Source organism: Carettochelys insculpta, chromosome 4 (genome assembly GCF_033958435.1).
Source record: "Carettochelys insculpta isolate YL-2023 chromosome 4, ASM3395843v1, whole genome shotgun sequence".
Classification (NCBI taxonomy): domain Eukaryota; kingdom Metazoa; phylum Chordata; order Testudines; family Carettochelyidae; genus Carettochelys; species Carettochelys insculpta.
Genome location: NC_134140.1, coordinates 22,348,121 through 22,420,209, shown reverse-complemented (window position 1 = coordinate 22,420,209; position 72,089 = coordinate 22,348,121). Strand labels below are relative to the sequence as shown.

Below are 72,089 nucleotides of genomic sequence, written 5' to 3'. Positions count from 1 at the left end.
TAATTTTCATCTTCTTAACTCAGAGTTTTCTGACTTTGTTTTGACAGCTACAATGCGCCTGTAAAAATTTCAACACTGTAGTCTCCCCAATAGACTTACAGTTTTAACTACAATTTAATGAAGCAGTTTTCCCTGATATTTTAAAGAAGCTGACATATTGGTCTGCAAGAGGGCTCTATAGGAAGCCTGAATCAGTGCATCCATCTCTACACCATCTCTGAATTACAGTTCTGTGTGATGTTCCATGAGTCACATTCATCGTTCCTCCTCTCCTTTTATTTCCTCTTGAAATTCATTAGCTCCACAGGATGAAAGCTCTGAGGAAATACTGTTTGCTTCCATCTTAACATGCCTTCTTACCACTCCACCTGTACATCCATTTTCTTACCAACCCACTGATATACCTGTCCCATAGAGCAGGAAGGGACTTCGTGAGGTTATTGAGTTGAGTCCTCTGCATTCACAGCAGGACCTATTTGCCCAGACTTCTAATGACCTCAAGGACTGAGTTCAGAACTCTGGGTTTAGCAGGCCAATACACAAACCACTGAGCCACCTGATGTAGACATAGATTTTCCCGAGGCCTTGTTGAATTCTCAAACTTTGGGAGGCCATCCTGCCTTAGGTTGATTGCAGGATTGAAGCTAGTTTGCTCCCCCGAGACTGCTATCGGAGCCTAAAGGGGAGTGGCAGGGATTTCCCTTTGTGGCATTGCTTTTTAAGCCTGTCATGCTTCCAGGTACAGAGTGATCTTCTTATTAATCTTGGCATAAGAAACTCTGCAGGAGAACATAGACCTTCAAATACCTAAGTATTTCCTTGGTCCCTAGTGAAAATGTGAGGAACTAAAATGTCAGGAGAACATGAGAGGTTTAGCATGTCCTCACACTTCTCCTGAGTTTCTCAGATCAATAAAGAGAGTGCTGTTATATTGAGAGCATTGCATGGCTGGAAAGGTTTATTTGCCACAGATGGGTTTATTTATAAATCAGGATTGTAAGGGGGCAAGCAGAACCTGATTTTAACTGAGGATCAGCTACTGCTTGTTTACACTTGAAAAATAATACACAGATATGTAAGCATACACATGCTAACATGTTCAAAATATCCTCAAACCTAGCATTTAATCTGTAAACATTTACTGATGTAATTAGTTCTTACTTGCATGAATAATCCTGTTGGCTTCTAGCAGGGACTGCTTGGGAAGGTACAGGTTTGCAGAATCAGATGACAAATGAGGACACCCCATTCCCATTATCATTGTAATGTAATTTAAAAGTAAAAGGACGAATTGGCTCCTAATTACAAAGCACACTCTAATTTTTGAAGAGAACCAGTACAGGACTTAAATTTAATAAGGCGTGCGGCCATTTTTACAAGTGTACTGAAGTTAAAACAAAAAAGTTGATTAAAAGCAACAGCAAGAGCTTAGAAGAGCTCACTTTAAATCAGTTGTCTTTAGAGATCCTTTGATGTTAACCTGAATTTTTCTCCCTCCATTCCAAGTACTGAATCCAATATTTTTACTTGGGAAGTTGGCTCTGTCTGTGCTAGGTGGAATCATGCACCAATTTTGTGTTCCAGGATTTAAAAAAAAACAAAACAAAAAATAAAAACCCAAATCAATAAATCCAACTAGGATAAATAAAATTGAAACAAACTAACTTCTATTTATGCAATAAATATCTATAATTGTGAAACAGTTCATTTAGTTGGTCATAATTGAGCTTGTTCAAAGATACCAATCTAGCTGATTTATTTTACATTGGCTCAGAAATTATGCCTTTCACAAAGAGCTTGGGTAGTTAAAATGGAAGAACATAGGTATGTTATCAATGGGCCTGATCCAAAGTCCATTGAAAAAAAGCAGAATGGCTGTCACTAACTGAATGAAAAAAAAATCTCTTTTTGTATCTATAGATCTTTCATTGTATTGTTCCTAGAAATTTTCAGCATGAAAAATCAAGTACTTGTGAGGTATGTCAGACATGATGGCATTGGAGACAGATAACTTTCTCTTACTTTATCTACTCAAGGCACAGCATGAACCACAGTATCTATACTGATCTGGAAGGACTTGAGTGAAGGAAGGGTAGGTCAGTGTTTAGACTGATACAGATGTTGTCTGTCCCTGAGAATGCAAATTCTGATATGGTCACCTGTCCCCAGGGAAGTGGATTTAAGAGTGAAGCGGACAGTAAACAGCTGTCACATGATAGTGTAATAACTTTGGTCACTAGCTTCCTGGTCTGGATTAGAACCAGTAAGTTAGACAGGAAAGGCAGCAGCAATATTATGTTACTGGTTTGCTGAGCAATCCAGGACAAAAATAATTTATTTTATGAGTGGAACTATTCTAAGCACATCATCTTATTTTGGGCTTCATAATGTATACCAGCTTGATTCACTTTACTGGAAAAAAAATCAAGCAATGTGAAAATTCCAAATGTGTTACAATAAGCATAATTTCCATACAGTTGACCCAGCAGCGTGTCAAAGATGACACAATTTTTCCATCTATATTTTGGCATGTATCCTTGTTGGCTTAGATTTCTTTGCTGCTCCTTATTAACATTAATGAGACATAGGTGCACAGTCTGATTGTACGTATCTGTGAAAAATAAGGAGAAAAATATGCATACAAGAAAATCCACTGCTACACCTTTAATCTGGGATAAAGAAAGTGAGTAGAATAACAATTAAAATGGATAGATCTACTTTTCTATTGTTATTGTTTGTGCCTCACCAGGTGAGGCTCTTACAAAGTCTTTTGAGTTCTTTTTTTAGCAACACAAGCAAAAGCTCAGTCTTTGGAAGACATAGTGAATTGTTTGGTTGTTTATAGGTTTTTTGTTTATCTGCTTTGCGAGGTTCTGTGTAGCTGGAGCTTGTGGAGCAAGGGATCTATGAGAGCAGTAGGAGAGGTTGCTCTTTACCTTGGTCTCTGGAAGAGTTGTTCCCTGAGACCCAGGAAGTGACATGGAGTTGAGATTTCATAGAGATAGGGGTTGACCAGCAAGATGTTTCATCATTTTTACTTAAGGATGAGTGTATATATATATATAAAACAAGTTGCTCTTAGACTTCATGCCACTGGTCTTTTCTGCACTGTGAAGCCAAGTTGCAAGTATTTCCTACCACACAACAGAGTGATAACACTCATGTCAAAAGGCAATAGCAGGTTAGGAGAAGCAGCAGCAGTACTGTGTCACAATCTATTTTCTTATGTCAGGAAAAAATACCATTATGCTGAGGGCTTTGTTCCAACTGTTGGGCATAACAACGAGCCTTTACTCAGGATAAATGTGAAATAATAATTAACTCCTTTATGGAATGGATAGCTGAAACAATAGGAGCCATTGCTCAAAACTCAGGCCTTATGAAAGGCTGGAGCAGGTGTTTAACTAGCATAAGGGGTTTTTCCCTGGGGTCTGAATGCAAAGGCATGGTGCTTAGTATTGTTTGATAGAGCTGTGTGTATATTAGGGAGAGAGAGAGAGATGGAGAAGACACACCTCAGGAACAGTTAAAGAAAGTAGCAAGGAAGTCCCAGACACACAGACGCACTTGTGGTTTGATGCTGAAATGAATCCGAGAGTGAGAGCACTTTGGGCTCAGAGCTGTCTGGAAAGAGGCTTGGAACTATGAGCAAATAAACTGTCTTCTGCTGTTTAATTCCTAAGGTGGTCATGAAATCAGGATTTTATATATATTCTTTTTAGCTAAATAAAACTTTTATGGAGGTTACTTTTGGCATGTGAAGTGGTGCAGGAAAGGCCTGCTCCTAGTAGCTGGGGAATGAATTGCTGTCTAATATGTCCTTCAGGCCACTGAGCATGTTAGTTTGTGGTGTAGTTTGTGGAATCACAAAATGGTGACCAGGCTGCACCATTTTGTATTTGACTCAGAAGCAGTAGAGGGTGTCCAGGTAAGCAGATGGATCGGTGCTATGTGCAACTGCATTAGAGGACTGCTAGAAGCAAACTAATTTGAAATGGGGTTGTGTCTATGTGTATCTAATAGAGGAATAATTCATTTCAAATTTGAGGAAATCCCATTCCAAAAGGATATACAATGAGATGCCAAATAATAAAAGAAAAAAGAAAAACAAGAGGGTTTGTATAGAGACATAAGGCAGTTTATCTTAAAACCACTAAATTTAATCCAAAATAACTTCAGTATTTTTATTTTTCTAATGGGCAGAACTAATGCTATTGTATCATTTACAATGAGTTTGGCACTCCACCACCAAATTTGGTATATAAATTAAGGTATTAAAATTTGAAACTCACCCTAGAAAATTTTAACCTCTTATTTCATTACTTTTATTGCCAAGGTAAATATTTTCAAAACTAAATATGTACGGTATTTATTTTTACACTTTTAAAAGACATCCACTCCTGCTGAGGCAGACACGAGTACACCAGAACAAACTTAATCCTGAGTGAGGTAATAGCAAAGTTAAGCATTAAAACTCTGCAACGGCTGAGAATTGCTAAGTATTTTACAAAGGTGAAAATGTTGTTAATTTATAGACTGACTGGTCACTATAATAAACATAAATTGATGATGGGATTTACTGAACCTTTTAAAAACTTGCTATGTTTGAACATACTTACACTTATTTCTTTAGACATAAAAGGTGCCTCTAAGAAGCCTTAATCCTCTTTTCACACATGTGGTCTGTGTGCCCTGGTATAACTCCATTGTTTTTAATGGGACTCCTTGCAGGTGTAAGGGTCTTCCTGTAGCCCTCAAACTACACAATCCAGGTCATAGGTTGTGAACAATTTGCATATGCAGTTGTATGAGAATGAATTGTGACCCTGATCTTACAAATACTTACACACATACTTAACTTTGTTATTGTGAATAACCTCTTATGAACTAGGATGAGCACATGCATAAGTATTTGCAGGATCAGGACCAAATTCAGCTAGCTGACAAATTTTAAATGGAGCTACACATCTTCTAGAACTGGAAGGTCATCTACTCCAGTTCCTCTCAGCAGGGCCAAGCACCATCCCTGACATTTATTTGTCCCAATCCCTAAATGGTCCCCTCAAGAATTGAGCTCATAACCCTGGGTTTAGCAGGCCAGTGCTTAAACCACTGAGCTATCCCTGCCCTCAAATAAGGGTGGAGTTGATGAAACAATGGGGACACATAATTTACAGCCATTTTTGGAATTTATTTTTGAATTTCATACTTTTCTGTCCAGCTAAAACTGGCTGCTGTAGGAATGGGGCAGAACTGAGAAATTTAATTCCTTTTATATATTTTATTTTTCCCTGAAAATTTGAATTTTTCCATCCAGTCATAACTGGAAGACTCAACAGTTTCTCAGAAATACCTCATAAATGGAGGCAGGCACAGGAAACAGGCACAAACCAATAGGTTTCTAGGTTTCACAGAATTGGCTTTTCAACTGTGCTATGTTTAGTCGAAAAATTCTGTAGTTTCTGGGCTGTGGAAATCACAGGATACTGTTGTTTGCTTTTACCAAAAGGAAATGGGAAATGACTGTCTGGGAGGGAGGTCTACAGAGAAGGACCAAAGGGGTCATATGTGGACCACTAAATAAATGTGAGTCAACAGTATGACACTGTCATGAAAAAATAAAAGGCAAAAAAAAAGCAAGCATAATTCGGGGATGTATTAACAGGAGTATTGTGAGTAAGACACGAGAAGTAATTCTTTCACTCTACTCTGTGCTGATTGGCCTCAACTGGAGTATTGTGTCCAATTTTGGGTGCCTCATTTCAGGAAAGATCTGGACAAATTGGAGAGGGTCCAGAGAAGAGAAATAAAAAGGACTAAAGGTCTAGAAAGCATGATCTGTGAGGGAAGATTGAAAGAACTGGGCTTGTTTAGCTTAGAAAAGAGAAGACTGATAGGAGACATGATAGCAGCTTTCAAGTACCTAGACAGTTGCTACAAGGCAGAGGGACAAAAATTATTTTCTTGAACCTCTGATGATGGGACTCGAAGCAGTAGGCTTAAATTGCAGCAAGGGAGATTTAGATTGGACATTAGGAAAAAACTCTGTAATTGTAAGGGTCATTAAACACTGGAATAAATTGCCTAGGCATTCTGTGATATCTCCATCATTGGAAATTTTTAAAAGCAGGTTAGAAAAACACCTGTCAGGTATGGTCTAGATGGTGCTTGGTCTTGCAGGCGAATAGACTTGATGATCTCCCAAAATTTCTTCCAGTTCTGTGATTCTGTGATTTGATGAAATATTGTCCTTCTGCGCAAAGCACAAAGCAACCCAAATGGTCTATGCCAGAAAGCTGTGGAGCAGCTGACAAGTTTATGTAAATCAATTCCTTGGCTTTCTTACAACACCCCCCAATGGAAATCACTATCACTATTACTGCTATTTATCTATAGCGCTGATTACGTTGTAGGCAGCATACAAATATGAGTCCTGGACAGACCAGCTCTAAGGTAATCCTCCTGTCCATATGATCTTTGGCTGAGATTGCCAAACAGTGCTGCATACAGATGAGTCTAAACCAAAATCCTGGTTCTAAATATGCCTGAATTTGAAATTATTTGAAATGTGGATGCAAATAGCTCTTAACTCTTATTTGATAGAACCAAAACTTCAGATCTAAACAGCTCCAAACATTTGTGCTGCATCTACGCTACAGTTCTGTTTTGAAAGAATGTCTTTCGAAAGAGAACATCGAAAGATGGTCTTTCAAAATGGAGCATCTACACACACCAGCGGGGACTGAAGGTTCGGTCCGTTCTTTCGAAAGGCCCCCAGCACAATTTTGAAAGAGAGTGTCCACACATGCCAGGGTGCTCTTTCAAAAGAACAGGGGCAGGAAGTGCCATGGCCAGGGTTGCATGGCGGATGAGCCCTTCTGGGGGCCTGCCTCCCAGTACCTCAGCCTGCACACTCCAAGGGCCAGCAACCCTGTCCCCAAGCAGCGCGAGAGAGAGAGAGGAGGTGGCATCCCGGGCCCCCATAGACCCCGAGCAGCATCCCCCCTCCATCACAGCTGTGACCAGCACCATGGCCATGGTCCTGGCTGCTGTGCTGCAGTGGCTCCAGGTGGCGACCACAATAGCCACCCTCCTGGATGCCATCCTCGGGGCGCAACGTCTCCAGCCGGTCCCCAGGGTCATCTGCTGCCTGTGGAGCTTCCTCACAAGCAGAGACCGGAGGAGCTGGTCGGTGCTGGAGAACTGGGGCAATGACTGGTGGCTACAGAACTTCAGGATGACCAAGGGGGCATTCCTGGAGCTGTGCCACTGGCTCACCCAGTCCTCCATCACTGGGACGTACACCTGAGGCCGGTGCTCCCCCTGCACAAAAGGGTGGCCATCGCCCCATGGAGGCTGGCCACCCTGGACAGTTACTGATCCATCGGCCACCAGTTTGGGGTGAGCAAAGCCACTGTTGGGGCTGTCCTCATTGAGGTGAGCCATGCCCAGCTCACACCTAGACTGCACACAGGGGGCAGCCTGGCGATAGGCACCGTCGGGAGAAGGGTGGGTTCCTTGGGGACAGGGGTGGGGATGGGGACGGGCACGGGCGAGTGCCCCAGGGGCAGGGATGGGGATGGGCATGGGTAGGCAAGCCATACCCCACCCCACGCTCACAAGTGCACCCCCTTATGCCCTGCAGGTCATCTGGGCAATCAACAAGGTGCTCCTGCAGGAGCTGGTTCATATCAGGGACCTGGATGATGCCATCCAGGGATTCCAGGAGCTGGGCTTCCCCAACTGCTTTGGGGCCCTGGATGGCACCCATATTGCCATCCAGGCCCCGGAGCACAGCCGCGGGGATTACGTGAATCGCAAGGGCTACCACTCAGTGGCCTGCAGGCCCTGGTTGATGCCAATGGCTGGTTCAAGGACATATACGTGGGCTGGGCTGGCCACACCCACAATGCTAGGGTCTTCAGGAACTCAGGGCTAGGATATTGTATGGCCGAGGGGACCTTCATTCCTTGTGTGAGCGCCCCATCAGGGATACAATGATGCTACCCTGTATCATGGCGGATGTGGCCTACCCCCTGCAGGCCTGGCTCATGCGGCCATATACCGGGCACACCCAGCCGAGCCAGGACTCTTTTAATGAGAGGCTGAACCGCACCTGGAACACTGTTGAGCGGGCATTCAGCCACCTCAAGGGGCATTTTAGTTGCCTCTACACGAGGCTGGAGGTAGGCCTCCCCAGCATCCCAGTGGTGGTCGGGGCCTGCTGCATCCTCCATAACCTGATGGAGGTGAAACACGAGCCCAACGTGCAGGGGTGGACCTCCGAGGTGGGATGTGGGTACTAACAGCCCCTTGCTGCTCCATGCCACCAGGCCCAGCAGGATGGGGTGCATGTAGGGAGGCCCTGCACCAGACCTTTGAGTGGGGGCCACGGTAACTGCTCCCACCCTACACACTCCCCCCCCATGCACATACGCACACCCACCAGCACACATGCATGGGGGGACACAAGGTAAACCATACAAACAAACTGTTTATATGGAAAAAATGTGCCCCTCATTATCGAGGGGGAACTATATACACGTGTCGGGGGAGGGCAAACAGGGAGAACTATTTACATGGGAGGGGGGAGGGTGAATGGGGAGCCAGGGTAGGGAGTGTCACCCCTCCATGGGGCTTGATGGCCGGGAGCCCTGTCACCCGCACCCACCCCTTCCTCCCTGTGTCCGGAGGCCCTGCTGAGTCCAGGCCAGGGCCAGTGGCACAGGGAGGTAGGGGTACAGTCCCCGTGCCTATGCCAGGCTCAGCATGGAGGGCAGCCTTGGCTGTCATCTGGCCAGCCCTGGCCAGCAGGGTGTGGGCCAGGCAGATGAGGCTGGCCAGGGGAGGTGGGGAGGGAGCAGGGCCTCCAGGTCAGCCTCCTTGGGGGGGACAAAAGGTGGGGCATTGTGGGGGAGGCAGGGGGATATGGGACTGGGGCAGTGGGGGGAGACCACTGGGAGGAAAGGGAGGGGAGGGGAGGGGAGGGGAGGGGATGCATGAGCATGGGGGATGGTAGGGGAGCGATGCGGGTGTGTGGGTGCGGAAGTGACCTGTGATGGAGCGGTGGCAGGGCCAGGTGGCCAACCACGGCCTGGGTGAGGGCATCCAAGTTGGATGCCGCCCGGTCCTGTGCCTGCCGCTCCATAGCAAGCCACTCCCACACAATGCCCATCAGCTCCCTGAGGGCAGCCATGTGGGCCGCGTCCCCCGCCTCCTCCTCCCCAGCCAGGTGACACGAACGGAGGGACCGGTGGCGGGCTCCCTGGGCCTGTCACAGGGCTGGTCTGGCTGCTGGAGCTGTGGAGATAAAAGGGGAGAGGAACGGGCCATTAGTCCTGGTAAGGGACCCCCTGAACCCCTCCCCCCGTCACTCCCACCCCATCCCGGCAGTCCTGCAGGGACCGCATACGGGGTTCACAGTCTGGGTTGCTGGAGCACTGGCTCTCCTCTGCCTCCCCTCATCCCTCTGAAGCCTGGTGGCCTGTAGTACTGTCCAGCCTGCATGGTGCTGGGTGCCACATGTCAGCCCTGTGAGGCTGGGGTGGTGGGGCCATCTGGCCTGCCCATGCCACGGGGCTGATTGTCCCTGTGGGTGGGCTGTGGCCACCCCGGGCGGGACTGCATGCCCCCTCCCCTGGCCCCACAGCCACTGGTGTGCATGGTATATACCTGTGGGTCCCTCCAGGAACTTGGGAGAAGCGCGGTTGGATGGGGCCAGGCTGGATGGGCCCGAGGGGATGTTGATGATGAGGGCCCCCTCGCTCGAGCCCTCATCATCGCTGGTGTCCTTGATCTGTCGGGGGCACCTGCAGGTGGCTGGTGGTCTGTGCCAGTCGTTCCCCTCAGTCCCTGTCCCTGTCTCCTCCAGCTCTGTCGGGTGGGGGGGGTCAGTGGTGTCCAGGTACATGGCTAGGGGTCCCGCCTCCTTGGGCCCAAGGAGGCAGTCAAATTCTTGGAAGTAGGGGCAGCTGGTGGGCGCTGCCCCTGACCACCCGGCCATGTCCCAAGCCCGGCAGTATACCTGCCAGAGCTCCTTGACCTTGGACTTCAGCTGGTCTGGGTGGGGTGACCCTGGCTGGTGAGCCCCTTGGCCAGGCACTTGAATGCCACGGGGTTCTGGCACTGGACCCACCCCCACCATCTGCTGCAGGACCTCCTTGTCTTCCCACAGGGTGAGGAGGTCCTGCAGCTCGGCCTCTGTCCAGGAGGGGACCCAACATTTGAGGGGCTGTATGCCCTCCTGGGAAGACTCCCCCTGGTCCCTAGATGGCCCCTGGGGTGGGCGGGAGACCTGGCTGCTGGCCATGGTGCTGGAGGTGCTGCAGCTTCCCCTGGGGCGTCACGGCTGGGAGCGGTGTGTGAGGCTGTGTGGGCTCCCTGCTGCCTGCCCACTCTCAGCTTCCTGCCTGAGGGCTTCTGGGAGTCTGTGTGCTGAAAGGCAGCCAGATGCTGGAGCCATAGAGCTCAGCTTGTGCTGTGAACAGTGCCGCCGCCTGCCAGCTGATTGCGGCCAGGGAGGACCAGGTCTTTTGAAAGAGCAGGCCACGGAGCATCTACACTTGCACTCTTTAGAAATTATCTTTCAAAAGAGGGCACTTTTCCCATCCTGGGAGCAGAGGACCAACAGTGAAAGAACGGGGGAGTTTTTTTTAGGTTAATTTCGAAAGAGCGCCGTGTCACCGTAAACGTTCCGTGGCTTCTTTTGAAAGAACTCGGTCTTCTGATCCTAATTTTGAATGTATTTGCCAGTGTAGATGCACCCATGATGTTTAGAATTATAATATGGAACCTGGGTCTTGGACTTATTACTAGTACTAATTTCGGTGGTGGTTTCTGTGAAGTGGATGTCCACCGAATGGAATCTGGACTGAGCTCACCAAACAGCCATCACATGAAAATAAGCTTTGATTCCTGTCAGCTTGGGTTGAATTCTGAGCGGCAGGCTCTATTATCACAAGCCTGCATCATGTAGTCTCCCAAAATGATCTCTCTGTAAAACAGGTATATTAGAAAAGGGTTAAGTGCCCAATCCGACTCCCACTGAAATCCATGGAAAGACTCCCAATAAATGTGGACAGATCTACTCTAGACCTTAAAGCTGATCCCGCAATTGGGTAGCTGGAATTGACGTAGCTATGGTCAACTTATCTGGCCAGATTCACGGAGGGAAGTTGACGGGGAAACTCTCCAGCTGACCTCCCTTAATCCTTGGGAGAATGAGGAGTAGAGGGGTTGACTGTTCAGCCCTGATAGTTCAATTTCATGTATCTCATTAGGCATGTGAAATCGAACACTGGAAGAGCGAGCCTGACTGGGTCAATCTCCTGGTAAGCGTAGGTGAGATGTGCCCTCTGAATAAGTCCTATTTGAACTGTCAACAGCAAGCTTGTCTTTGTCAACAGCAAGCTATAACCTCACTAATCTTGTCTCTCAACTGAAATGCTCTACAATCAGCGTTCATTTGGTCCTCTCCTCCTTGTGAAAGCATCCAGTGGTGAATTTATGAACCCCGCTGAGGTTAAACAATGTCTGGCATGGTTTTTTTAAAATAATTTTTTCATATTTAATTTAGGGTACTTATTTTAAAAGCTCATAGCTGAACTACTATTATTGAACTTTCAACCACCAGAAAGGCTCCTTGGGTAATTAAAGCCAAGAACAAATGGGAAGCCACAACATATAAACAAGCAGTGGGTCTGGGCAAATGGTATCAGAATGAAGTCAGAGAGAGAATGAGAAAACATCAAGCACGTACTGATTGTGAACAGCTAAGTAGCAAATATATATAGAATAGTACAGCGGATCTCAACTTTTCCAGTCTACTGTACTACTTTTAGGAATCTGATTTGTCTTGCATGCCCTCAAGGTTCACCTCACTTAAAAATTACTTGCTTACAAAATCAAATATAAAAATACAAAAACATCATAGCAAAGTATTACTGAAAAATTGTTTACTGTGTCATTTTCACTATATATTTATAAATCAATCTGAATATGAATATTGTACTTACATTTTAGTGAGCAGTATATAAACAAGCCTTTATCTGCATGAAATTTTAGTTTGTACTGACTTTGTTAGCAGTTTTTATGTAGTTTGTTGTAATAATAGGCAAATACCTAGATGAGTTGATGTACCCCCACTCCACACCCTCAGAAGATATCTATGTACTCACAGGGATATGAATTCCCCTGGCTGAGAACCACTGGCATAGTATATAAGAATTTTCAGTGCTAGACTCACTGACTTCCTGAATTCTACTCAGCAGTGTATCAAGATCCATATCAGCAAAGCTATTTATAGAAGCTTTGTTTTGGCTGTGACCACTGTAAACAGCAGGAACTTTGTCTTATGTGAGTATAATTTTTAGAGAAAATTACTATAGGTTTTTGTGTAATGCAACATTTATTTATACACTCTCTCTCTCTCCCTCTCTTCATTAGCCTCTGGTATTTAAATAAGACAGATCATCAGCTTCTGTAATATGCCATAGGGTCATTGAATTCTGTGAAGTTTTCCAATATACTGCAGTGGAGAACCTGGATCAGTTAGGTACTTGTAAGAGTAATACTTCGACACACAAAAGGCAGCTGTGAGCTTCGTCAGACACAAGGTAAAAGAGAGAATACATTTAATAACCTGTTGCTATATTTTGTATTTTTAACTGGTATAGTATTGTGTAAATAAACATGCACAGAAAATTATATTTGGACTATGATTGTGGTCTATTTTCTGATGAATTTTAACCTGACTCTGCATTTGAAACATGGTGATTATACAGACTTGTTCTCTAGTTGGCAGCCATGTACATTAGGTTACGATCTCATGAAAAGTTGTAGGATCAGGCCTGGCTAGGATTTGGATGGGAGATTATTAAGTGGAGTTGATGATTCAGAAGATGGCATTTTTCCCTGTGAGTCAATACTGAATGAATACCCCACATATTTCAAGGAGACGTTGTGCTTCAGAGGAAAATAAATTAGAGTCCTGGATGTGTGTGGGCATTACAAACCTCTTGGAACATTTCACGAGAGGAACAGTATTAATCTCTGCATCCTGGCTTGCTTAAAACAAGCAGAAAAACATTTTGGTCCAATCTTGCACTTCTTGCACATTCAAAGCCAAATTTTTTGCTGGTTTCTGTTGAAGCCAGAGGCTCTGCACTGCAGCTATTTACATCTGCAGAAAACTTGGCCCTCAATTTCCATCAATTTTGGTGTGTGAAAAGAATGCAGGATCAGTATCTTTGTGTCATCTACTAGGGTAACCCACCAGGATCAGTTTTTTTTTTTCCTGCTGCTCACAGGTATAAATGAGTAAGAATTATTGGAACTCCAGAACACAGAAATGCAAAGGAAACATGTTAAATGTCAGAGTTAAATCATGTCCACTACTAGGTGTTTTAGGTCACCACAATCAATTTTCCATTATTGAGATGGAATAGACTGTTTCCACTGAGTACATTTAAAAAAAAAGAGCATTATGGGTCTTTTATTAAAATATTGTTTATATTATGAAATAATAGCTTTTTTTATCTTAAAGCAGTTTTCCAAATGCTAATAACATACATGTCAACAGTTGCAGAAAAGTATATGGTGGGGGGTGTCATAGAAAAGGGAGGGATTGGACAATAACTATTCAATGACAGTGGCCATTGAGATTCAAAATAGTTTTATAGCTGGTAAAGCACAAATTGTCAACAAAGCACAAATTGTCAACATCGCATGTAACAGTATACAGAATAAATATCCTTTATTCAAACTCTAGTAAGTTCTCAAGCTGCATTTTTGTTACTTTGCCTATAGTAATTATAAATTATTACCAAATGAAATATTGTATTAGTTTGTACGTATATGGTGAAATTGATCGTTGTGCATTTTAAGGATAATAAATGCTCCCTCATTCAAACTATTTACATTACCATTGTAAACAACAAAAAGTCTTGTGACACTTTATAGACTAACAGATATTTTGGAGCATAAGCTTTCGTGGGCAAAGACCTGCTTCATCAGGTGCATGAGTGGGGGGGTGGTTTCAGAGGGGTATTTAAAGAGTGGGGTCCCGGTAAGAGGGAGGGCCAGAGCTGACAAGGTCTATTCAGCAAGGTGGAAATGGCCCAGTATCAATAGTACTTATCAAAAGAGGAAAAAAGTCAGGTCAGATGGGGGGATGTGAGCCTTTGTCAGAGTCTAATGGGGAGATATTAGCACCCAGAGCAGAGAAACTGCCTTTGTAAACTGCGAGCCACTCCCAGTCTCTGTTTAATCCATGGTTAATGGAGTCAAATTTGCAAATAAATTGCAGCTCAGAGATTTCTCTCTCCATTTGATTTTTAAAATTTTTTTGTTTCAGAACTGTCACGCTTAAATCTGCCACTGAATGTCCAGGGAGATTGAAGTGTTCCCCCACAGGCTTTTGTACGTTACTGTTCCTGATGTCTGATTCACGTCCATTTATTCTTTCACAGGGAGACTGTCCAGTTTGGCCAATGTAAATTGCAGTGGGGCATTGCTGGAACATGATGGCATATATTATAGAGAGAGAGAGATACTGGGCCATTTCCACCTTGCTGAATAGACCTTGTCAGCTCTGGCCCTCCCTCTTACTGGGACCCCACTCTTTCAATACTGCTCTGAAACCACCACCCCCACTCTTGCATCTGTTGAAGCGGGTCTTTGCCCATGAAAGCTTGTGCTCCAAAATATCTGTTAGTCTATAAAGTGCCACAAGACTTCTTGTTGTTCTTGAAGCTACAGGCAAACACAGCTACCTCTGATAATTGTCATTGTACTAATTATTTCTTGAATCGACACAGATGAACTTCCTTGTATTTTCATTTTTTGATCCTTTCTTCTTCATCCCTTCAGACATCCAGTTAGGCAGCATTTCTCACAAATGTTGGGACTAACAAGTCCAATTGCCTCTTCTGGTCCACTAATGACCATTTGTTCTTTAATGACAATGCCAGGCAGTTATAAATGATTGAAGATCTTGAGTTCATCAAAAGTTCCAGGAATGTTAGCTTAACTCCAGTCTCTGTTTAAGCCTGGTACAGCTACCCAGCCAGGTGTTTAAATCCATGCCATGAGAGAATGTTGTTAAATCACTACGTGCAGGAATGTGGTGTCTTTGTCAGTAGGAAAAACAGTCCCACACCATGGAAACAAAATCAAGAGAAGGAAGAAAAATGATGGAAGACAGATGTTCTGTAGTGTTTTGGGTCCAGTTGTTTACATACTTAAAGGTACATGACAAACTGTTTTGTTATAGCAAGCTGAAAAACAATACCCTTAATGGTCACATAAGAGACAGGGCTGGTCAACAATAGACCTCGTAAAATTAAAAGAAAACCCCTCAATTTACAAGAGATTTCCCAGAAGTCTTTTTCTTCTTGGTTTAATGTAAAGTTAACATAGCTGGTATGCCTTTCTTCATACCACCTCTTGGCCAGGGCCCTTGCCAACTCTATCAAGGAGATAATTGATACAAGATGTCAGCTTTTTCTTCCATTCAGTAGGGATTTTTCCTTCTTCTCATCCCATTTGCCAACATCTTCTCACTGATTATTTTCCTTCTTCATCCCCTTCATCGTTCCTGGAACTTACACTCTCTTGATTCCTCTTGTTTCCACTGCCGTACTTTCCTTCTCAACCTCACTCTCTCATCTAGCTCCTTTCTTCCTGTCTCCAGCATGCTGCTGTATACCTTATTCCTCAACAGTCTTCCTTGAGCCTTCCTCACCAACTTCCAACTCATCTCCATCATGGAGGTCTTTGAGTGCATCTCCTAATGCCCTCTGGAGTCTTCTGCAATCTGGTTTCCAACACCTTTACCGTACTGGGGCAGTGTGTGTGCACAAATTTCACTAATGACATTTTCCTGGCCTCTTCTCTCTATATAATTTCATCAGTGTGTTCATTGCCTTTGATATAGTCTATCACTCTCTTATTCTCGACCATCTGTCTTTGGCTTCTGTATTTTTTGGGCTAGGTTGATTCTCCCTTTCCTCTCCAAACATTTCTTTGCCTTGCTCTATTGCTTCTTTTCACCTTCCTTCTAAAGTTTTCTGCACTCCGTAATCTTTCTTTTCTTTTGTCATTTTCTCTACTCCCTTTGTGTTCTATTCCTCAGGGACCTCAACCAATTCCACTTCTTTCTAAATACCAGAACAACTTTTCTCTCTGACCTCTCATCTGCTGTGCTATGTTTGTGACTGTCAGAGAGATCTCTTGAGCAAAATCCAGCAACTTATACACTGAACATCCTTTTGCTACAAGGCTATGTGTATCTGCAATAGGAAATCAGTCAATGAGAGAATGAGGGGATGAGGTTCTACGCAGGAGCTCAGGAATGAAGCAGAAAGTGGTAGTGCAGGATTAAGTATTATAGTGTTTTCATTGTCCTGCTAAAGTTTTTTGATGGCAGAAAGAAACTTTCTGTGATTTTTTTTTAACCTGTTGGGGGCAGGATTGGTTGACTCTGCTCAAGTTCTTATTCATAGTATTGTGACCAAGTGCTGGATTGTTGCTGCTGGGTCCCTAATCTGTGGATTAACTGCTACTGCTGTAGGGCCATCTGTGACTGCTGTTGCTGGTAGGTATTTTCCTCAGCCAACCATTTTAGCAATTGTTCCATTTCCATTGACAGTGGGTTTTTTTGGTTTTTATTTGTTTTTATTTCCCTTCAACAGGCACTGGGGTGTCTGCCTGCATTCTCCACCACTTGTGTTAGGGTCTAGTGGCGAGATCACTGGTCTTTCATTCTGTAAGGTCAAAGCAAGTAATGGAGGATCCAGACCCTTCATCTTCACTGGATCCTAATCCAGGGCCCCATGGAGACCAACCCTTGAACGTGGGAGATGGGTGTCTCTCTCCTGAGGATGGAATCCAGACTCAGCCCCCTGGGCTGCTTCCACCAAGTCTCTTCATTTTAGGGTGTGGCCCTACAGGTCTAGTTGCCCCTACTATGGGGCTTATTTGCTGCCTCCTCTTGGCAGGAGAGCCCTTACTTACCGTAAGTGTCTGGCTGGCTGCTGATCCATCCCTTTGGTAAGTGAGACAGAAAGCTCCTGCCTTCTTACCCATTTTCCCCTTTTTTCCTCCCCACTGTGTAGGTATTGCAGAGTGGGACTAGCTGAACCAAAGTTTTCCTGAACTGCTGTGCCAGATGGCAGTTTCTCTGCTCCCTCAAAGTTGCGTAACCCATTACATGCATATATTTAAAGAAATTTACCAAGAGGATTGTAATAATCTGTGTTTTACAGATTATGGATTCCTGGGCCAGAAAGTACCACTGTGCTCATCTATCTGCTGCATGATGGAGGCTGTAGAACTTCTTCTCCAAAATAATTCCTACTTCATATCTTTTAGAGAAGCACAGCATGTCAATGGCAGAACTTGGAGCTAATGTGGCCAGGTCACCTGATGCTAGAACCCATTCTGGATGTAGTATGTTTCTATGAGAGTTTGAAAAGATTGAAACTGAACACAAAATCAATGTGTAGGCAGAAGACAATTGAGGCAGTTGTCAGTCACCCATACACATCCTGAATACCACCCAGATGTTGGAGAAAAACATGTGAGACTGAACAGGAGGAAACAATCCTGCTGAAGCTAGGGGTCTGTCTAGCTTGCGAGGGTGGAAAAAAAATTATTAGTAGTACTATGAGGGTGAGAAATTGCAAGTGACTAGTATCTCAGAACAGTGGTTCCCAATCATTTCAGTAGCATGGGTAGCCAGACAAAGTCTCCCCCTTACAAGCCAGCTTGCTTGTTGCCCCCCGCACCGAGGAGCACACAGGGCACGGAAATGGCTGCTGACAGCACAGTCTTTGATGCCCTCATTGAGGCCCAGATATGCTGGCTTATCATGACCCTGAGAAGCAGAAAGTACAGCCAGAAGGCTAACAGGCCAGACTGTCAACATGAGGGGGGGGAGGGGACCCTCAGAAATCACCCCAGCTGGCATTGATCAATATGATGCACACACACAATCACCCAGAAGGGGACGTGCCCCGCCCGCACAAAAGAATGTCCTGTACTCCTAAATTGCTTATCTCTTGTCTTACAAGTGCAAACTAAGTAGAAATGCCCTTGTAACAAACTGGTGTCACAAAGACAGACCAGTATGATCTGGCACCATAGATAAGAAAGAGAATACATAACCCAAAAGGGGTATAAAAGATGGGTCCAGCAGAACTCTAACTTTGAGTGCATTCCACCAACTACCTGCTGGTCGGGTCAGGTGATTGCCTCCCGAGGTCCACAAATGGGGACGCCCAACCTCGTATTCTTCTTTCCGCGGAATTGAGTGATCGATCCGGCTTGGCTACGCTGGTATCGGGAGACGCAGAGAGGGTAAGATACACCCATGCTAGGTCTCTGACTTTTTTTTGTGCACAGCTAAAGAATTAGAGCTCTGTAACTAGATGTCATTGTGCCAAGATATCATTGTGTTAGATGGTAACAGATATCTTTGTATTGGATTGTAACGTAACTTGTTAACACCTGTACTTTGCTAGCATATAAGAAGTAAACAATAGCCTTTTGTAACCGCACGCTTATAACTGTAGCTTAAATAAACTTGTAACTAGTTAAGCTCTAAGCCTGACCCTGCTGTTAACCCTTTTGTCACTGCAACACAGCCGGCACAACAAAAGAACTTTAACCGTTTGGTTACTACAGCCTGGCCGTGGGTGAGAGTGCTAGGAGCTGTCTGCTCTAACAGTAAAAAATCTGGGTTGTTTAGGACCCAGGGGAGTACCTCACCGCACATTACCTGGCCACCGGCTAACAGAATGGCACATTTCAATAAGACAAACAATTCCCCAGCAGACCCCCTTTTTTCAGCTGAATTGATTGCTCATAAACATCACAGTTACTTACATTTACTATGGTTACAGTCTTATTAGAGAGGTTTGCAATGTTGTAGTGCATACAACAAGCTAAACAAGGATCAAATGTATTAATGTTTCAAATCCACCACAGAATATTCCATCTTAGACAGTAAGCACAGACAAACTTTGCTTAACACCATGATAGGGATATTGAGTAAATGAACAACCACTGAAAGCAGGCTACTCCCCTTGCCAGCCCATTGGATTCAGGAAGTGACATTAAAAGTGCATCCCAGCTCCAGCAGTCTTTCCCTGTCCTTCCCTGCACCCTTGCCATAGCAGGGAGTAGGTGTGGGCTCCCTGCCAGCTCATTCAGGCCAGAAAGCAGCATTTAAATTGCCTCCTCATGCTATTTGGGTCTTGTGGGCTTGGCATTCCATCTCATGGTGCTCTGCAAAGAGCCACTATAAGGGGAAACTGATGAAATTTTCATGGCACACTTGGACAGTTCTTAAGGTACATCAGTGTGCTGTGGCACACTGGTTGAAAACCACTGTGTTAGAGTATTATCTCTGCTGCAATATTTTGTTTTATTTTGCTTAGTAACTTACTTTGATTGGTCTGCTGTTATTTGCAACTACTTAAATCCTACTTTTTACATTTAATAAATCACTTATGTTTTTTAATAAACCCACTGTAAATAAGTGTTACGGGGGCAGGGTGGGCAACAGTTGTGCACATCTCTCTCTCATTGGTTAATGGGGCAAAAAACTTATGCGCTCATTCTGTATAAACTTCATGCATAATGAGATAGATCTAACTGGTGTTTTGGTTCTACTGGGGCTGTATCAAGTCCCTTTGAATGAGCCTTCTAAGAGATGAGTGGCGTTCAATGTCTGTGTTCTGCTTTAGGCTGTGACTCCAAATTTGTGCCAATGCTGTAGGAGACCATAAGATTTGACTGAGCAGGACGAGGTGGGTGGGGCTGGTAGGATGGCTCAGTGGTATGTCAGCCCATCAAATGACAGTCTCATGGGGATCTCTGTGACTGAACCCATCACACGTGACTTTTCTATACTCTAACTTTGTGTTCATGCTGTGAGTGGAGCCCTTTTTTCTTTTTTTTTTCGATCTAGGCCTAATTCTTCTCGCACATCAATTTCAATAAATTCAGGAAAGTTACTTTTAATTTTTACCAGTATACGTTCAAGGAGAATTAGTTTCTTGATTTTAGAACACGATTTCGCTAGCTTTTGAAGGATGCATGAATGCAACGCTTTCTAGACATTCTGTATTTCTTTCAAAACTGTATTTTTGGTGTCCTTGGTTTGGACAGAATACAAGTGGAAACTGACTCCCTACTTGTGTTCCATCACTGCTATAGAAGAGATTTGCTGTAAGAATACACCTTAGTGGTGCAGCGATAAAAGTCTGAGGCATAGCTTTCCCTGTTGATGAAGGCAGCTGAAAACATTCTCACTCTTTGTGAAAGTTCTCTTCCCCCTCCAGTCTGAAAACAAACTGACCCCTGTACTCTTGGATCAGTGTGTGGGATTTGCAGTTTGAGAAGTGCAGACTGTAGCTACTTCACTCAGGAAATGAAATGCAGACAATCTGATAAATAAACAGTGTTTATTTTATGTGTGCTTCGGATTTCTTTTCAAAATACTCCTACAAGGAATATTAAACATGTGCTTTTAATTTAAAGTCCCAAATAGTAAGGTCAGATTGTCATTAACTTAAATAACTAGATCTCCACAAATTGAGAATCCTTGAACTTGGAATTATATTAAGTAAACCTATCAGTGCATCACTGTTATATACAAATTCATCCCAATGATCAAAGCCACTTTCCTATGTGAAAGTAGATAGTGCTTGATGAGAATGAAAGGGATACACTATTGCGGAGTTTAGGACAGAGAATGGGGAAGACTGTATCCACCTTTAATGGAGAGGCAATTATTTAAGAGGGGTGGTTAGTAATTACCCACACTTGAATTTGAGGAGGACAGTGGAGTTTAGTTACCCAGTTTGGAGAGGACAGTGGAGTTACACCTTTACTCTTGAAACTATTCATTAAGATTTTTTTAAATGATCATGGGGTCAATAGTCTGGTTTGACATTTCATCCAAATGACACCTCTCAAGCAGCACAGAATTCCCTATATCAGCATCAAGATGTGGCATTGGTTCTTTACTAACTCAGGGCCAGACTGTGACCCATTTAAGTAAGATGCCCCATTACAAGCCATTAGTGGCTACCTGGATTGCTGTTAGCATCACAGAACAGAAAACAACTTTAATGAGTCTTCTGTATTTGTGCAGCTGGAAAAGGAATGTACATCCCCACAGGGAGATGAGTACACACAGCATGGTAATTAATTTTTGCCAGATATAGGGCCTGGTTGGATTTCTTCCCCTCTGGAGCAAGAACAGAACTATGACCAGAGTCTGATGCTGTGAGTCACAACCTGGCTCCTGTTGTTCCTCCTAGGGCAGGGTTACTACCCACTACCCCATCCTCAAGCAAAGCTGCCATCTAGCCCTCAGGAGAGAAGACAGCCACCCACTGAATCATCAGCAATTTTTCCTGTACTGGCCTGGGTTTGTCTTCCGGGGCCTCCCATCCAGCTACTGACCCAGTATGACTCTTGCTGAGTGATTCAGAATCCATATAATTGTTTTCCCCATTTCTTTAACTGAAAACACGATTCATTGTCTGAAGGGATTTTAACTGCATATATTCAATATTTGTATGTAGTGTAGTTGTAGCCATGTAAGACCCTAGACATTGGAGAAGGAAGGTGGGTGAGGAAATATTTTTTAATGTGCCACCTTCCATTGGTGAGAGATGGAAGCTTTTGAGCTACACAGAGCTCTTCTTCAGGTCTGGCCAACCAACCTTAAATGGTCCCTTACGTTATGTGCTAACTACTTACGCTGAACAATCTGTTCTAAACTACATTTTGCTGTGATGTTGGGATTAGCTTTCTTAGACCTAAAGATGAGTTCTTTGTGGCTTGAAAGTTTGTCTCACTCACCAGCAGCAGTAGGTCCAATAAAAGATATTATCTCACCACCCTCTCTCTCTTATTTTCGATATTAGTATTTGAAGTGAATTTAAGGGTTAAGGAAAGTTATTGGACTGACAGCACTTGACAGTGTAGGGGTTTCTGAAGTATGACTTGCACGGTGTCAGTTTCTTTTCTTTTCACCCACCACCAGGCATGTCAACCTTGTTTTGGAAAGGCAACCCATGGGAGTGAGAGGGTAGCTCAGTATCTCAAGCCACTTAGGACATATCTAGTATAGAGAGCTTACAGTGATTCAGTAGTACTTAGATTGGGCTGTCTATGCCACCAGCATAATGCAGTCCACACTGGTGGTTATGTAATTCGTCATTTGTGAGTGTTTTCCACACTTCTGAGTGATATAAGTTTTACCAGAATAAGCTGTAGTGTAAACAAAGCCTGATGAGGGTATGTATTCACTACAGGGAAGATCAACCCTGCTGTGGTTGATCTTCCAGAGTCTGATTTTAGCCTGACTAGTAAGGATGCACTAAATTGAACTTACAGGGTGCTCCGGTCAAATGCGGTACTCCTACCCCACCATTAGGAGTAAGGGAAGTTGATGGGAGTCCCTTAGTGGAAACAGCATAGATGCTTGAGTCAAGGCACGTTCACTCCAACTGTGTAACTAACGTAGCTGGAACTGTGTACCTTAATTCCTCTGTAGTGTAGACCTGCCTTTAGTGTTTGTTCTCTCTGGCAAGGCTGCTAAGGAGGAACAATAAGGGATTGATCTTGCAGGATGGTGAATTTCTACAGGGAGTTGAGAGCACTCTGGTGGTCAGGAAACAATCAAGACTGAATTGTAGTGAGGCTGGTATTTTAGTTAGGCGTACCCCTGGTCAAATGAAATTGTATCTCCCACATGGCTCCCTGAGTCTCACAGAGTTGCTTTTTCTTGCTGCTCTCTCTCTTCTTTCTTCTCTTGATAGTGGCTTGCATGACAAAGAAGATAGGAGTCCTCAGAGGCCACTCTAGCTATCAGTAAACCAGACCTCCACCAGGGGTGGCTGGGCCAAACCTGATTGCTGATGTGAACCGTATGCCAGGTGGCAATGTCACTCCTCACATGTTGCCTGACTGCCCCACCCATTGTCATGACTGAGTGGATCATACCTGAGTGAGTGGTATTAAAACCTTTTGCTTGCCCCATCTATTTCTATCATAACCTCCATAACCATCAGGAGGCTGGATGTATCCCCACCCCTGGTAAATTCCTCTGTTCTGGAAGTTAGGAGGGAAGCAGAGTGTCTGCAAATCATGGGGAAGAAGGGAAGCACTGATTCAGCTCATTCACACAGCGATCCATGCAGAGAAGAACAAACTGCTGTGGTGTCTGCACTCTGTAGCATGCATTCTTTCTGCTTGGCAAGGATGAGTAAGGAAGAGTGACTAGGGAAAAGTTTAGGGCTTTTCTGGGATGTGCCAGTTTCCTTTCTACATCATCCACATTTAACCTCCATGTCATACTCTCCTGCGAAGCCTGCTTAGACAGATGTGGTAGACACAACCCACCAATTAATCTGAGGCCCCATTCTCAGACTGGAGACAATATGCAGTGCCAAGTCAAAGGCCTGCTTGCATTAAGGCAAGGAATGCAACTCTTCTCGCCCAGGGTGTGACAGTGCAGTTGATCTTGACATGCCTCTGCTACAGTAGCTCATGCAATCCAGGACAAGAGCACTCCTGACCCTTTACCATGCACAGATGATCAGCTCTACCAGGGAGCTAACAATGATATTCTTATGGAGCAGAAGCTTTGGTGGGGAAATTTTAACTTGCAAAGAAAATTCATGAGTCTATCAATGCATTTGTCCCCTTATGCATCTGAGTATAAATCTCAGATCAGGATCAAAAGGCGATTCTCTGGCCCACCCAGAGTTGCCTCAGCTATGTGCTGCATTGGCTTTGGTTTCTGCTCTGTGTTGTGACTGTAGGGCAGAGCTGCAGACACTAGCTCACGCCATGGAAGAATGCCTAACTCAACATCTGGAGGGCACTTTACAATACTAGCCTCCCTTGATACAGAGGTCGTGCTCTGGTTACAGAATCCAGACACTGAGTTCTGATATTCCGTGTCAAAAGAAGGCCTCTCTCCTTCACGCGGCTTGAGTGCAATATCAACTAGTGTGCATGAAGGAGTTAACAAGGAGAAAGGTATATTAGTTCCACAGGATGGAGACAGAAATAAAGTTAACAAAGGATCAAAGTCTATAAAGGTGACACAGGATACATCTGCACTTCAAAAAACCCACCTCTGACAAAGAGTCTCAGAGCCTAAGTCAACTGACTCTTTCTCATGGGGCTTATACTATAGGGCTAAAAATAACCATGTAGACATGCCTGCTTCAGCTAATGCCTGCGATCTGAGACCTTCTCCTTTTGCCTGGTTTCAGAGCCCAGGCTCCAGACCAAACAGGAATGTCTACACTGCTATTTATTTTTAGCATCAAAACACAAACCCCACAAGACTATCAGCTGATGGGCTCTGAGAGCCTATGTACTAGAACTAGAGGTGCTGCCACATCCCTAGCTTGAATGGGTGTCCATTAAATACAGGATTTACAGTTTGGGTCAATGGCTCTCAGCACCCCTACTGTACACATTTTCAAGCTCTTGTCTGAGACTAGCAGCTGGGGAGTATCTTTTTGTGGTGTAGATGTAACCTGAGAAAGAGGTGCAGTCTGAACAGAGAATGAAAGCTAGAAGTTGAGTACAGGTACATTGGCTGTGGTAGGCTACGTCTACACGTGAAGCCAACATCAAAATAGGCTATTTCGATGAATAACGTCTACACATCCTCCAGGGCTGGCAAAGTCGATGTTCAACTTCAATGTTGCACGGCACCACATCGAAATAGGCGCTGCGAGGGTACGTCTACACGCCAAAGTAGCACACATCGAAATAAGGGTGCCAGGCACAGCTGCAGACAGGGTCACAGGGCGGACTCAACAGCAAGCCGCTCCCTTAAAGGGCCCCTCCCAGACACAGTTGCACTAAACAACACAAGATACACAGAGCCGACAACTGGTTGCAGACCCTGTGCCTGCAGCATGGATCCCCAGCTGCCGCAGCAGCAGCCAGAAGCCCTGGGCTAAGGGCTGCTGCCCACGGTGACCATAGAGCCCCGCAGGGGCTGGAGAGAGAGCATCTCTCAACCCCCCCAGCTGATGGCCGCCATGGAGGACCCGGCAATTTCGACGTTGCGGGACGCGGATCGTCTACACGGTCCCTACTTCGACGTTGAACGTCGAAGTAGGGCGCTATTCCGATCCCCTCATGAGGTTAGCGACTTCGACGTCTTGCCGCCTAATTTCGAAGTTAGTGCCGCTACTTCAAAGTAGCGTGCACGTGTAGACACAGCTGTAGTGTCCTCTTCTGGCCTTGGTCAAATCATTCATGGCCTACAGTCAATGGATGCAATCTAGACTACAATCCATGAAGTAACTTCCTTGTCATAAAATGGGCCTGTAGTATAACACACCTCCTTTATAGCACTATGAAGATTAATTAACATGTGCAACACATTATGAAAGCATTACTTCCTATTGGCGTGCTTTATAAGAAGTAGAATTTAAAGCAATGAAAATAAGGCTGCATCTACACTATGAGATAAAATCAAATTTGTTAATATCAGCTTTGTAATTCTGGATTTTATAAACTCGATTTTGACTATCCTCACCTCTCCACGTCCTCCTTCCAAAGTTGACTTATTGCTGCCACGCTCAATTGTCAGTAGTGCATCGTGGGAATCTATCCCACAGTTCCCTAATCCTGGTAGCATTCTGGGTATGTTTGCTGGTCTTTGACATCATCTTCTCACACTGCATTGTCCTCATTCCCCTCCCGTGTTAAGCAAATGTCCCTGTTTCCAGTTGGCAGGAAAGAAAAGACGGGCAGCAACAAAGATGGCAAAGTTAACAGAAATCTCTTTGTTCTGTAACTGAGTTATCTAGGATTTTGTAAAAATCAGCAAGTGTATGTCTTCTCAACTGGCCATCCAGGGTCTGTCCCTCTTCCCATTGCATCTGGTTCCTGAAGATAAAACAGCAGCAAACCCCCTGGGTCCTTGTTAGGAGTGGGGAGGTTTCAGTGGGGGCCAGTTGAAGTAGTCCCCCTGAATATGTTAGCTGCTTGGGGTGGGGGGGAGAATTCGCACCAGCGGCATCAAGCCCCTGAATATCTTATCACTGGGGTAGACTTCCCCCTGGCAGCAGAAAGGCCCTGAAAATATTTTTGGTGGGGAACCAGTTGAAGTAGTCCCCCCATGTGGCAACAAGCCCATGAAAATCTCCCCTGGTGGCTGCAAACCCCAAAATTCTTTCCCACCATTGGAGCCCTAACTGCACGAAAGCCACGACATGGTGCTGCCTGGCAGCATGGTCAGCACTGAAAGGCAGGAATGTGCTTTTATTGGGCTGGGAGCTACCCACGGGATGTGGCTGAGTGCAGGAAAGACCCTGACTGTGTGGCACCTGTGTGGGAGGGAGTCTCTCTGGGAGGTCTAGCAAATCCTGTGATCTCTCTGTGCCTCTCGTTCCTCGTTTGTAATAAGGGAATCCTAATACTCACTGCTGTGATAAGAGTGTTGTGGGAATTCACAGGACAAGGGAGCCCTGACCTGGATTGGTCGCTAGGCACTCCTATGATGAACACAACTACTAACGTTTGCAAGGTGGTCTGAACACTGGCACTGCAATATGTCAGTGCTATTTAATTCAGGCAAAGGTGAGAGGGCAAGAGGAAGAAAACCAGGGAAGATGATGCCGTAGGCTGCAGCCTTCTCTGATTTCCATGAATGCCATGACTGAATTGTTCACAGCTATTTTGGACCATCTGCTTGTGAGTTAATCCCTCATTTTCACACAGCATAGCCCTATCCTTCTGCCGGCAGGCCCCTGAAACACTGGGCTCACTCCTGCTTTTCATCCTGCCTCTGTTTACCAATAGTTACTGTGGCGATACAAACATTAAAACTCAGCCTCTGTCCCAAAGTAAACTCAGTCATTTCCCTCTGCACTGAGCCCAGCCAGAGTGCTGACCCCAGACGTGATGCAGCCCTTTGAGTGTTTGAAGGGAAGGGAGGAGAGTTCTCCACTGGGTGGGTGGGGCCTGACTGCTGGCTGAAGCTGAGCTCTGTGCAGCTGGTCCTGCCTGTGCTGCTACTGACAGGGACGCCTGAGAGGCAGCTGCAGCAGCAGCCGCATCCCGCATATAACTGTCCTGCTTAACTTACTTCTGACTTTGCTGCCTCTTGCAGCTCTTCCTCCTGCAGCACTGCTGACAACCCAGCACAGCCTCTGCAGATCTGGGGAGACGGAGGCTGTTGGTGGGTGCGTGGAGGCTTTCTGAGGATTAAACCAGCCCTGCACGCTAGTCCTGAAGAGCAGCCGAGTTGTGGCAAGTTTACGTGGAGGGACTGAGCCAGCCTTTATTTAGTGGCTTTGTGTTTTAACTGCTTTCCAGCCTCTGTTTTCTTTCCGCTTGCTGCTCCCTCTTGTCTTACAGAAACTCCCATAACATTAACAGTGGGGGTGAGTCACAGGCTGGGGGCCGTTAAAGAAGATTAACCCTTTCCTTCTCTTGTGTGTGTGCAAAGCCTGACTTTCCCCTTCTGTGTTATTCTCTCATTGCATTTCAATTGCACATTTTGTCTCTCTACCCCCTCCCCACATTATTCACCGGGGTTGTCTCGCTGATTCAAAAAGCATCCTGGGCCATGAGGGTTTTTCTCTTGCGAGTTTTGTTCCTGCTGGTGCTAAGTTCTAGCCGGACCTTTGCAGAGCCCTTTGTGGTCAATGGCAAGTGTCCAGCTCGTTGCGATGTCTCCAAGTGCCCAAGCCCCAGCTGCCCAAGTGGCTACGTCCCTGATCATTGCAACTGCTGCCTCATCTGCGCTGCAGGAGAAGGCGATTCCTGTGGACGCAAGGAAGACCCACCATGTGGGGACAGCCTGGATTGCAAGCACCCCATGGGCAAGCGCTTTGGCAAAGGAGTATGCCAGTGCAAACTCAACTACCGGGTGTGTGGCAGTGATGGCAGAACCTATGACAATGTGTGCCAGCTGAAGGCGGTGAGCCGTAAGGCTTTGCAGCAGGGATTGCCTGCTGTTATTCAGATCCAGAAAGGCACCTGTGAATCGGGTAAGACCATGCAGGGCACTACCAGCCCCAGTGTTACTTCTGGTAACTTGGAGTTGCTGCACTGTCAGGGTGATTGGGATGGCTTAACATGTCCCACCCAGGAGACAGGATGCCATAGGCAGGGGAAGGGATGGGTATGGGTGAAAATGAACCCCCTAGTTGTTATGCATATCACACCTCAGTTCCTAAGTTAACAACACATACAGGTGATCTTGGAGGACTGGGTGGCTTAGGGGACTGAAATGAGATACAGAGCTGTTATCTGTTGGACTGTTCACTCAGTCTGGCAACCTGAGAAGCTCTATGCTGCTTATGGCCTGTATGAAATGAACTACTGTTGCCTAGTGGTTAGAGCTCTGGATTCAGGTGTACAGTGTTCTAATCCTGGCTCAAGTATGGAGGACCACAAGTAAGTCAATCTGTGTGATTCAGATAGCACCAGTTTAAAACAGAATAATAAAACTTTATGAAGCACATGGAGATCTTTGAGTGAAAATTGACCTAATGGATAGAGCACAGTTTTTCTTAGCAGTGAATGCAATAGCAAGGCCAGGACTGCATGGTCAGCATTGTCTTTTCACCCTTAAAAATGTCTGCTCCACGTCAAAATCAGGGCACTGAAATCTTACATTCTTTGGCATTTCACAATGCTTTCTTTTACACAATGAAATATTTGATCTGCCATACATCTATGGAGAGAAAGTACATGTGATATCCGATGTGCAAAAGTAGGGCAAGAGAAGGTACAAGTTAAAATATAATGTTTTATCATAACAATGTGCTGTAGTCATTATTCATACAGTAATCCCCACACATCACAGAGATTTTCTGTAGTTTGAAATGGCAAACAAACTAGGATGCTATCATCTGTTCTTGTACACTAAATCATTTGAATGCTCTAGAGTACAAAATAGTATGATGGTTTTTGCCTGCCCTGGATACTATACTGTTCCCTTCTCACGTTCAACTGGATTTACTAACTTGAAAAGATTTCAGTAATCACTTGTTGATTTTTAGCTATTAAAATGAGTGACTTTTCTGGAAGTATCAATTTTACTTATGTTTGTAAAAGTTCATACATTTTCTACGAAATGCTTTAATTGCTGATTTTCATGTTATTTTCATCAGCATACCTGAAAACAACAGTAGATATGAGTTCTGGTATTTTAAATCAGACTTCAGTGCTTCAGTAATGTCAGAGGAACTATATTAGCAAGCACTGTAGAAAGTATTAAAACTATGTGCAAACAGTTCATTGGGAAGGGGGTAGGTAAGGAAAGGGTTATTGTTAGGCTTTCACAGCACTTTTCATCTGTAGCTCTCAAAGTGCTTGAGGAAAGAACTAAATATTGTTATTCCCATTTTACAGATGGGGAAACTGAGAGAAGTGGAGGGACTTGTTCTTAATTATCTAAAAGACCAGTAGCAGAGCCAAGAATAAAACACAAATAGCATAAATGCCATTCCATGTAGTCTCCACTATCCCACTTTGTCTAATATTTTGAAGTTGAAAATTTTGAAGTTGTAAAGTAGTTATCTTGACAAATAAAGCCATTAACTTTCACATGTTCAATATTTAGTTTGAATTCATCCATTCAGAATGTTTAACCATAACAACTAGCATTTGATAGTGTATCTAAGGACATAAAGAATGTTTTGTTTTTAGTGCATGTGGCATTTCTTCATGTTGTCCTTCTGAATTCACTGTAAAAGGGTTAGGAATTTGGAGCAGTGGGATAGAAGTTACAATTTTTTTCAAGTAATTATTTTTCTGGTCCCTTTATTTGGCAATTGTTTCTGACCTGGAAAAACATCAGCTCCAAAGTAATATCTGGTTTAGACTGAAGTTCTGATTTTTTCCCCTGAAATCTACAGCTGTGCTGACTGAAGCTCAAAGTGACCAAGTGTCTCACCCAAGGTCAGACAAAATCAGTGGATGAGCCAAGAGTAGAACTCAGTTATGGTTCTTTTTAAACAGTAACATGCTATGGCTGGAATAAAAGGTTTTGAAAGAAAGTGACAGTGGAGAGTTACAATCATGTTTCTACATTTTTGGTTTGTGCAGGAATCCTGGCTGCAGATTGCTCAGAACTGGGATACTCTGCAACACTTGTAAAGTTGATTCAATTTTACTCCACCAGATGTGCATAAAATAATATCCAGCCTAACCAAGTGGTTAAGGCTGAACCTTACAGAATATGTCATAGCTCCTCGGAACTTCTGCTGTTCTGCTTGTCAGAAGTTTGACAAAAGTAGACAATCACTATAGTCAGCTAAGATAAGGTGTTATAACACTGACTGTACTTTCTAGTGATGGCTTGGTCTTGGGGATTACCAGGGATCCTGGCATGGGACGGTAGCAGGGATTGGGCCTGTCCACACTCACCGGGATGGAGGTAGCTGCGGGAAAGTTGAGCAATGCAGCAGCCTGTGCTCCACTCTTTTGGCGTCTCCTACTCCGGCCCAGTCACTTCACTTCACTGCCGAAAGCTACTCTAGCCCAGCTGTGCTGCCCGTTGTGGTGATGAGACATCCTAGGGGGGTATAAATTGCACAGGGGTGACAGGCGGGGTCAGGGGATACATGGGAGCAGCATGTGGAGATCCCTCAAGCCCTACCAGAGGGGTGCTTGCTAGTTCACGTGGAGGATTTGAGGACTGACGCTGGTCCTAAGGTACAGTACATTGAGTTTGAGACCCCTGGTATAGTGTGTATCCACGTGTACACTTTTATAATCTCTCTCTATATAAAAAAACTTTCCTCCCAGGCGACAGAATAATGTCATCACTTAGTGAGGCAGGTTGCTGTGGGTGGCTCCGGCGGGGTGCTAAAGGAAGCACTGGGGTTGAAGGGAGGAGCTGGGAGCATTCACCATCACCAGGCAGTGGTGGGGAGGGAAGGTGCCTTTCAGAGCTGAGCTTCGTCTGCCACTACTGACTCCCCCCCATGTGCCCTGGACTGGGCAGCAGGAAGAGGTTCCCCTGTCAGTAGCCGTGGCCAGAGCTTGACTCTGAAGACTGTCTTCCCTCCCCAGCACAGCAGATAGGAGGGCCTGCTCAGAGCTGAGCTCTGGCTGTTGCTACTGATGGGAGCCATGTCCTCCTGCCCAGCTCCTGGTAGCTGGAGCTTGGATCTGGGAGGCATCTTCTTTCTCCATCATGGCCTAGCAGTAGTGACTGCTCCCAGCTCCTTCCCTCCCTGGTGAGTCTCAGGGCCAGCAACAGGGAGAGGCCACAGAGGAGGAGGGAGGCTGGGGAGAGGGTTCAGGGCAGTGAGGGAAGTCCCTGAGAAGGCCTGGGGCGGCCATGTGGCTCCTTGGCCCTGCAGGAAGGCCAGGGCTGGCTGCATGGTCCCCAGCCCCCATGGAAGAGAGGTAGGTTGGTGGGCATAGTGAGCAGGGCAGCACATCTCCCTAATACACATTTAATTATAATACAGAATATTTTGAAATGTGCTTGTGTGGTAAGTTGTTCTTTAAGGACTTGACTTAAACACCATTGAAGCAGATGAAAAGAGCACCTTTGATGTCATTCAGCTATGGATCAGGCACTATGGCACTAATTCTGCAAAGACTAATGCACTGAGGAACTTTGTGCTATGAATAGCCCTGATGAAGTTAAATACTGCAGATGGCATAACATTAATTACATGGTTCAGTCTTTGCAGGATCAGAGACTAAAAAGTTGCATTGACTACAGTCTTTAAATTAAATACTCGATAAGCCTGTCAGAAAATATGTGACTACAAATTTATCCCGCACAGCTCTGCCTGGAACTTTGAAGTTTACCAACTGCTTGTACATGTCCATAATCTCAAGGCCACAATTTGATATATAATTATTTTATATTTGTGAGAAATAAGGCCAAGATAGAGAAGTAGCAGAGTCTTTTATTTGTATTGCTGTCATAATCACCCCCCAGACTGTATATTTTAATTAGGGCAGCTTCATGAAAGGAAACAAGTGGTAACACAAATTCTAAAACTGGAACACATTCCTTTTGTGTTGTTTTTGTTTAGTCTGAGACAGTTTAAAAACATTTACTTAGAGCTCTTGCGGGTGAGAAGGGAAAATATTGCTTACTAACAACAGGGACATTGAAAATTTGATCCTTTATGTTCTGGTACAAAACATCTAAGAGGAAAGGGGCATGTTCATGATTTCTTATTGCTTGTGAAAATAGATCGGGCAGAAATGCAGGGGGAAGCTTTCTCCTTTTGAAGCTAATGAGGCAGCAGACTGTCCTCCCTGACAGGTGTCTTTCAATCCATCTCCATCACACCTTAGTGAATGCAGCTAAAGATTGAGAAAGCTCATTTCAGTGTTTGTCACAAGAATGGCCGTACTGGGTCAGACCAGTTGTCAGGATAGCCCAGTATCCTGTCTCTTCACAGTGGCTGGTGTCAGATATTTCAGAGGGAATGAACAGAACAGGACAACTCCTGAGTGATTCACCCCATTTCCCAGTTTTTGTTAGAAGTTTAGGGACACCCAGTTGATGGGGTTGTGTCCCTGACATCTCAGCTAACAGCCATTCCTGTACCTGTCTTCCATGAATGTATCTAATTCTTTTTTGAACCCTCTTATACTTCTGACCTTTACAACATCATCTGGGAAGAAATTCCACAGGTTGGTTGTGTGCTGTGTATAGAAGTATTTCCATATGTTAGTTTAAACCAGCTGCCTATTTATTTCATTGGGTGACTCCTGGTTCTTGTGTTATGTGAACGTGTAAATTACAATTCCTTATTCACTTGTTCCACACCACTCATCATTTTAAAGACATCTGTTGTATGGCCCCTCAGTCATCTCTATTCTAAGATGAACTGACCCAGTGTTTTAAATTTCTCCTGATAGGGATGTTGTCCCATACCCCTAATAATTTTTGGCTCTCCTCTGTACGTTTTGAAGTTCTTTTCAGATATCCAGAGAGAGAGAGAGAGCGCTGAGCCAGAACTGTACGCAGGATTCAACATGTGGGTGTACCACGGATCCGTTTAGTAGCATTATGATATTTGCTGTTCCTCACATAATTTTTCTTTGTGCATGTTAGACATACAATGTAATAATACATTGCCTGAAAGATACTAATAAAGACTTTATGCTCAATGTGCAGCTCCGCAACTTAAGTTTAATTCATCAGAAAAAGTGCCTGGGGTCCTATGGTTCTAGCAGATGTTTCTCTTTTTTTAAGCAGACATCTAATATTCTTATTTTATTTCTTTTACATTAATTTCCATGAACAAATCCAAACACAATAGGGACAAAGCTTTCTTCCAGTAGTCACGTCTGTCTGGTTACAGTCCTCCATAAGCTTTAATAATATAGCTAAACACACACCTCTCTTCCGTTTTAGACTCCAAATAAATTTTGAACCTGAATTTTAAACAAATTAGAAAACCTCAGATTCCTGCCAAGCACAAAATGGTCTAATTTAATATAATGTGTTACCTCCAGTGAACTTCCTTTTGCTCCCTTGCATACTAACACGCCAGATCCTCAGCTGGTGTAAATGGATGTATTTCCATTTACTGCAAAGGGGCTATGATGCCTGTGGCGGATGTGGCCCACTGCCTCTACACTGGTTTAATTACAGTACAATTCTGGGTTCAGAACCCTCGTGAATGTTGATTTTCGCAAATGTGTGTGTGTTGTGGGGGAGGCAGTGGGGAGGGCTCAGAGCCCCGGGAAGCAGCAGCGTGGGTGCTCCTTGCCCCAGAGCTCTGAGGAAGCAGCAGCTGCAGATGATCTGGCCCTGGAACCCTGGGGGACGTGGCGGCTGCTGGTGCTCCTGGCCCCAGATCCCTGGGAAAACCACGGCAGCCACCGGTGCTGCTGGCTCCAGAGCCCCAGGGAAGTGAGGCCACTTGTAAATGATTGAATTCATGAATGTGGCACTCGTGAATGACAAGACCCTACTGTACTGGCTTCAGCTGAATTTTTCTGCTTCACATCAAGGTTAGTGAGATCAGAATCATGAATCAACTACCCAAGCTAGTTAAGTCCCAGACAAATTCTGTAGAGCTACAAAAGGATCTCTCAAAACGAGGTGATTGGGCAACAAAATGGTAAATGCAATTCAATGCTGAGAAATGCAAAACGCAAATGATAAATGCACATCGCAACATATGGTCCCAACTATACATATACAATTATGGGATCTAAATCAGCTATTACCATTCAAGAGAGAGATCCTGGAGTCATTGTGGCTAGTTCTCTGAAAACATCCACTCAGTGTGCAGTAGCAGCAGTCAAAAGCAAATAGAACGTTGGGAATCAGTCAGAAAGGGATAGAAAGACAGAAAATATCATATTGCCTCTATATAACACAGGCTAGCCTGGATTATTTAACTGTAGCATAGACATGGAGCTGTCCCATCCATAGGACAAGGTAGAGTGGACATCCCAGGTCCTGTGCTTTTGGGGGCTATATGGCAGTTGCCTCAGCCCTCCTATGGACAGGAGGGAGAATTACTTGGGGCAGGATGTGGGTGCTGGAGGCAAACAGAGGCAGCAGCATCTGCAGGGGGTTGCTGCTCCCTGGTCTTCCCCCACTTACCCTGCACTTGCCCCATGGAGCCCACTGAGCCATGCTTCTCCACGGCTGACTGGGAGGTCTCCTCTTGCAGCTGTGGTAGAGAAGTGGGGCCCAACTAGTCGGGATGCAGTGGCAGAGTACCAGGTAGTGAGCATGGAAGGGAGGATGGAGGCTGTGGGGAGACAACCCCCTGTGGCTGCTGCTTTCCACCACCCTCCTGCCCCAGGTAAGCACTAGGTGGGGAGGGGGCCAGGGGCCAGGGTGGGGACAGAGCGGGGAAGGGGTGGGGCATGTGGCATAGGGGTGTGGTGCTCATGGCCCCTTGCCTGAGGGACAGCACTGCATAGATATAGCATCTCATTCTCCAATTCCTTGTACTTTGCCACACCCTCTTTCTCTATTTTCCTTAAGGAAGAGACAAAAGTGTAAACCTGCTGTCAGTATCTGAGGTTGTTATTTTGAATCTGCCGTTCCAGCCGGTCCAGATAGAACGCTCGCAGTATGTGGGCTGTGCATGTGTACTATGTTCTAGACATCTATGGCCTGGACACTGCCTTCTGCTGCTAATTAATATAAACCATTTGTGCAGAGTTATAAATTTTGTTTCTGCATTCAGTCTCAAGGGAGCCACTCGAGTCAGACTCTGAATCGCCTTCATGGCTGAGTTTACTCTCTGCAGTGTGTCTAGTATTTGTTGGCCAAGGGAATAAAAAACAAGGATGGAGTTGTTTCCAGGCTAGTTGGTGCTCATTGGTGCAGGACTGCCTCTGCCTCACTTTCTTAATTCCCCTTCCCCCATTTGTGGGACTCTCCCTTTCTTAACCCCAGCTTTCTTTTCTTCCCTTCTTCTCCTGCCATATTTCCCTCCCTCCTCTTCAGTTCCCTCCCCCCAGCCCTAAATCAGTGGTGCACAAACTTTTCCAGTCGTATCCCTACTTGCCATTCATGGAATTTGTCATACTCCCACTACAGGACTTGTAATCTAAAACTGGATTTGTTTGAGGTTTTTTGCAGGTTGGCACAAGGAATGAAAAAATAATTGTTATTACTAAATATATCAGACAAGCTAAAGGTTGCTAGGAAGTCATAAATGCAAAGTACTGTGTTACAAATGGTCAATGTAGATCTCAAAAATTCAAATGAAAAAAATTAAACACTTGTATGACAATATGAATGGCAATATCTGTTAATATCACTTTTCACAGCAAAATATAAGCACCCCAAAGCAAGCCTTACTTTTGCTCTGCTGCTGCCAGCAGTGTAGGCCTGAGTTTCTTCAAAGTCTTCAGGAGAACCTCTTGTGTTCCCCATTCCTGTAGCCATCACACTTCCCCAGTTTGCACACCACTGCTTTACATCACACCTGAAAAACTGCTACCACCTATAACACATCCTTAGTGGTCCAGCAGGAGCAGCTATGTGTAACTGGTCCATTGTTTGAGAGACTCACTCTACTGTTGCCCCTGCTGATTCTGCTGGACTAGGGAAATGCTGCAGATAGGTTGCTAGGCATGGACACTAAGGGTTGGATACTCAGCTGATGTAAATTGGTGCAGTTACATCATCATAGATTTGGATTAGAGGGGCACATTTTTCACTAGCATAAACAACAAGAAGTCCTGTGGCACCTTATAGACTAACTGGTGTGCCGTGAGCATTTGGAAAAATAATTGTAAAGTATATATTTTCTGTTATTAAAACTAGATACAATGTTACTTCTTCATTGCTATAGTACAAGATTAAATTACTCCATTTTGTTTTTTGTTGTAGATATTTCTGTTTGATTTTTTTTGTCTGAAAATAACTTTTTGAAGAAAATTTTCATAGGTGTTCCCATAAAAATATTACTGTTTGTGTTCCATGGTATCAAAAAGTTTAAGAAACACTGGGTTACACCATATCACACCATGATCTTCCAACTGTTTTTTCCGTGTATTTCAAGATTATTTCAATCAGTTAATTAGGCACAGATTTAAGGTTTACCAGGCTGTAATTCTCTAGATCACCTCTAGAGATTTCCTTTAAACTCTGGTGCCCACAATAATCTTTGAACTGAGAACCAGATAGGATGTCAAATTCTAGAAAAATATTTTCAATGATTACTGATCCCTTCTCCCATCTCTCTTCCCTACAGGCCTGTATCTCTTCTTCCTCTTCCTTCTCTGTGTCAGCCTCTCTGTATTTTTCTGTTTTATCTGACTCTCTCTCTCCTTGCATCTGCCTCACTGTTCAAATTCTCCTTCTCCTTATGTGTCTGTCTCTCTCCCCTTATGTAAGAGTTAGGCAAACAGCTGCAAAAGGAAAACAATGTAGATTATACAGAGAGGTGATTATCTGTACATTTTTTCTTGTTACAATGACTAGGCTCAGAAAAGTCTTACACATTTCAGTAATCTCTTCCATTCACATAGCATTTTTCCCTGAAACACTGTACAAACTGAAAATATTCTGTGGACAAATCAAACTTTAACCTGAACTGACCTCGGTGCAGGGACTGAGTTGGAGGCATAAACAGAATGGGCCCTACTTCTGTTCTAAGAATGAGGCCATGTCTACATGAGAAGCGTCTGTCGACAGAAGTGACTGGCAGAAGGGGTTTCCCAGCAAAACTCCTGTTGACAGATTGTGTCTACACATAAAAGCAGATCAGAAGAGCAATCTGCTCTGTTGACAGAGAGCAGCCAGACTGCCTGGCCCTCTCTTGACAAAATTGCTGACCGGAAGCTCTGCAAACAGGGCTGCCCAGTGAACCAGAAGCCCAGTCTGTTGACAAAAGGGCTCCAGCATATCCACAGGGCGCTTTTGTCGACAGAATACTGTTGAGAGAGGTATAATGCTGCCAGCAGTTGTGCTGGCTTTTGTCAACGAACTGCAGACAGGATGCATTTTGCGTGTCGACGCTCTGCGTTTTCTCACGACAAAGGCCAGTTTTCCTGAGAAAAGCCTCTTGAGTAGATGTAATTTGAGAGAACTAGCCCTGTTCATTCTCGTTCTGTCCATATCCTGCAAGAATCTCTTAGGTCCCTGTGAAGAAATGAATTTTATTATGTGTACTGTGTCCAACAACTCCTTCCTATGGTAGGACTGCAGCCACTGCACCAGTTATGAACTAACCAAGAGATGAAAAGTGCTCTGTCTCATTTCAAATCCTCTGAACACTTCACTGCTCTCAGAGTTTATTTGAAATTACCAGACTGTGTATATATGATAGAACTGAGGTAACAAGAAGTAATAGAAAGCTATGATTGATCTTCAGACAGTGTTACAAAACAAGAACATTTCTTTATTGTTTAAGCACAAAGTTGACATCTGCCTTGAAATGACTATACTGTGATCTTCTGTGAAATGCCTTATTGATATCTCTTACCTGTTTCAAATCAACCATAGTTTTGTGGGATGATGGGGGAAAAATATAACGATTTTCATACATGTGTGAAGTATGATCTCCTCCCGATGTTTTGTGAGGAAAAGCAGCTTAATTTTTACTGCTGTTCTCATGCATATTTCTGGTGATTTAGATCTTAAACCTAAAAAGGGAGGAATGCTGCAGAAGCCAGGGGCACTCCCACAAATATAAGGGTCTGCCTGAGCTTTTTCCTTTGCAGGACTGGAGTCTTAGTCATTACAGGAGTGTATATTTTGCTAGGCCAGGCAATTTGACAAATGTACTGTTTGCCATTAAAAAACATTTGAAATAAAGTTGATTATAAAAGTACAGGGAAATAATTGTCTGTATCCTTTAAGCTTCCTGTAACCAATTTGGCAAGATTACCAACTATTATGTTTGTACAGTGCTTAGCATAATGGAGCCCTATTCTCTCTACCTACTACCCTAAGAAACATGACTAATTAAAGTGGAATGGTACTGATGGTCCCAAACTTCAGAGTCCATAATAGCACTGAAAGCATGGTGATTATGATAGACTCTCTCCAAGAGAAACTTTCTTTTATATATTTTATTCATATTTCTTTTCATAATACTGTCAAACTTAATACCAAATTATAATAAAACAAAAAAGCAGTCATGTAGCACTTTAAAGACTAAAAAAAATGATTAGGAGATGAGCTTTTGTGGGACAGATCTGGAAATAGTGCTGTTGCTGAAAGTGAATTGGCATGATGATTACAAAGACAGCTTCCCTATCTTTGATATTCACAGTGATCTCAGGCAGGTCACTTAACTCAACGGACACTTACAGTTAGCAATTTTCTCTCCTCCCCATCCTTCGCCCCCTCCCTTCTGTCCTGTGTATCTGATTTGTCAGTTTTTATTTCAGTTTTTTTTGTAACCCTGTGTTATATAATTCTCATGCCAATTCAGTTTCAGCAACATTTCCAGTACAGCACTATCTCCAGATATGAAGAAGGGGGTCTGCCCCACAAAAGCTCAGCACCTAATAAGTTATTTTGTTAGCCTTTAAAGTGCTACGTGACTGCTTTTTAGTTTTGTTAGGATGCAGACTAACACAGCTACCTCTCTGTTACTAAATTACTGGAACAGATCATAAGCATTCCGGTAGATCTGCTTTCAGTGGATATTTTCACAGTGATTTCCTGAATAAGCTTTTGGGGCAAGAACTGTCCTATAGTATAGTGCTTGTGCAGTGGGGCTTGCCTTGGTTTAGGTCTCTCCATGCAACTGCAATAGATGTTTTAAATAACAATTATAACTAGTTCGGGGGCGGGGGCGGGGGTGTGTGGGAAGGGAATAGCCAGACAAGGCCATCACAAAACCTTGTGAATTCCAGTATATCTAGGACGTTCTCAGCCAAATGACCTTGCCAGTTTATCAGGATAAAGCAAAACACAGGCAATTTTTGAAAGTATCTGATACGCCTTTGCCGGTCTGGTTCGAAAATGTCCCCATGTGAACTACAGACAAATTTAAATCATATTTAGCTGACCTGATTACCACAAATGGTATTTTCTTATTAACATACCCAATTTTTTCTGCTAGTATAGGTCACCAACAGCCCAACAGCCCAAGATACAAGTTTAACTTCATTGCAGATGTGGTGGAAAAGATTGCACCTGCAGTCGTACACATTGAACTTTTCCTGAGGTAACTTTTTTAACTGTGTGTGTTTAACTGCATTGTTTAGAAGCATGCTACAGATTTGCTTGTATTGCCTTTTAAAATAAAGCAACACAGTAGCAGACTAGGGCTCTGGCTAAGACCTGTAACTCCTGTGGTCAGACAAGAAAAAACAAAATCAAAGGTTGCAACAGTGTTTTATAAATGATTTCTCAGCCACCCTGGAGCAGGACCTGTTCAGTGTAAACTCACCTTAGCATGCAGAGGACACCAGATCTATTCTATAACAGGAAGGAATCCTGGTAGTAAGTGGTACTGGAAATGAATAAGAAATGACAGTACTAATAGTATCTAACTACTTTTACTGTTTAAAAGCTTTCCAGTGTTGTACAAACATAAACTGTCCTTACAACTGCTGGATAGATCAGGTGTTATATGGTATTAGAAGATGTAGCCATCGTTACTTGGGTCCTTCAGGACAGGCAGTTGATGGTGTGAGGAGTGCAGGAGTCCAGCAAAGATTGTGGGGATCAGGGCAGGTAGTGGGGGATGCAGGAGTCAGGCCTGAGGGTTGGGTGTGTGGCAGACAGAGGCTAGAGGTGCAGGAGTCAGGGCAGGGTCCTGAGAGTTGTGGTGGGGAGCAGGGTAAAGGCCTGGAAGATCTGGGGGGAGATTACTGGGGTTGCCTGCAGCAGCAAGGATGGCACTTCAGCTGCTGCCACCCTGGCTCCATGGGGGTGCAGGGAGGTGTCTGGTGGGTTGGAGCCACTGTTATGGTGCTTCTGGGTGAGGATAGCTGCACAGGCTGGTCTCAACCCCTATTGGAGCTGCTTCAGTGTCATTGGGTTTCTGGCTGGCAAGGCCCCCTCTCCACTGACTGATGCTGTGTCCAAGGTCCAGGGAGAGGGATTTATGATGGGGGGATCACTTACCTGGGCTGCTGGACTTCAACATAGAGAGCCCTGACCTCAGGTGGCCACTTTCTTCCTGGTGCAGTTGCCCTCTTGTGGTTACTCTGCAATATAGCTGTCTCTTGCACTCGCTGCTTTGAGGGGTCACTCTGCAGTATTACTGTCCTCCTATCAGCCCCCTCCCTTTCTGTGTTATGGAAAACAATCCCATTAGAGACACATCCCATTTTCTGACACAACCAAACCCTGGCCTGCTTTAAGTTGGGATAAGAGGAAGCTGCATTCCAATTTTGGTGGTCCTAGCTCTTACTGTTTAGTGGAAGTTCTTGAACAAATGGACTTACAGGCAGACAGGCAGCCTCACACACAGACAAATGCACAAACTCTCTAAAATACATATATAGATAAAACAAAGCCATCTTATTTGTTTTTGAGGTTCATTCAATCTTGATTTGCATAGAATGTAAAATATAAAGCATGCCAGGGAAAAATATGTACATGAACAGCTAAGCTGGAAGAAGGCTGCTTACAGTGAGAGTCTAAAGAACCGCACTCAATTTACTTTACCTAACAGAAGGTTAAGAAGTAAGTTGATCAAGATCAATAAGAATCTTAATGGGGGAAAGATATCTGATAGGAGAGGGCTCTTGAATCTATTTGACAAAGATGTGATAAGATCCAATAGATGGAAGCTGAAGCTTGATAAATTCAGATGAGAACCAAGGTGCACATTTTTAACAGGTAAAGTATTGTATTGTATCCCAGTGGAATAACATATCTAGTGCATCATCACTTGATGACTTACATGAATTTGGTTGTCTTTCCAAAAGATCTGCTGCAGCTCAAAGAGAAATTATAGCAGTGTTGGGCAACCTGTGGCCAGTGGGCTGCACAGTGCTTATCAGGGTAAGCTGATGGCATGCTACCAGACAGGTTGTTTACCTTGCATCTGCAATTATGGCCACCTGTAGCTCCCATTGGCCACTTCGTCTGCCGCGTCCCACAGCTCCCATTGGTTGGGAAAGATGAACTGTGGGCAGCTGTACCTGCAGATGTAATGTAATCAACCTGTCTGGCAGCCCACTAGCAACTTACCCTCCTGAGCTGCATGTGGCCTTTGCCTGCTGTGTGTTGCAGGCTTGGTGAAGGAATCACTTGGTGGATTTCTATGATCTGTGATATACAGGAGGTCAGACTAAATTGTTCTGCCTTTACAATCCATGAATGTATTAATAGTTAACAGTGCTCAGTAATTTGCAAAAATGTTTAAACCCAAGACCCATTTGTTCTCTCTCTGTATATGTATGAAAATTCCTTTAACATTTCCAGAAAATAAAACATTCTCCTTAGAGTCATTTGTAAAAAAACTTAGATCAAATGAACTCCTCAGTCCTCAGTGATGTGCAGTGCATTGGGCACTGATTGTATCCCAGCAGGGCTGACAGCACTGCATGGCTGCTATATGTACCATAGGCTTCAAATAAATTCACAGTGTAGACTGCATCTTTCCAAGGAGAGAGAGTTCTACAGCAGCTCCCATCCCATTTACTATTATTGAAATCTATTCCCTTTCTGTTTGCATAAAACATATTTAACAATGGCAGCATTTGTTTACAAGGAAGACTCAAACAGAAAAATCTTTAATGTATTTGTAGTTCTCTTTAGCAACGTGTTTTGTCATTTTTTTCTCAACCACACCACTTGCTTGTGTGTTCAGTTTTATTTTCTATCCCTTCTTTCCTCTTCAAAACTCCGGCCTTCCCCGAACTGCTTTTGTGCCTCCTGCTCAACTCTCCTATCCATTAGTGCCTGCTGCCAGCTTCTCCTTGTTTCTGCCAGCTAACTGCTCAGCTACCAGGGGCCTTTTCCCATGGTTGCAGACTCCTGCCAGAGGTGCCCATTCCACTTCTAGCTCCTTCTGGTATATGGATACTCTTGTTTCTTGCCTTTATACTCCTCTCATACAGCAGCAATGACAAGTGGAGTCTGATTGACTGATTCCTTTCACTTTATTCCAGCATCTAGGCCCTTCTTTGTAAAGAAAACTCAGCTACCTGTAAAAGTAACTGAAAAAAAAGATGCACAAACACCATGTGATCTTTCAGCTCTTTGTAAACCTCTGGCAAACTGTTCCAGAGTCCCACATTTGAAAATCCCTTGCATGACATTCACTAGAGTTGGTCTGACAATGCATCTCCATTTTTGTGAAAATTTTGTCTTTTTTGTGAAACTTTTTTAAATTGGTATTTTTTTTTACGAGATCTAGTTTCACTGATAAAGAGTCTTGTGATTCTTCAGCGTGGAAGGTGATATAGACCTCTGAGCTGCTGCAAACTGTAGTAAACCTTGCTAGACAACATTATTATTCCTCACAAGCCACTAAATTCATGAGATGTTGTTGTTTGCTTCTGATGCAGGCATCCTCTCTTTGGCCGAAATGTCCCCTTGTCCAGTGGATCTGGTTTTATTATGTCAGACTCAGGTTTAATTGTAACCAATGCCCATGTGGTGTCAAGCAGCAATGCTATAGCAGGCCGGCAACAGTTAAAAGTGCAGCTACAGACTGGAGATACCTATGAAGCAATAATCAAAGACATTGACAAGAAATCTGATATAGCAACAATAAGGATTCATCCTAAAGTAAGTGATTTAAGAGGTTAAGTGAATCAGACTGGTAACCTCAGCTCAGTTGCGTCTTAGGCTCAGCCTCCTTTGCTGGAACAAATTCTTAAGAATTCTTTAAAAACCTATGTGGAATTGTTCTTATTAATGTAACACAAATTTCACAAGCAAATGATCCTAAGGTATTTTGAAGAGCAAGACACTATGTTCAAATTTCTTTGCTCTAAGCAGGAATTAACCTCCAAAGAGACTTCAAAATAAGTTAATGGCTTCCCAAGGAATTGTTTATTAGCGGATCTTGTTAGTACGATACTATTCAGCTAAAAAAGGGGGAAATAGAAAAAATTCCCATTTCAATGATTAAATGCCTAGTGAAGTCAAAGGCTCAGAACCAGTAATTTCAGCACAGTGTCCTAATTTGTACTATTGAAACTCTTGCTGAAAATGTGGAGTATCTGGTTGCATCTACATTAGCAAGTTCTTTCAGAAAATCAGGCCCTTGTTCCAAAGAACATGCAGCGCGTTCACACCCACAAAATGTGCTGTTGTGATCTGAAATCGAAAGAATGTGGCTTTTCTTCCGCAAGCCCTCTTCTGCTCCTAGATCAGGAAGAGTGCTTCCTTCTGAAAGCTTCTTTCAAAAATAAGCATGTGTAGATGCTCTGCAGGCCCTTTTTTCGAAAGAGCAGTCCTCATGGCACTGGAGTTTTTGATCCTTGGCCTGTTATTTCAAAAGAGCGGAGGTGGTGTGGACGCTCTTCATTGAAAGAGCACATTGATCTTTCGGTCTGCTTTTTTGTGTGTGGACACACTCTTTCGAAAGAAGATCTTCCAGAAGATCATCTTTCAAAAGATCTCTGTAGCATAGATGAAGCCAATATTAGTGGATTGTCACAGTGATATTTAATAAAATTCTGGTTGTTCCAGTATTTAGCTCAAAAATGGTTCCTTCCTGGATCAGAAATTGCCTCATGAACACTTACACTGTTTGCTGCCTAGAAATACACTGTGTCTCGTTCAGTAATATTTTACTAGTCAATGCAAAGTCCAATATAAATTGAAGAAGAAAAATAAGGAATGGGCTGCAGCAGTAGATCTTGGAAATTTCACATCTTGTTAATAAATTATTTCACCATTTCTGGGCTGGATGACAAGATACATGTGGACTGAGAAACATAACTGAAGATGAGAGGGTGACTGTGTTTGAAGAAAAAAAATCCTTTGATGTTGGGAGCATAGCAGATGTTTGAAGTGAAGAGCCCCTCTCTCAGTTTAGTGCTTGTAGCTAAGGACTTCATCTTGACTGAGGTGCACAAGAGGGGAACACTGGTCACAGAAGAAGAATCAGTCTGCTGAGAGCAGAATATGTGATGCATGTGTACAGAGGGGAGTGATACACAAGGGTCCCTCAGCAGTTACTTACAGCTAATCCACAGCCAGACTCTGTCACATTTATTCAAAGTAGGTGCTACCTTACTTCACAAGTAATCTTACTGATTTCAAGTATCAGAGGGGTAGCCGTGCTAGTCTGGATCTGCAAAAGCAACGAGGGATCCTGTGGCACCTTATAGACTAACAGAAATGTATTAGCATAAGCTTTCGTGGGCAAAGACCTGCATCTGATAAAGTGGGTCTTTGCCCACGAAAGCTTTATGCTCATACATTTCTGTTAGTCTATAAGGTGCCACAGGACCCCAGTTGCTCTTACTGATTTCAGTGATTCTACTTTGGTGATAAGATACTGTGCAGTGAAGTCAGGATGGCAGAGTCCACTTTCTAGGGTTTGAATGCCATGACAATGGAGATCCCATGAAATACAGATGAGTTTGCCCCGGAATCCTGTTCGGGCTTATTCTGCCAACTACAATAAATGCAAGGAATTTCCAGGAGCAATGAGCACTTTTCTTCTGAAGACAGTAGAAGGAAGCAGTGAGCTCCAGTGCATTGAGCTGGCCTGAGTTGCGTATCCTGAGTTATAGTGGTAGAAATTACTCTTCTGGTGGCTGTAGGTAGCAGCATATCCTTGTGGCCTGTTGCTAGGATTTGGTCTTTACATTTCATTTTGATTTTCTCAGCCATCAACTGACAGTAATACTTTGTTTTCATCCTGTTTATTTTTTATTGAAGAAAAAACTTCCTGTTTTATTACTGGGCCACTCTGCTGATCTGAGGCCTGGGGAGTTTGTTGTGGCTATCGGGAGCCCTTTTGCCCTGCAGAACACTGTGACCACTGGGATTGTCAGCACTGCTCAGCGAGATGGAAAGGAGCTCGGCCTGAGGGACTCAGACATGGATTACATTCAGACAGATGCCATTATCAATGTAAGTATTGGGTAGGTGAGGAATTCAAATGCCTACCTAATTTACATTCCTTAAAATTCCACTTGTGCTGCAGGGAACAATTGTCCTGCTATAGGAATTCTTCTGAAAAAAATAGTCTTCCTTTAAAATAAATTATACCCTCTTCATGCACAACAGAGAGATTATTCTGTGTTTATGGTTTATACTCCGATCTTAGCCCTGAGTCAGAAGTGGTGCATAAGATGCACCCTCCCAAGAGTAGTCCTGGGAGGCATTGTGAATGAAAAGCATCTCTTGGAATTACAATTCCCTCCATTTCCGCCTTACTTTGGGAGCATGTGCCTGTGGCACTGGAACAGTTTTTGGAGTGGGGGTGCTGGGATGCACAACCCCCCCTTACCCCTATCTGCACCCCCATCACCCCCCTAGAGCCCAGCCAGCAACCATGATCCCACATATGGGGCCTGGAGTTGGAACCCGTGGGCACAAGGCCAATAGCTGGCTGGGACCCCAGGGTTGAGCAGGATATTCAGGGGCTGGTGGCAAGACTAAGTGAGAGGTTGACAGCCAGGCTGAGGCATGGCGTTGGTGGCAGGGCAGAGGGGGACCAAGTGAGGGACCAGTCGCAGAGCCCCCAGGCCACAGGAGCATTTGGCCACCAGCCAGGACCCTGGGCAATGCTACAGCAGCCCACCCCCTACGCAACTTCTTGTGCCTATGGCATGTGTGCAATGACATCTGGCTGGTATAGTTCAGCAGTGCATTGTTATGCTCCTATCTGCACTGGCTTGGCTACTCTAGCAAGCAAGTTGTGCGAGTAGAGCCAAAGCTCCTGTCACTCTTGTGCAAGCAAAGAAGCAATAGATGAATAGATCCACTTTCCTGTAGGTGCCCTCTTTTAAGGTTTTGGGATCCCACCCAAGGACTTAAGGGGATGTTCTTACTCATTGATTCTGCCATATGGTCTAAATGGGAATCTAGCCCTAAATCACTGCAACAGCCTGAGACTCCAATCAGGATTGAGGTTTCATTGTGTTAGGTGCTGTTCACCACATGTGAAGGTGCAGTTACTGCTCATATGGGGTGCTACAAGGTATGACTGAAAAAGACTAAATTACTCCCTCAGATACTTGCAAGCAACTGCTACCATTTGAACCTCTCTAGTTTGGCAACTTTGGGGCCTGACCAGTGCCAAGCCACAAAATTTGCTGAACCACAGGAGGTCAATATTGTCTCGCAGAATTACCAACCTTTCCACAGCTTACTGGGCTCTTAGAAGACAACTAGAGAAATTAGAGCTAAATAACAGCACAGAACGCTGAGAGCCAGGAATGGTGGCTATAAACAAACTTTATGGGATTGCAGGAAACTTGTCCACATCCAGGATGAATGGTCATATGGCTAACTAAAATCATAACAGACCAAGGATGTTGTTGGACCAGAGAGTGCTGGATTAGAGAGGTTCAACCTGTAGCAAGTTTAAGGGGGAATATGACAGATAAAGTCGGACAAAACTTCCAGAACAAAAATAATCTCAGCAGCATGTATTTGCTAAATTCAGACAATATACTCAGTAGAGTAAATTAATAGCATTAGCCTTTTACATTTGTAAATATCCATTGTTTCTCAAAACACCCTTGTGTGGTAGCTGTAGCAACAAATCTGGTTGATAGAATTGGAAACAGATGTGTAAGAGGTTGAGGGAGAAATTTAGCAGCCTATTTATGCTTCTACATCACAGAGGCACGTTTGAAGATTCTCTTTAAGGAGGCAAACAGCAAGTTGGTGGTAGAGCCAGGATTATAGCAGGACTTTCTTGACTTCAAACCAGCGAACATGGTTCCAAACAAAACTGCCTCCCAGTATGTTTTTAAAACCATCCTGTAATTAAACATTTGGATCCAGTTTAGACATAGTCAGAAGAGTTCAACGCATAATACAAGGGCAAAGGTGATGCTACAGTAGGCAGGGTGTAAAGTCTAATTGAATATTTCCTTGAATTACCCAAGTATCCCCACCATCATAAATAATCTTATAACTCCAGGGGGGGTTAAAATATTTCCTGGAAGTCTGCACCAGCCAGTTCTGGCTGAATTTAAGCCCTCAGAGTAGGGAAGAAAGAAAATTACAAGAAATAGTGAGATTTTTGAGTTGCTTCTCCAACAGAGAAAGTGGGGTATGGAGATGGCCTCAGGCCTGGAAAGGCAGTAAGCTTAGTGTAACTCACTCATTCCCCCGAGCATAGGAAGAGTCTGATACTTGCTGTGTTCAGAAGTATACCTGCTGCTCCGCCAAGACTCTTAATCTGGAATGAATAGCTGCCTTGTGAGAGGGCAGGGGAGACAAAAGAGGTAACGGATAATACTCCAATAAACTGAACTCTGTTGTGTATGTACACATGGGTCTTTTGCCATCAACTAATTCTAGCACAGAACAGCAAGTGAAAGGTGACTCTGCTTCTCACTTATTCTGAACGTTTTTGTGTGATTTTTGGTATTGTATCTGAAAAAGCTGCTTTCATGGCTCAGTTGTCCACAGTAAGAAATAATTTGTATCTGTCACAAGCAATCACTTTGAAAACATGTACCATGAAATGAATGAAAATCAAAGCAATTTAATGTTTTATTTTCTGAGAACATAACAGCACTTTGCAATCAAGTGCAATCAAGAGGTACGATCTTAGACGATCTGCATTGCTATTATCCATCCATTGCTTGTTTGTTTTGACTGTCAGCTTGCTGCTCTTGGCTCTTTGCACAACTGTCCAAAAAAGTTGGCCCAACTTAAAAACAAATTTGTGCAGCCAACTAGATAGGTGAGTGACCTCTACACATCCCACTTCCTGCAGCACTCTGCTTTTTTTCCTTGGAGGTCTTTAGATACTGGGAAAACTCAGATCAGCTTAGTTAAACAGCTGCCACATTTTCCTCCAGAGCTAGCTGCATATCAATGATTACCCAATTTCTGCACCTCCTTACTTAGCTCACAAGAGGATGCAGTGAAGTTCATTAATGTTAGCCATGGTTCTTTGTGGTGCTTGGAAAAAGTAACTGACAGTATCTCAATCCAATGTGTCGATTGACAGGTCTAGGTTTTATTACAAATATTGGTTTATTAACATCTAACTGAAATACAACCAGCTGAACATAGATTAAATATTTTTCAACTTTTCTGATTCAAAACCTAGGAGAATAAAAAAAGTGTTTACATTTTAGAGACTTTCATAACATTTTCCCTAGTATTAATCCCAGTTTAGAATCTGATCCTGCAGAGAATCAAATATAAGTGTAAGGCTTCACCCACTTGGATTCCTGTGCAGGGTTAAGCCCTTTGATTCTCACCTTTTTGTGGTAGGGATTGTGTCCTTCAGTCCAGTGTCCAGCTTGCTCTCAGGTGCTAATCCATAACATAAAACAAAGTGCAATTTTCCTTTCCTGATGTAAAACAACAATTTAACATATTCTGCCATTATATTTGCAGTATGGAAACTCAGGAGGACCTCTAGTTAATTTGGTAAGTACAGATTGTGGTTTCCCCCTTAACAGTCCTAGCTTCAAAGACCATGGACGATATCTCTTATGTTCTCAGTGAAGATGGAAATGTCCAATATATTATGCCAATACACAAATTGTATATAATGAAAACGACGGGTCTTCAAGAAAAAAAAAACATTACTGGCTAAATTGTTAAAGACACATGTGAGGCTGTAAAAAATGTTTGGTTGTGTCCAGTGTGGATGCAAATTTTCCCATTGCTAATGCAAATCTGATAATTGCACAGCTAACTGGATATCTGAGCTGTGCACAAATGCCCAGTTTTTGGCATGGCAAATGACCAAGTGAATGTTTTTTCACATAAAACTTACACATTAAGGTCTGAAATGTATCACTAGAAGACAAAGAAAAACAATTTGATTCAAAATGAAGAATAATTTTATCATTGTTTATTGTATCATGTAACAGGGTCAGGCTAGCAGACCTCCGGTGGAAGGAAGCTCAGGACCCAGCCTGGGCTAGGGGAAGAGCAGAAAGAGCTAATTAAGCTCACAGGTGGAGGCAATAGGGTATGAGGGCAGGCAATCAATCAACAAGAGCCAGCTGATCTGACTGTGTGGTGAATTAAAAGCAGCTGAGGCAAACGGAGAGAGAGAGAGGAGGTGGAGGAGTTCAGAGAGCCATTGTAAAGAAGATAAGGAGAAGGCTAAAGCAGATAAGGAGTGGAGAGAGTACTGGTGAGGGAGCTGGGGAGAGAGGAGTGGCTTGGCTCCCCTTCCACCAGCCAGGCTGACAGCCCCGCCTGTGAGGGGAGTAGGGAAGAAGACTGGCCAACCCACCCAAAGAGCAAAGATAGTCACACTATAGGCCCTACAGTCAAGGGCAGAATCAGGGGACCCAAGCCAAACAGAGGGGGTACCTTGCCACAATCACTAGTGCCATATTTTGGGTACCTTTCCACAAACCCATGAAAACAATGATAATAGGAAAGAATAGCTTACCCAGTAAGTCATTGTTCTACTTTTCCAGGGAGTGAGTAGCTGTGTTTTCTAGCTGACCTCAGCTTACTTATTTGAAATGTAAGGTCTTAGGCAATGGGACTAGCCATCAGTTTAGTAGTCCTTTCAGGCCAATTTCATTGGCTGTCTTCTTTCTGCAGGATGGTGAAGTGATTGGAATAAACACTTTGAAGGTCACTGCTGGAATCTCCTTTGCTATTCCTTCTGATCGCATCTCTCAGTTCCTCACAGAGTCACATGACAAGCAAAATAAAGGTACATTCTCCAAGCCACACTGGCTAGAAAAAACACTAGTCAACTGTTACTGGAAATTCGTATTTCAATCGTTTGGTCTATTTTAACCAAAAAAAGAAATATAGTGACTCATTGCAATGTACAGTGTATCTGTTGTTTATCTGTGCCTCTATACCTCACAAGAGTTAGTGCATTATGGCTCACGAGCCTCCTCTGAGGTAGATATTATCCCCTTTTATATGTGGTGAACGAGACAAGAAGAAACTGAGGAACTTGCCCAATATCATTCAGACCACATGTGATAGAGCAGACAAGCTGTATCTTCTGGCCCTGCTCCAGCACCTGAATCATTGCATTGTTCTTACTTTCTGGTTGGGTGCTCTGCTGTACTCTGTGTTAGAGAATAGCATCATGCCAGCCATAATGTTGAAAGAAAATAAAATTAGTTCATAAAGAATCTCTCTTCCTAAAAGTTAATTTATTGATTATCTTTGTCTGGACACGCATACTAAAGTCATAATAGCTAAAAGAATGAAAAGTTATTTTAAAGTTTCCTTCATTAGTACCCAGTGAAAACTAGCAAGCCTCACAACTGTAGAAGGAGGGTTTTTAGCCAAAATTTCTCTTTTATTCCCGTAAAATGGACTGAGAGGACAGAAGAGAGGTTCAGCTCACTTATAAGTAACTTAGAAAACATGTTTAATTAAGCAGGAGGTGCCTCGGAATGCATCTACTTTAAGAGACCTTCCTATTTTTATAAATACATTATTTAAAATATGGTTTGTCTAGATTTTTTGTTGTAAATTATTTGATTCAAGAACTGAGTAAATGATAAATGTGCAGCTGGCAGTGTGACAGAATGGACAGGTACAGAACTGGTCCCTCTTTGGTATGGACTTGAGGAATGGGGTCTGTCAGTGAAAGGCCACCAGGAGACAGGTCTTGCTTTCTGTTGGTGTTTAAGCTGATCAGGACAAATGCTACCCACCTGCCTTGATGGGCAATGGGACTTGATATGGTCAGCAGTGAGGGGGAACAGTCCCAGAAGTGAGGGAGGCAAATACTCACTAAGGGACATTACGTAGGTCCCCCTCCTGGGAATCTTTGGCATCTATTGGCCAGCTGGTGTGGAGGTGAGGGGGAGTTCTGATTGGTTAGTATTCCTTAGCTCTCAGAATTTACCCTGGAGCAGGGTCACATGGAGCCTCTTTTTGCTCCTGGAACCACTAAGTGCCTGCTACAGGAGAGTGTGGGTGAAGGGTGGGTAGCACCGCTCCCTGGTAGTAAAGATTAATAGCAGTTGGTCCCTCCCACTTAATTCTATGCACATGCCCGTCCTCATTTTGCCACTGTGTCCAAATCCAATAAGAAAGGCCCCGCTTACAGCTGACAAAAGGAGTGTTGGCTTACAGCCTGAGAGAGATTGTGATGTCATTAGATTAGGTGACTGGGGATTTGAAAGCTTCTTGGAAGAAAAAGAGGTATTCCATTATTCATAAACCTAGAGACAAGAATAGACAGTATCTCATATATGAAACCCAGAGGGAAGGTCACTAGAAATGGTGAGTGCTTTAGATGAACCAACTTAATCTGAACGAGGGGTCCTGTGGCACCTTATAGACTAACAGAAAAGTTTTGAGCATGAGCTTTCGTGAGCACAGACACCCCTCCAATACTTTTCAACTTAATCTGAGTTACACTTAGGAACAGGTTTCCACTTGACCTTAATCAAGGTAGACTTCCCGTCTCTTCTGTGTTTCTTACAAAGGACAGGAACAACCCTAGCACTGCAGGTTGTCCTAAGGAGGTGGGGCACTGTCAGGGTGCATTGTGGGGAATAAGATGCAACCCCCAGGATACACTGGGTAGCTTTGTCAGTGATAATACTGCTATCATAAATGACTTCTATTTGTATGGGCTCCACTACTGCTGTGATTATTATTACTAGAAGTAGTAGTAATATTGGGATAGTGGCTAGACACCCCAATCCAATTGTGCTTGATGCTGTACCAAGACAGAACAAAATGTTTATCCTGCCCCAAAGAGCTTACAGTTTTACAGACACCAATTACTGTCCAATGTATTTCCTCATTCTGTACTTACCTGCCACTCTTCAGGCTTCTTTTTCTGACTGTATCTGACACCTCTGCTGGAATGAATTGTTGCCATTTTAGACTCAACATGGCGAAAACTGACCTCCTAATCTTTCAGCCCAAATGCTTCTGCCTACTTCCGTCCTCCTTCGCAGTTCATAACTTCACCATCCACCTGGTCTCATAACTTACAGGTTATCTTTGATTCCTCCCTCTTCTTTTCTCAGCACATCCAGCTGGTAGCCAAGAAGTGTTGCATCTCTCAAATCTGCCCCTTCCTTTGAGTCCTGACTGCCAAATCATGTGTCCCCACTCATAATCTCCCACCAGGACTGTTGCGATATTCTCTTATTGGGGCTCTTCAGTAGTAACCTCCCTCACCTTCTTGCTCCTGACCATTCAAAATTCAGACACCAAAATCACTTTTCCTTTGTTATCTCCTCAGCCACACTGAGTCATTGCAGTAGCTTCCTGTTGCCTGAGCCTCACATTCACAGTCCTTGTGTTCAAGGCCAGACCTGCCTTGCATCTCTGACTTGGTCTCCATTTTGTGCTCTCCCTCTCCCCCTTGCACACTCAACAATGCTTGCAGCTTTGCTATCCCCTTTATCTGCTTCCCTCACAGGCATGCCTGTTTCTCTTTCCATGCTGGAATGCTCTCCTTAACCTGTAAAACAGGTCACCTCCCCCTCTTCCACTATATTCAACCCAACCCCCTACTACACAGGGCAGACAAGAAATGAAAGGAAGAGCCACCTCATTGGGATGTGTATATCCCATACAGAGTGGTCCCCATATCTAGGTTTTTTTTTCTTCTTTGTCCCCTCTCTGTATGGCACACTTAGTTACTAACCCTCACTGGGAATGTCAGACTGAACCAAGACACTCATCTGGTCAGGAACCACTTGCATACTGTCAGAGGCATGAGCTCATTTGCCCTGAACTACTGCCAAAGCAGGGCTATTCTTTAAAGACATTTAGTAACTCTTGCTGTGCTAGAAATGTGGAAAGAGCGAGTTCATTTCAGCAGTTATTTGCATTGGGCACAGAATTAATTTTGCATTTTTGGACACGTAATAATAGTTTTCAGAAGTTTGTGCGTGTGCTGTTCCTTGTTATGACTGTAAACAGAACTGTGAGGTTTTCATCTTCCTTTTCCTTGGGTCCACTTACATTTTTGTCATATAAACAGGGAATAATTAGTTTAACTTTGATCCACCCTCGGAATCATGCTATGATTAAATCACATGAAATAAGAAGGGTGTTGCCATTCTTCTCTGGATATCATCTAATTGAAAAGATTGGATTATGCATAAATGATTACAGTAAACTTCTTAGGAAGTGTTTCTTTACAACTTGATTCTGCTGGAGAGTAAATATCCATGACATTGTATAATTTGTATGACTACAGCTTTTTCAATCTCAGTTGAACAGATAACTTTATCAATGTTTTATAAAGTGCATAGTCGTGAAATCATACTGTGTGTTTATTGCAAGTATGTAATCCTACTTGTGTGGGGAAATAATAAAAAATATATGGATTAGGAATTCTGAGCAATATTTAAATATATTTAAAATGTAGTTATTTACCACTAGACATCAAATGGATGGCATTAATAGCTTATTTATAGTTACCTTAATAATAAAACTTCAACTCTATAGGCATTAGGTATGGAAAACTTTATAGAAGCATTAACTGACCCTGAGCATCTCAGAGAAGGAGGTAAAATCAGCCCCATTATACAAATAGGAATATTAGGAAATATGGTTGATGGGCCAAGACTGAATACTTCTTGAAGCAGTTCTTTTGGCTTGCAGTCTTGCAGTCTTTTGACTTCTTGAAGCAGTTCTTTTGGCTTGCAGTCTGACTTAGAGTTGGTGGACTGTATGTGTTTCAGGAAGATGATCTCATTGCAGAGCTCTTTTGAAACTGTTGTTGTAACCTTTGTTGATACTGTTCAGCTGCTGAATATAGATCTTCATCACTCTGAACTCCCAAAGGAATCCAAATTTGTTGCAGTGACTCAAATCGATGTGTAAGACCAGACTTGATGGGATAAATAATAACAAAAAAAAAGAAGAAAAATTGACTTGATAGTGGCTTTCTGTGTCAGATTGAGATGTCAGGCTGAAACTGGTAGAAAATTCAGATGAAATGTCAATATCCTGCGCTACTGATTTGGACTCAGAAGGGATTGTATCACGACTCTTTTGAGCAATTTTAAGAAGTTGTCCAGTGTTATCTCTCATGTGCAGGTAGGTATTCAGTCTTTCACCTTCCTTCAAGCTCTATTGATGCTCCAACCAGATGAATAAGACAGTACTGATGCATTTGAAGTATTGCTGTTAAAAATGAAGCAGGGTACACAATGCAGAGCCTCCTTTTCCATGCTCCAATAGAGCCAGTCTCTTGTATAGATCTCTCCATTTGGAAGAGTTTTGTCAGCAGGTGAGCAGAAAAAACATGACTATCAGCATCTTTTGGTATATTAGTTGGAATCTGAAAACAACTAACTTTGAGAAATGACTGCATTTGAGCAACATCGTTCTTATCAAGAAGTGCAGTATCAGGTTTTGATGCCACTGTTGTTGCACTGTGTCCTCTGCTAGTCATAAGTTCTTGCTCTTGCAGAATTTCCAAGGTCTTCGTTTTCTGCCTGCACATATTCTAAATGGAGCATAGATTCTGCATCAATTGCTACTGTTGGCATTTCTGTGTCTTGATTAATCACCTCATTTTGAGGCAGTGGCATTAAAATCTCATTGTTAGGCACAAAGTTTTCATCATTGAAATTGGAAGTGTCACTGTCAGTATGGTCACAATCGAACGGCTGAGATGTCTTTTCCACAAGTTATTGTTTTTAAACTCTTAACTGCTGCTTCACTTCGTTGCTTTCTACATCTCTTATTTGCCCCACTTTCAAATCTTCGCTTCATTTTTATAAATGGTATTTTAAAAACACAGTAGCACATAATAAATTAATTTGCTAAAAGCAATTGGTTGTACAAAATTTTAATTGTATATACCTCTAATAACTTGTGCGTTATTATGAGTAGGAACATGGGGCAAGTGCCAAATTTGATATAAAGTTTATTAAATAAATAGAATTAAAAGTTTATTTTCACAAAGAAGCCTTTAAAGGTGAATCTAAAACTGGACAAAGAGGTAGCTTGCTGCTGAGTCTGATATGGTAATTGTATATGAAGACACATAAGAAAACACAGAAATATGAAAATCTTCTCTGCAGAGATAGACATTTAATATGAAGGTTAAACTCTTGCTCAAACCAAGCAAAATCTAAAAACTATGCAAAGACTGTAAATGTAGAATCACTAATCACAGAAGTAGTAAGAGAGAGGAAGCCGTGCTAGTCTATACACTATCAAAACCTCCTTGCTCACTGTTTTTGGTTCTCTGTGCCTTAAATATTGAGTCTGTTCTGGTCTGGCTATGGTCTGAAGAAGTGGGTCTGTCCCACGAAAGCCCACCTAATAAACTATTTTGCTAGTCTTTAAAGTGCTACTTGACTGCTTTCTGTTTTAATCACAGAAGCTAGAGCAGTCTCTAGTTATGCAGATGAAAACTCGGATATGACCAAATAATTGGCAAGGGCCTGAAGTCCCACAATGATTTAAAAATTAAATAATTTTTCTAGGCATGTATAGCTCGTGTTGTTGTCTCTGTTATAACTGGAAGGTGTTTAACAAACAGAAATTACATGATAGAAACATGTCAAAATTTGAGGCTCCTTTGTCTCCTGAGGCCTGGGCCAAATGGCCTTTTAGCCCCCCTGTCCCAGCCCCTTTCCCCACCCCCGCATCTCTGGTAGGGCCTGTTTAGAGGTTCAGGCCTTAATTTGCCTCTAACAATAATACTTGTGCTCTAGCTTTGTCTCTGGTTATGAATGTTTGTGCCTTTAGACTTTACCTGTCTCATTTTGTATATGCATATTATCATAAAATCCATCAAGAAGCTTAACTTTGAGAAAAAGAAATAGATAATATTTAGTAACAGAGAGAAAGCTGTACTAGTCTATATACTATCAAAAGAAAAACGCAGTCAAGTAGCACTTTAAAGACTAACAAAATAATTTATTAGGTGAGCTTTCATCTGTCCCACGAAAGCTCACCTAATAAATTATTTTATTAGTTTTTAAAGTGCTACTTGACTGCTTTTTTCTTTTGATAATATTTAGTGTCTTTATTATGTATGGAAATGTAGAGGAGAAAGCTACTTCCAGGCTTTGGGTGAAACTTCACTAGCAAGCTGAAGCTCCTTTGCACTCCTCTAGTTTAGACAAACCAGGTTTGCAGCTGTTTTCCATCACTGGAGTGGGACAAATTATCTAGGCCTCGTTAGTGAATCTGGAACCTTCTGTTTCGGAGAACGTTAAAAGGCTTCCTTCTCCCTGGATAATACTGGCTTCAGAATGAAGCTGTCCCACATCTGTGTAGTTTGATTATTCCAGCATATGAACCTTTTAAAATAAATGATAATAAGGCCTTAGTTAATATGACTTCACTCTGGTAAGAAGCTCATTATTTTCAGGGCCTCTTTCCATTCTGGGCTTGCTGTCTTAATTTGTTTTTCTTCTGCCTCCTGATCCCTACAGCAATTTCAACTGTTCATGAAAACTGCCAGTTATAGCTTTGGAAACTGTAGTATGACATACCATAGCTCCAGCTTCCCCACATTGCTCTCCCAGTGCGACTCGGTTTTGCCCTCAAATGAGCCATGCCTCTGTGGTGACAACACACTGTAATTGAGTCTTGGTGCCCCTTCATTTGTTGGCTTCACTGGCAGCAAAGCTGCCAATTTATACTCCCTCCAGCTGGTTTTGTTATGGGTAACTCAATTTTTGCATTGGACATTTGACTTGTGGAAATGTAACGTGATGTCATTTTTTCAAAGAGAGTCCTAGGTTCTCATGTTCTGATGAGACTGCTCCAAGAAAAAGAGATGTGGGTTTCTTACAGAAAGCTTCTGCTCAGACCAAAGCAACAGATAAAATAACTTCACAAATTAGATCCTTGTGTATATTTTACTACAGTAATAAACCCTTTATTTTACATAAGGTTTTTCAAACTCATTCTGGATAGAAGGCCACATTCTAGTTTTACTTATGGTCTATAAATCTTCAGTTCACAGTAGATCTCTCAGGGGTCTATATGGACAGTTTGTGCAAAGATAGTGGAATAAGGCCTTCATGTAGTAACTAAGCCATTATCTTTAATTCTTATTTAGCCACTGCCTTATTGTCACTTTTAGCATTGCCTACAGAGATAGCAGTGCCTCTGGGTATGACTATACTACCAAGTTTTGTTGACAAACCTTATGGCAACATCCAAAAGTTGAGTAAACAAAAATTTCTAGCAGGTGTTCACACTTGCTGTCTCTGGCCACAGATCATGTCCACACCAGAGGGCACTGTCCTCAACAGTGTGAGCAATGCACTGTGGGTATGTATCTCACAGTGCAGAGTTGTGGTAAGGCAAGCCTGATCCCTGTGCATCTTGGGATTCCCTCAGAGTTCTCCCACAGCACCAGCATCATGAGTAGCTCACTGGGCTCTTTGCGCTTAGGAGAGTCAAAGCAGGACAGTAATCTGTCCACCTTCCCCTGCAGCAGCAGACTGCCTGGGCTGTGTTCCTAGTGTAGGGCAGAACAGGAACAGTCCAATGATTTGTTCTTTGTTTGTTCCCTGAAAGGAGCAGCACATTCAGCTGTAGATGTTTCTCAGAGCTTTGGAAAGGGAGGGGTGCATGCCTACAGGGCAGCAGAGATCAAAACACTCAACAGAACCATCAGGGCAGGCATTGCGGGATACTGTCAGAGGCGAGTTCTGTCAACAAGACAAACAGCATTTTGTCTTGGCTCTTTGTTGACAATAAAGGGAGAGGAAAAGAAAAAAGGCTGTAAGGGTGGACGGTTTTTGTCACCAAAAATGGGTGTTACTCCCAACAAAAGTGGCATTGCAGTGTGAAGGATATCACTGCATTGTTGCCAAAAGCAGGTTTTAGCAATGAAACTTGGTCATGTAAACATAACATTTTAGGATTAGCACTATGTCTGTCCTAGGTTTCTCCTTCATCTCCACTTTCATAGCTGTACCTGTATCTCTTCCATGTTTGTAGTTCTTATGCTTTCTTTCCTCCACATTTTATTCTTCGCAGCAATTCCAAATTCAACACTCCCTCCATCTTGTTCCCTCTCTCTCTCTCCCTTTTTCTGTTCAGCCTCTTTCACTATTCCAACTGCTAAAATGACCATCAATGAAATAAGGTGACATATAAGGCATTTTCAACTTTCACACACACTCAGAAACATCTTTTAAGACAGATTGTGGAATCAGGAAGACAACACCCTGATTGATTTCACGCTTAATTTATACACAAGTTTGAGACCCTCCTGTACAAACCTGGGAGTTTGGAACTATGTGGGTTCTTTTTTTAATCAGAAGCTTCAGTTCTGAAGAAGTTACCTATAAACTAAACAGGCCACATAACTGGAACTGGCCCAAGTCAATGGTGGTTGACACCCCTTTTGAACAACAGAACTTTATCTGGAGTTGACTCTGGCCAGAGTTGCTTATCTTTCATTAAAACTTTCAGAAACAAAATAGCAGTTAAGTAGCACTTTAAAGACTAACAAAATAATTTATTAGGCGAGCTTTCGTGGGACAGACCCACTTCTTCAGACCATAGCCATACCAGAACAGACTCAATATTTAAGGCACAGAGAACCAAAAACAGTAATCAAGGCTGACAAATCAGAAAAAAATTATTAAGGTGAGCAACATTCCAGAGAAGGCAACTAAACTGGCTGAAGGTCTGCTGTCAGATTGCTGAGGGACAAGTAAATCTCTGGGGTACTCAAAACTTCCATTGACTGTAATAAGTATCAGAGAGGTACAAGTGTTAGTCTGTATCTTCCCAAACAACAAGAAGTCCTGTGACACCTTATAGACTAACACGTATTTTGGAGCATAAGCTTTTGTGGGCAAAGACGAAGTGGTTCTTTGCCCATGAAAGCTTATGCTCCAAAATATCTGTTAGTCTATAAGGTGCCGCAGGACTTCTTATTGACTGTAATGGGGGTATTGGGTGTGCAAGGAGTTCAGGAGTAGGTCCCAGTCTGGGATTATTTGTCCTGGAAAGAAATGGTGTGAGAGAAAACTGTCTAGGTTCTCCTTTTCACCCTCCCTCATAATGTGAGAGCAGCAGGACACTCGCATAAATTGAAAGGCAGTTATTCTGCAGCAAGTGAGAGGAAATTGTCTTCTATCCAGGATATAATCAACTGCTTTTGTACTCACTGCAGGACATCATTAAATCAAATTAACACATAAAGCAGCTATGTGGCATCATGCCTGCTCAGAACTGTGGTAACTACAGTACCAGTGGACTTGTGCCTGCTTATAGCAGGGCTGACTTTGCACCATTTAAACTCACTTGCACCACACGTTCAAATGAGTGAAGGCCACTTCACGATGTTTTCATTCATGCTTGGTGGGAGAGGTTTTCCTGTTGACTTGTCGTAGGTAATCCACCTCTTTGAGAGGCAGTAGTTACGTGCTCAGCAGAAAAAATTCTTCCATCAGCCTAAGGTCTAAGGTCTTGATTTAACATTGTGACTTGGGGGCATGGATTTTTCACACCCCAGATGGAGATAGCTGGATTGATCTAATGTTCTGTTGTAGACCATTCCTAAGTTTCATGTAATTTACTTGCATGGGATTATCAGAAGTGTCTGTAGAACGTTCTGTCTCTGTAAACATGAAAGAGCCTATGGCACATTTGTCTCATTGTTCAGGCAGAGGCCAGGGAGGCAAGGGACTGGCTCTGTGAGAACTTGAGTCTTGTAACTTCAGGTTGTCAGTATGGGACTGATCATACTCACCTGCCTCGTGGCCTTGTGGTGAATCACATTGGTTCTTAAACTTCACTGCACCACAACTCCCTTCTGACAACAAAAATTACTACATGATACCAGGAGAGAGGACCAATGCCTGAGCTGGCCTGAGTTTCACGCCCCAGGCAGACCTGCAGATGGCAGGATGGAAGGACAGGAGGAAGGGGGCTGTTGCCCCAGGGCCTGGCTTTTCAAAGGAGCCCAGAGCTCCAGACACTGCAGAAGTAGCAGCGCTGGCAGCCCTTTGAAATGCCACAACAGTGATGTGGTGCTGTTCCGTGTGCAGCTCTGTGGGAGCAGGAGGGGCCCCCCAGGGCTGATTGTCTTTACGCCTGCCTCTTCTGCTCTTGGCCCTGCCCCTTCTGAGTGCAGGGAGCCAGCTCTCGTCCCACCTTGCCCCTGGGTTATTGTTTCTTCTCCCTGATTGGAAACTTCTAAAATAAGAGAATGGGCACTAATCCTGCAAGCAGTTCTGTGCTGAGATTGCATAGAATGACCTGGTGGTTATTGGATCTGGGCTTTGACAAGCCAGCAAGGGAAGCAATTTCTAGGGTTGAGAACACTTCACTGATAATTCTTTTATTTAGCATCCTCCTGATTAACCCAGGGTCCCTCAGCTTGAGCACCATGTGATCTCAACTCCTGTGGTAAAAGGCAAGGAAGGAAGTATTTTATTTACATGCCATTTTATTTATTTGGCTTTTTTTGTGAAATTTCCATCCCCCCACCACCTGATTTTTCTTTTCAAAATCTTATCTTGATGAATTGATTTAAGCATCTTTGGCTCAAATGCACTTGGTTATAAAATTTTGTGTTTTCTTAGGTATAATAAGTTCTAACGATATTTATGCTATAAAATCTTGGACATTTTCTGAATTTTCCTTAAAGAAAAGGTTTATTGTACTACTGAAATGATGTCTTGTGAGTCCTTTTATAGCACCCATCATTTCAACAATAGGGCTAACAACAGGATAAATCCAAATTCTAATAATCTAGGGCTTTACAAATAACAAGCAGTACTGTGACACATTACCAACTAACACCTGTATTAGGTCATGAACCTTCTTGGCTAAATCCCACTTCTTCAGATGAAAAATGGCTTTGAGAGATGGCTGTAGAAGTCTTTCTAATCACCGTGGCTATATCTACACTAGCCCCAGACCTTCAAAAGGGGCATGATAACGAACCTAATTGAAAGATGCTAATGAGGTGCTGCCATGAAAGGACCCCGCACACTCAAAATTCTCTTATTTTATATCTGGTTATAGGAATAAAGGGATTTCAAAGTGTGAGGGGTCCTTTCGAAAAGGACCCCATGTAGATGAGCTGTGTGAGATCGAAACTGGCACTTTCAAGTGCCGCGGCCACCATTTTGCTAATGAGGCACTGCATATTCATTGCAGCGCCTCCTTAGCATCTTTCGATTAGGTTCATTGTCATGCCCCTTTTGAAGTTCTGGGGCTATTGTAGACATAGCCTGTGTGTGCTTTGCATTCTCGGTGCTCTAAACTGCACATCTTGCTTGTGTTAGCTCTTACACTTCCGTGGCGATTCTTGTGATTGTTTGCCTAAGCTTCTAACATAAAGCTGCTGTTTTTTTATTTTTGTTTTTATCCAGATGGGAAAAAACGCTTCATTGGCATAAGGATGCTGACAATAACACCCAAGTAAGTATCTTTTAAAAATAGAAACTGCACTGGCACACACACAATGCATTACAAAGGTTTTGAAATGGTACAGAGCAATTAACTTCAGCTCTCTTTATAAACTTCCATAAGGTAGTTTTCAGCAGTAAAATTTGCATTCAGTGATCAGGGAAATGACTCATCTCAAAATTTTCCCATTGCTGCCACTGGTGGCAATACACGTTAATGGGTGCCCTGCAGAGTTGCTCACTCTGCTTCTCCCGCTCAGCTGATATTCTGTAAGAATCCAATTTCTTTTTTTAGAAACAAAATTAATGTCACACTAACTGCTATTTTGATACGAGGCCAGTGCTTTTCCTGTAGTCCCAATATGTTGTAGGATTGAAAATCGTGACTTCCATTCACTTGTCCCCAGGCCTGCAGATGTTGGGGGCATTTCAAAGGGGCTCAGAGCTCCACCTGCCACTGCTGCTACTTTGGCCCTTTTGGACTGCTGTGGCAGCGCTGCTGTGCCAGTTTGCTTGGCTCTGAAGGAGAAGGGGGAGCCCAGTGCCATGATCCGAGTGATGCTAAAAGCTGATGCCTGGGCCTCACCCCTTCTGCCCTTGGCCCTGCCTCTTCTGGGTGTGCAGAGTTGGCCCCTCTCCCACCTTGCCCTGGGATCTGTGGTGGCTGTCAGCCCCGCTGCTCGTTCTGTCTAACGGTCTTCTTGTTAACAATACATTTCCTAGCCAGATGAATTGTGCAAAAGAACTGTCAGGATAAGAACAATTTCTTACAATTCTGTGTCCATTATATTTAACATAAAACCAGTAACTGTCTGGTGTGTGAAAGATCACTGTAGAGCAAATAAGTGAACATAAAAATGGTCAGACTAGGTCAGTAAAATGGTCTGTCTTGCCTAGTATCCTATCTTCCAAGGAGGGCCAGTATCAGGTGCTTTAGAAGGAATGAAGAGAACAAGGTTATTTTTGTTGCGTGATCGCTCCCTGTCATCTGTTTCCAGCTTCTGGCAGTCAGAGGTTTAAAGGCATATGGTTCTGTCCCTGCTGATTTTTGCTAATAGTCATTGCTAATATCCTACATGAACTCTGCTAATTGCTTTTGAACCCACTTATGTTTCTGGCCTTCACAACATCCCCTGACATTAAGTTCCACAGGTTGACTGTGCTGTGTGAAAAAGTCCTTCCTTATGTTTGTTTTAAACCTGCCACCTATTAATTTCATCACTTGACCCCCGCCCCCAGGGTCTTATGTTATGTGGAGGGGTAAATAACACTTTCTTATTCACATTCTCCACACCAGTTATGATTTTATGGATTTCTGTCATATCCTGTCATGATAATATCTTTTCTAAAATTATCAGTCCCACTCTTCTTAATCTCCCCTCCTACGGAAGCTGGTTGCCCTTCTCCATACTCTGTTAATTCAAAAGCATCTCTTTTTTCAGATGGGGTGACCAGAACTGCATGTGTTGAGTGCACCATGGATTTAAATGGTGAAATTATGATGTATTCAGCCATATGATCTTTCTCTTTCCTACTGGTTTCCAACATTGTCAGCTTTTTTCTGACTGCTGCTGTACATTCAGCAGATGTTTTCAGGGAACGTCCAAAATGACCATGGGCCACATGCAGGTTTAAACTAGTGTAAATGGGGAAGCACCGTTTAAGGACTTCAGTAAGTCAATCAGAGGTTAGGGGTCTATTAAGGAAGAAGGTGGAGAAGTTCTATGGCCTGCAATATGTAGGTCAGACTAGATGATCACAGTAGTTCCATCTGACTTTAATGAAATGCCAAAATAGACATGACTATTAGCAATTTTTGCCTTAGCATTAGTGTTGATGTTAGATTATAAACTCTCTGGACCAGTCTATAAATTCTGTGTAGTGCAATAGGGTCCATGACAGGCACTCTTAGGCTATGTCTAAACTGGCGGCTTCTGTTGACAAAATTTCTGTTGACTGAAGTTTTGTCAACAGTGTGCGCATCCAGACTGCAGAACTCTCAGAAGAGACCTGCCAGTCGGGAGCATTCTGTTAATATCCCTGTACACGTCTTTCCACAAGGAAGAAGGGATGTCTCAACAGCGGGTTTTTTTTATTTTTTGACATTTGCCCTGTGTAGATGGGCCAAATGTCAGAAAAGCCTCTCCCAACAGAAATGTCAGCAAGAGATATGCAATGTGTTGGCAGTTTGCATATCTGTATCATTTGCCAACAGTTCTTGGCTATGGAGACATAGCCTTAGGTGCTACCACCATATAAAACACAATTAAAAAATAGAATAAGCTTTATCTTCATGAGGTGCGAGCAAATAATTATGGCATGTGCAATAGATGGATACATGAGAGTTAATTTAATTCCTTTTAAAATCTACTGATATAGAGAGGTTTTATTTCATTCAGAAAATTTTAATTCCCCACCCCACACCCCCATCCTGCTGCTCCTCTGCTCTTCTGTTTTGCCAACCTTGATAACAATTTTTCTGATTTTTCAAACCTCAATAACAATTTTTGGACCTCTGTGCTTTATATATTGATTCTGTTCTGGTAAGGCTATGATCTGAGGAAGTGGGTCTGTCCCATGAAAGCTCATCACCTAATAAATTATTTTGTTAGTCTTTAAAGTGCTACATGACTGCTTTTTTGTTTTAATGCAAGGTGATTTGTGGATACATACTTAGGTTAAGTCATGTATTTCGTCACACTTATTTTATTAAAAATCAAGCTCAAGAACAATGCAGTACTTCTGGGAATTATTTCTCTTTGAAACAATGAAACTGATTGCAATATTTTAATCTTTGCTTAGCCTTGTGGAAGAACTAAAACTCGATAATCCTGATTTTCCTGATGTCAGCAGTGGAATTTATGTACATGAAGTTGTTCCAAATTCACCTTCTCAGAGGTAGGTGGCATCCAAAGCAAACATAATTTTTCTTCATGTTGAACAGACTTATCCAACAGAAACTAACAGGCAGTGTTGTCATTTCTATGCAAGGTCTTGCCTATTCTTGCTTTATATTATTTTTGCTTTTTGAAGGGTATTTGGGTCTTTTAGTAAAATAACTGTTAAAATATTTTGATGAATTTCTATTAATATTTAAAATAGTAAAAATATTTATAATGTCATTGCTAAGGGCAACATCTTAAAGAATTAGCTAGTTTGAATTTTTAAATAAATAAATACACTTGCATAAGTATGTGACCTTATTTGTATTTGAAAGGCAAAATGAAGTGTGAATAAACAGAACCTTCAATATAAATGAGGATGATGCTTGCCAATCTTTGTTGAATAAATGTCTTCATCTGTTTCTCATTACCATGACAGAGTAGCTGTTGGCTTGATTTTTCTACAGATGAGGCTCAGTTTTCAAACTACATTTCATACTAATATTGTTAAGCCCCAACACTTCATCTTGGAGGAATGAATGATTGTGTTTTCAGGCTTTCTACGTATCCCATTTTAAAACTTTTTCTAGGAATTAATAAGAAAATTGGATGAACTAAAAGCCTTTCAGGTAAATAGCTGAAAGGCAAAGAAACAAATTACCAGCGTTTGGGTCAGTACATTCTGTCCACTTTAGAAATTTTGGAAGTGGAACTAATTTCTTCACAGGGTACCCTGTATATATTATAATGGACAGTCCTGTCTTGGCAGAAGAATGTCTCCCATATTTCATATAGTGTCACACCAAATGAAAATTATATTTGTACTTTGACTGTTAGAGAAGACATATCTTATATTTTATTAGAAGACATATCTTCAATCAACCATTCCATTAGAGCTGGGCACCATTTGTCATATAATTTTTTTCTGCAAAACTTGCATCTTTAGCAACACCAAAACACTTTGCACATTTATGTTGATTTTTCAACAGCTCTTTTAAAAAAATCAAATAAATGAAAACATTTCATTTCCATGTGAATTGCCCCATTGTTTCAAAAATTTCTTTTATTTTTAAAGATTTAAATACAAGTTGAATCTCTGTAGTTCAGCACCCTCAGGACCTGAGTGGTGATAAATGAGAGAATTTGCTGGACCATGGAAGGTCAATACTGTCTAGCAGCATTGCCAACACTCCCACTACTTACTGGGCTCTTAGAAGACAGTTAGAGGTAAATTAAATCTAAATAACAGCACAAAACAATGAGAGCCAGGACTGGTGGCTGTAAACAAACTTTATGGTACCGCAGGAAATTTGGTCACACCCATGATATGTGGACTTCTGCATAAGTAAAATCATGCTGGACCAGAATGTACTGGACTAGAGATGTTCAACCTGTACGTTATTTAAAATTGTCAAAATCAAAAAAGAAACATTTTGAGTGTTGTCAAAATGAAATATTATATTTGAGGCAAACCACTTTTGTTCAAGTGATTAATTCACTGAAAAATTCAGAATTTTAATTTTTATCCATCTTGCAATTATTTAACTTTTTAAAATTGCTATTAGGACTGTGCTTCATGTCCGATTTTAGACAACTTCCCAGATTACAATGTACTGCAGTTAGTATGCAACCTGTGTGAAATTCACCTCTGTGGAAAGGCTGAGAGCAGGAAATAAGTACCACTAACATCAAATCAGTCCTGCATAGGCATCATGCTGGTCTTCTATACCCAGTGAATTTCATGCTTTTGAATACACAGCTTATTCCTTTATCTTGCCTATGCAGAGGTGGTATCAAAGATGGAGACATCATTGTCAAAGTAAATGGACGTCCTTTGATGACCTCTAGTGACCTGCAAGATGCTGTGATGAATGAGTCACCTCTACTACTTGAAGTCCGCAGGGGAAATGATGATTTGCTATTTAACATAGAGCCTGAAGTTGTCATGTAATTCGAACTGAGGAAGCTCACACCAGAACTAAACTCACTTACTCTGAAACATCAGATACCTCCTTTACAGCTACAGTAATTACACTTCCTGTTGACTAATGACAAGGTGGACAAACTTGATTGCCTGAACCATATCCGTACATAGAGGCTAAGTTTAACTAGGTTACACAGTGAAAATAAAAGTGATTTTTCCTTCAAAGTAATTTTGTTGAAATATATTTTGAGGATGGCAATAGACAGCCTCACAATTTGTGTAAATTTGGAACAGTTGTTATATCTCTGCCAATGCCAGGGCCTCGCTTGCTGGTACACGTTGGCCCTTCTGTTCTTTGCCTGGACCACCCAATAGTCCTGTGACTGAAATGCATTGGTCTCATTTTGGTTGTTGACTTTAGTGTGTGGGTTCTGGGTGGTGTTGATGGCATGTGAGGTACAGTTCAGACTAAAACTGATGGCCCCATCTGGTCTTAAACTTTCCTGGGGTGTCATTATAAAATGGGTTCCAATCCCAGCCCCTTTAAATTTAATAGAAGTTTTGTCATTGACAGCAAGGTCAGACCTGTAATTTGAAAGTCCATAACTCCACCCACAGTGAGGAAATATGGTTAAAAAGAGGAAATTGCCATTGGATGATCATAAGCAGGACTTTGATACAGCAGAACTAAGCTACTTTGACCAAAAGTTCAGCTTGTGCCTGTTTTGCTTCTTTGAGTGTGAAATTAGCTTTCACAATATTTGTTCTTGGAGCTTGTAAATTACATGTGAGTGCAGATGAGGAAATTTTGTAAATATAAAAATAGTATGAAAATGGAAACAGGCATAGAGTATTACACCTAGGTCATGCAATTCTGGAATATAGTAAGTGATTCTTATAGAATTAATGCTTAAATATATAAAAATCAAAACAATGTGCAGAAAAAAGTTTGAAAGTGCACAGTATTTTTACAGTTGTTTTTTCTAAAGTCATAGTACTAATCGGTTTTTCATAATACTGGTATGCTTTGCTGAAAAATTGATATACTACATAAGCTTGTACTGTATATGTTTCTACTGTAATGGAAGTAAAGTTTACACAAATAAAATTTTGCTTTTCACCTCAGTTAATAATTATTTTTTGCAATTATTCTCTTGTTTTGGAAAAGACTCATGCTGGCATACAACTGTCCCTGCCATCAGAGCTGTCCCTTTCCATCTGATGAGATGCAGTCTGATTCCAGGCACATCCCATTGAACGGGCACAACCAAACATTGACCTTACTTTTAATTATGATAAGAGAAAACTGCCTGCCAAATATAGTGATCTTAAAGCTTACCATTTAGGAGGAATTCTTGAGCAAACAGGCTCACAGATGGATGACCAGGCAAACAGACATACAGAAACTCCCTAAAATAGATAGATTATTTGTGCTATGGTAGTAACTAGAAAACTCTGCTAATATAGAAGCCCCATTGTGCTAGGTTACTTATATACACGCTGCAATAGATTTTCTGTATGATCTGTAGGTCAAAAACTAAAAGTGCCATAGCTGCATTTTACAGTTGGAGAAATGAGACACTGAGGCTAGGGCTACACTGACCTGTAGTGCTGGCAGCTTGATGCACATGAGCGGTCTTGAAAAGGCACTGGTGCTCATTTACATATTCATGTGACCAATTTGCATACTCACATGAGAGCTCCTTGCTGGCAGGAAAGAAGCAGTGTAGATGTGGTTCTGCCAGCAAAATTCCCTCTTTGTCAGCAGTTCTTTATGCCTGGAAACAATCAGGGATAAGGGGCTGCTGACAAAGGGGGCTTTTGCTGGAAGAACCACATCTACACTGTTTGTTTGCGCTGGCAGCAGCCTCTGCTAGCAGGGTAATCACATGTAAATATACAAATTAGCCATGTGAATATGCAAGTGAACATCCATTTGCATTTTTGAGACTGCTCATTTGCATCAAGCTGCCAGCACTATGGCTCAGTGCAGCCCTAGTCTGAAAGATTATGTAACTTGCCACAGGTCAAATAGGGTATGTCTACAATGCAAGTAAAACCAACAGTTGTTGACTTGGGTTAAGGGGCTGTTTGACTGTAGTGCAGACATTGTGGCTGAGGCTGGCACCTGGGCTGTAGGGCCCTATGAGGTTGGAGGGTCCCAGATCTTGGGCTGCAGACCAAATCCAAACATCTGCACCACAATTAAACCTTAGCCTAAGGCCTGTGAGCCTGAGTCAGCTGACACAAGTCAGCTCTGGGTGATGAACTGCAATATAGACATACCCACAGTAAGCCTGGGGAAGAGCCAGGATCTGATTCTAGCTCTCCTGGGTCTCTGTGCCTAAGAAGTAAGAGCTGCCCTTCTCATTGAATTGCATCATCATTCCTAACTCATGTGCAGGGATTTTCTAAGGCCACTGTCTTTTTTCTGTCTTGTCAGAGACTTGTAAAAAATTAGCCAAGCCTGTTAGTCTTGTGTGTTTGATGATGCAAACCTTGTGGATGTTTAACTCCCGTGGAAAACTATGGGAGTTGTGTATGTAGATAATTAGCCACACCAAGTCTTTTTCAGCAACATACATAGAGTCTCTAAACCTTCAAATACCTAAGCAAGTGCTTAACCTTTAATGCAAAGAGTTCAGTGTTTTCTATTGAATGAGATCAAGTGGCTTGGCACCTGTGACAGGGTGCTTCAACCTCTCACTAGTTTGGAAAAGGTTAAGGAGGTGTTCTGTGCTGAAGGAACCTTGTCACACCACATCACCACACCAATCCAAGACAAGAGCAAAGGGTGAGTTTAAAAAGAAGAAACTCATTTCAGCAATGGCTAACTCTGGGAGGAGAGCCAATTTTTGTGTTTATCAGCAACCAGGAAGTGGCTTGGTAGCCAGCAGAGCTCAAGCCCTTATGAAAAAGCTGTGGTTTTTTTTGTAAAAAGAAGAGGAGCTGATACGCAGCCCACTCCCTGCTCCCTTCCCCGTGCCAGTGTTCCTGCAGCTGGAGCAGCTGGCAAGACTCCACACCCCAGCCAGCTCCCCACTGCAGGGGACCCCTGCCCACCGGCTGCGTTCGTGAAGCTGGAGCTGCCAGTGGGGCTCCACACCCTTGCTGGCTTCCAGCCCCTGGGCTGCTGGGGTTCCTCCAGCCCCAGCAATGTCCCTGGGGCTAGAACTGCTAGCAGGGCTCCATGCCAAGGCTGTCTCCCAGCCCTGGGACTGGCGGGGAACCTGTGGCCCCAGCTGGTTCCCCGGGGCTGTGGCTGCTGGTGGTGCTCTGTGACCAGGCCAGCTCACCACCCACTGAGGTGCTGGTACAGCAAACCTTTCCAGCACAAAAAAAGGTCCCATGTAAAAGAAACACAGGCCCTCTGTGTTTATGGGTTAAAAACTATCTCCTTTAGTGCTTATTAATGAATCAGTGAACTTGAAGTTGGAGTACAGTCAATGCAGGAGACCTTTGAAGAAAGAAAGACTAGTGTCTTAGCTGGGACTACTTGTTTGTTTATTTTCTCTATACTTATTTTCTTTTGCAGCTCCTGAGAAGTGACTTTGTTCTCTGGAGCTCTGAAAGTAGGTGATGTATCCAGGAGGGCTTGGCTGGGTGTGAAATCATCACTGCCAGGGTTCTACAGATGGCTTCTGCTCAAGCAGCTGGACCTGAGTGAATGCACAGTCACCGCAACACCCCATAGCAGCTGGTCTTTGATAGAACACTATATAAAAGTTATTACTGCATTTAAAAGGAATCACACAAAGGCCACGTTTACTGAGATAATATGGAGTCCTAATGCGCTTTTTAGCCAAAGTTAAAGGCTTATAACTAAGACCCTGTGCAGTGATTTTTTATTGTAGGTGTATTGGTCCCAGGATAGTAGAGAACAGATTGGTGTGGTATTGGCTCAACTTTGGTTGGTGAAAGGTAATCAGTGTCTGAGACAAGGCAGCTTCCCTCTCCTGTCTTCTGCTGTCTGGACAGACTCTGAACCCTTCAAGCACTCAGCATCCCAGTGCAGTTTATTCACCTTTGCTCTTCACACCCCCTTAGTGATTCATGCACCATAATTAGTGTAGCTTTCCCTTACATCTCTCAGAAAGGCAATAACAATACCCCTTCCTAGCTCTGCAGACCTGGTCTTTCTGCCTTGCACTTTCTCACTGTGCTTTATTTCACCCGTGTTAATGGGCCACTTTTCTTCTTAGTCCTCCCTAGCCCTGTCTAATCCACTAGTTAAACCCTGGTAGCTTCACTCAGGGTTAGTACCCTGCTCTTGAAATGACTCACTTGCTGGTTCAGCTGTTGACTCCCAACATTCTGTCACAATGTCATAGCTAAATAGAAATTGGAACAGATTGTTTAGCATGAGTAGTCTGCACATTTCCAAAGACCATTCAAAGTGAAGTGGACTGTTAACAACTTTGCAGTCACAGGATTTAAAAAAAAATAAAAAATAGCGAGTTACAGCATGTTGTGGAAGGGCAAAAATCCAAAGTCTTTGTTAAGATTGTGATTTTAGTATCTAACAGACTTATGAATTTAATCTCCCAGGCTCATCTTTTGAAAGTATTGTGCAGGTTTCCTTTGCGGATGAAGGCTGGGAGATCAGGTGTGGAATGATGGCTTTGTGACAAGCCTTGGCTCATGCATGATATGGTGTTTTTATCTTTTATGATTTTTCTGTGTGAATTCATTCAAGAACACAATTGGAACTGCAGCTGGCAAGGGATGTGAAGAGTGACAAGAAGGGTTTCTACAGGCATGTGAACAATAAACGGGTTATCAGAGAAGGTGTGGGGCCATTACTGGATGAGGAAGGTAACCTAGTGACAGATGATGCAGGGAAAGCTGAAGTACTCAATGCTTTTTTTGCCTCTGTCTTCACGGACAAAGTCAACTTCCCCATGACAGTCGTAGATGATGCAGTATGGGAAGGTGGAGGGCAGCCATCTGTGGGGAAGGAACAAGTTCTGAGCTATCTAGAAAAACTAGATGTGCACAAGGCCATGGGTCTGGATTTAATGCACCCAAGGGTACTGAGGGAATTGGCAGAGGTCATTGCTGAACCTTTGGCCATTATCCTTGAAGACTCTTTGAGATCGGGGGAGAGACCAGATGACTGGAAGAGGGCAAACGTAGTGTCCATCTTTAAAAAAGGAAAGAAGGACAATCCAGGGAACTATAGATCCATCAGCCTTACCTCAATCCCTGGGAAAATAATGGAGGGAATCCTCAAGAAATCCATTTTGAAGCACTTGGAAGAGGGGAAAGTGATCAAAAGTAGCCAACATGGATTCACCAGGGGCAAGTCCTGCCTGACCAATCCGATTAGCTTCTGTGACGAGGTAACAAGCTCTGTGGACATGGGGAAGTCAGTGGATGTGATATACCTTGACTTCAACAAGGCTTTTGATACGGTCTCCCAC

At 43.1% G+C, this 72,089-nt stretch overlaps 1 protein-coding gene across 1 annotated transcript; it reads left to right on the top strand.

The window, feature by feature from the left end:
* The first annotated feature begins 27,084 nt into the window (after positions 1-27,084).
* On the top strand, positions 27,085-67,790 carry HTRA3 (HtrA serine peptidase 3). The gene is made up of 9 exons (XM_074991713.1): positions 27,085-28,049; positions 39,548-39,647; positions 42,949-43,171; positions 45,281-45,475; positions 48,935-48,967; positions 50,108-50,222; positions 61,825-61,873; positions 64,663-64,758; positions 66,528-67,790. The coding sequence occupies exons 1-9, from the start codon at positions 27,626-27,628 to the stop codon at positions 66,691-66,693; spliced, it is 1,401 nt and encodes a 466-aa protein (XP_074847814.1). The 5' UTR covers positions 27,085-27,625; the 3' UTR covers positions 66,694-67,790.
* Positions 67,791-72,089: the final 4,299 nt, after the last annotated feature.

Bases quoted from the DNA above. Each gene is read 5' to 3' on its own strand.
- HTRA3 (XM_074991713.1), top strand. From the start codon at position 27,626: ATGAGGGTTTTTCTCTTGCGAGTTTTGTTCCTGCTGGTGCTAAGTTCT. The intron at 45,476-48,934 runs GTAAGTATTGGG...TTATATTTGCAG, and splicing joins AGACAGATGCCATTATCAAT to TATGGAAACTCAGGAGGACC. The intron at 50,223-61,824 runs GTACATTCTCCA...GTTTTTATCCAG, and splicing joins ACATGACAAGCAAAATAAAG to ATGGGAAAAAACGCTTCATT.